General features: G+C 43.5%; 2 protein-coding genes across 4 annotated transcripts; one reads left to right on the forward strand and one right to left on the reverse strand.

Moving 5' to 3' along the window:
- Nucleotides 1-2,273: 2,273 nt before the first annotated feature.
- On the reverse strand, nucleotides 2,274-56,805 carry LOC103460077 (fibroblast growth factor 12). Of its 3 annotated transcripts, none has more exons than XM_081614177.1 (5): nucleotides 56,522-56,805; nucleotides 20,282-20,392; nucleotides 12,342-12,445; nucleotides 10,009-10,207; nucleotides 2,274-7,779 (listed from the first exon to the last, which is right to left on the reverse strand). In XM_081614177.1, the coding sequence occupies exons 1-5, from the start codon at nucleotides 56,547-56,549 to the stop codon at nucleotides 7,628-7,630; spliced, it is 594 nt and encodes a 197-aa protein (XP_081470303.1). In that variant the 5' UTR covers nucleotides 56,550-56,805; the 3' UTR covers nucleotides 2,274-7,627. The 3 variants fall into 3 exon arrangements, with proteins under 3 accessions (XP_081470303.1, XP_081470302.1, XP_081470301.1); XM_081614176.1 differs by lacking the exon at nucleotides 56,522-56,805 and adding an exon at nucleotides 36,241-36,464; XM_081614175.1 differs by lacking the exon at nucleotides 56,522-56,805 and adding an exon at nucleotides 26,579-27,284.
- LOC145554610 (uncharacterized) lies at nucleotides 17,572-19,880 on the forward strand (the record flags this gene model as incomplete). The annotated part of the gene is made up of 4 exons (XM_081614777.1): nucleotides 17,572-18,381; nucleotides 18,804-19,452; nucleotides 19,566-19,649; nucleotides 19,738-19,880. Coding segments are annotated over 4 exons (1,686 nt in total), but the record flags the coding sequence as incomplete, so codon positions are not given.
- Nucleotides 56,806-64,213: the final 7,408 nt, after the last annotated feature.

Here is a 64,213-nt window from a genome sequence, read left to right on the forward strand (position 1 = left end):
TTTCTGTTATTCAATATTTTTTAAATATATAATCTAAAATAAAATAAATGATTTAAAACTTTTTCTAGTGCTTATTTTCTGATTGAACCCAGAGGTTCCCAAAAGTTTCTAGGCCTCCTGCAGACTGCGCTACAAAATATGTAAAGAACGAACAGTCATGAATATTACATTTATTTTATTTTATGAATTTGATCGACAGCCTGCTGTTATTTTTTAACAGCAGAGAGTCAGAAGCCTTCAGACTCGTTCAGCTGCAGCAGACTCGTGTTTTTCTGTCTTTCCTCATCAAACATGGATGAAGCTTTTAGGACACCAGAACATTAAACAAAGCGTTCTGCAAAGTGGAAACGGGCTGAGTGGTTTTCCAGCCGAACCTCAACGAGCTTTTAACTCACAACTCACTCCATCAAATATAAAAGCAACAACAAAAAATAAAAAAAACTTCTTCCAGCTTAATCACATCCAAACATAACAAAAAATAAAAATATATTTGTTCATTTTGTTGAAAGAAAGAACAGCTTTGTGTTGATGTGAATCTTGTTTTAACACGCTCACAACAGAGGTAGTAAAACATAAGAGGAACAGGACGTACATGTAAAGGAAAACCTCACATAAAATAAAGAATAAAGAATAGAAAAGGACCTTGTAATGCTGCAAATGCTAATTTTGTTTCACAGGAGAGTAACTGGCTACTCTGCTTTCACCGTGTTAAAGAAACAGCCTGGGTCTCTGTCTAATCAGTTCATGTCCAGCATGTGTGTGATCTGCAGAGATGTTGACTGCCTTTTTCCTGACCTTTGACCTGGTTGGAGGGAAGGTTAGATCTTATGGTCCTCTCTGCACACCTGATTATTTGTTGTGAATGGAAGGGAAATTAAAGAAACAGAGTCATTTAATAACCAAAACATGATTTTCTTTTCTGAGGGAATCATGTTGAAAAATGTAAAACATCACATAAGCGGCGCCGTGAGGGATGGAGGGAACACTTACGTTCCTCTGGGTAAGATGACAGATGTGTCCTAAAAGTAACATTTTGATGGCTAAATTCTTGTAGTGCTTCACAAGTGAGACTTTTAACTGCTTCCATTCACCACTGCTGTGTTTTACACATTAGAAAATTATCAGCAGCAGTTATTAAAATCAGTTACCATCCATCCATCCATCCATTTTCTTCCGCTTATCCGGGGTCGGGTCGCGGGGGCAGCAGCTTCAGAAGGGAGGCCCAGACTTCCCTCTCCCCAGCCACTTCTTCCAGCTCCTCCGGGGGAATCCCAAGGCGTTCCCAGGCCAGCCGAGAGACGTAATCCCTCCAGCGTGTCCTGGGTCTCCCCTCCTCCCGGTGGGACCTGAACTCCTCACCAGGGAGGCGTCCAGGAGGCATCCTGACCAGATGCCCGAGCCTCAACTGGCTCCTCTCGACATGGAGGAGCAGCGGCTCTACTCTGAGTCCCTCCCGGATGACTGAGCTTCTCTCTCTAAGGGAGAGCCCAGCCACCCTGCGGAGGAGGAAACCCATTTCGGCCGCTTGTATCCGTGATCTCGTTCTTTCGGTCATGACCCAAAGCTCATGACCATAGATGAGGGTGGGAACGTAGATCGACCGGTAAATCGAGAGCTTCGCTTTTTGGCTCAGCTCTCTCTTCACCACGACGGACCGGTACAGCGCCCGCTTCACAGTAGACGCTGCCCCAATCCGCCTGTCGATCTCCCGTTCCCTTCTTCCCTCATTCGTGAACAAGATCCCCAGATACTTAAACTCCTCCACTTGAGGCAGGACGACCCCCCTGACCCGGAGAAGGCACTCTACCCTTTTCCGGCTCAAGACCATGGCCTCGGATTTGGAGGCACTGAGCCTCATCCCGGCAGCTCCTCCGGGGGAGGAATGGTAACAATCAGTTACCATTATTGATTATTTTTATTATTAGTTATTGCTATTACTAGTAATTAATACATTAAAAAATGAATGTAATGTATGCAAAGTGATAATATCAGGATTATGAATCAGATAATTGTGTTTGGAGCTAAAATAATGTAAAAATGTTAATGCACCCTGTGAAAGTTTTTGTGTTTGTCTAATTTTAAATACACTTTTTATATTTAAGATGTTACTTCAAAGCACTTCCATACCTAAAAACTTTTTTCTGTTCAAATTGAAGTTCCATGTTTCTGCCACCAGGAGGCGAAACTAACCAGCTGCAGAGAGGATCAACGTTTCAAACCCACTGGATTGTAAATTTAAAAAGAAAAAGAAAGACACTGACATTCTTCTGTCGTTCCTTTTTTTATTTTTCCTTTATTGTCATTTTTTATTTTTCATCCTGCTGCGTATTTGCGATGATATTTTCTAATACATGATGCGCTTATATGACGGTGCAAACATCAGCAAACACAAAAAACGTTCTCAAACAGATTCCCACATTTCATCACTGATTGCTGGCGCTCATTCCAGCGCCCCCTACAGTTTCAGAACCGCTTCACGGATTACAGACTTCACTGCACAGAGTCTCTGCTCTGCCGCAGCGATGCCTTCAGGTGACAGGATAACCATCAGAATAATAAGCGTTCACGTTGAGGCGTTATGTTTTCTGACAATACAACAAATTAATGTGAAATTTTCTAATAAGGACTAAAATTAAAAACCGAAAATATCAGCGGGATTAAACAAAAAAAATGTGCAAAAGATTTTACACTTAAAAGAAAAGTTAATCATGAATAAGAAAAGCTAAACATTTATAACAAAGATTTATACTTTCATGAATGTAATTTAGATTTTTTTTTTTTACAATTGATTTTAAGAAATAAAATTGAAAAAAGCGCAATTTTCCTCTCTGATTTTTCCCCCCGATTATAGACATGAGCTCAGAACAACAAATAAAAAAAAAGTTCTTCATTAATAATGTTTTTTGGCTTTGTTGGTTTTCCATACATTAAAGTCTGAGCCGTGATGTTTTGCGGTCACCTGAAGGCACGGATGCTTCAGAGCAGAAAGCGTCTTAAGACATGTTTCTGTTTGGTCTGAAGCAGCTGATGTGGCAGAAAAAGACGCTAAAATTTCCCCGGCGCTCTGGGAAATGTCAGCAGTCTCTACAATCCTCGCGGTCCGATTAAAATCCTAAAGTGGAAGACTTTGTCAGAGGCAGAATGGTGGGTTGTGATTGGTTCATTCATTTCCCTCCATCAGGTTTAAATTTGATTCAGGCAGCCAATCAGAGTCATAGGATTCTTGACCACTGTGATCGTAAGGGTCAGAGGTCAAACAGAACATCCAAACAGATTTATTGTTCCGGATTCGGCTGATGGGAGGAAGCAAGCTTCCTAAAAACGCTGAAAAACACAAACATCTTAAGTTTGTTGAGTTTCCAGCTGCAGGTCAGCAGATCGTAAAAACATAAACAGGAAAAAAAACTCTGAAAATTCAAAGATTACTCCCAGTTTTTTTTCTGTCTATGCCTGTTTTTCTATCTGGACCTGTTTTCAGGAAACCAGGTCGGTGTCAGGAGTTAAAGGGAGAAAACAAACAGCAGGGGGCAGTGCTACGACTTGAACATCACAACAGTTAAACAAATATGGAGGTTATTGGATGCTAAAATGTAAACGTTTCTCCGATCTGTCAGCAATTTTCCTGATTCAGTTTTATGAAATTCAGATGGCGTTGCAGTAAAGTAGCTTCAGTTTCAGGGCAGTGCTGTTCGCAGAAGAAGGGCAGTGTTGAATCTGCTGCCACCGCCTCCCATCAGCCGACGCCCGGACGACGCCTGAACGCAGCACGGTGGGGAAAGAAACCCGGGAAAAAAACAACTTTTAGGTTTTTTTCAATACATTTTCTATTTAAACTACATTAATAAATCTCTCCAAAAAAACAGCCATATAAAAACATCTATGAATGCATTCATCCATTTTCTGAACCTATTTACACCACAGAGGTCAATCATGAACACATCTACGGCAGGCCGTTTTAACATAAAATCAGCTTCACCACACTTATTCTAGATATCTGAAATCGGTTTATTTATATAGATTATCTATATATTAGTAAGTTAAGATCTCTCTAACTTACTAATGACTAAATTATGTCAGACTTAGTATAAAGTTGATTACAGGTTTCAATTCAAAATTGATTACTGACAGACGTATTAAATTATAACTAATCACAAATTTGAAAATTTCGCCTTTTGTTCTGACTATAACTCTAAATAAAGTTATTTTAAAATTACTTTTGGATAGGTGGCATGTAATCTTCAACTAATGCCAATTACATTGCAGATATCTTGAAAGCAAATAATGACTCGGCAAATCTAACTTACCTATATCTAGAACTGTAATTTAATACTTAATACTTATCCAAATAAATTAGAAATATCTGGGACATTTTTTTAATCTAGATGACTTTTTCATTTCATATCTTGAATTAACCTTCAGACTATATCCTGAAGAATTATTTTGTCTAGTCAAAAAGTCCCAGATCTACGTAGAATTTCAAAATTTCAAAGAAAAAAAAAACTATTAAATATTTTTGAAAATACTCCATTTTCACCTTGAGAATGGGTTACAGTAGTACTTTTACTGTTTAAAGCTGTTTTTAAGTGCATTTTTGGCAGAGAATAATAGGGAACCCCTTGTAGATTTCACAAAGTTCATGTTCTTATTAGTCACAATGTAAATGCATAAATCTTAAATTATCATTCAGAATAGTCAAAATGTATTATTTCAAATTAAAACACATTTTTTAGACGTCTTGAAAGTAAGGTTAGTCAGACAAAACAAATTTTATGCTAAAACTGCCTGCCATACACACGCATACTTAAGAGCAATTTAGAGAAACCAATTAACCTAACAGTCATGTTTTTGGACTGATGCTTAGAAATCCCAGGTTTCTTTAACACACCATAACATTAACAGTTTGTTAGACACTCAACCATCTGCTGCTGTGAAAGCGACAAGAAAAACCAACACAACCTCAAGATGCTTCTGGTTTTCTTCTAAAGACATTAAATTAAAATGATCTTTTGCTGCGAGCCAAAAACAGATAGTTCAGATCCTAAGAAACTTAAAAACAATTAATATTTGAGAAAAATAAAAATGAATACATTTTAATTTGAAATATATTAGGGTAAACTAGTATAAAAATATAAAATGAAAAGATTAACATTAAAATAAATTGAAGAGATTTAATCCTTACAAAATGTTTTGAATAAAATTATATCAATTAATAAAACAAAATTTCTTTTTCTGCCAGCTTTTAATATTGGATATTTCTAATATTTTTTATTTAAAATAAAACAACAGTAAATGACACATTCCACCAGGAGTTATGGATTATCAGCTTAACCTGAAATCACCTGGTTGCCTTTGGTTCGATCAGAAAATACTGCCCTCTTCCCTCCTTTACAGATTTAATTGGTCAATAATTTCCTTCCATATCCTATGGATTATATTTTACTTTAAAATTGGACCAATAAGAGCCCAGCGTGCCATAGCACTCTGATTGTATTTCATATATGTGAGGTCACAGAGTGGGTGGAGCCTGTTTTCCATTACACAACTCTGCTGTTAGTGACTTAAAACATTTAAATTCCCCCGAGCAGCTGTGGGGGCACCACTGTGCTCTTAGGAAATAAATCATGCAATAATTTCTTCCTACACTATGTCAGTACTCGGGACGTGTGTGAACACTCAAGGTCAGGAGTGGGCTCTTCCCACTCCTGACCTTTCACCCACAGCATTAGCACTTTCTTCACAAAGCGTAATTCCTATGAAAACCATAATTTCAAAGCATGCCAACATCTTTGCATTTTATTTCTGATTTGGGGGATGTCTGCTTTCCGGTCAAAGAAGCAGCAAATAGTCGACTGGTGTTCTTAAAGTAATCTAAACAAAGCTCAATAAAACGCATTTCATTTATTGACCTTAGCTAGCTTTACATATACTTCCTGTTTTATTTTGAAAAATGTAATTACTTCTCCACAGACAGAGAAATGAAAATGTTTGTCTTGTACAGTTATTTTTGCGTTACTTCATGTAGTTTTTAGAAAGACCTGTGTGTGCTTATTTTTTGTTGCCTCATTGAGAGCTTTTCTGGCTTAAACATCAGCATTCTCAATAACCTCAATGGTATTAAAGTCCAAATTTTTGGGTTATATTTAGACAAACATTTAACTGGAAATGAATTTCATGTAACAAGGATGACAGAAAAACTAAAGGTGTGTGTGTGTTCTTGTTTTTATGTTGCCATGAGGACCCAGTCTGGTCACCAGCCTTATCAGGACCTGAAGTCCTCACAAACTGAACCTTCTTCCCAGTGAGTTGGGCATTAAATTCAGGGTCCAGGTTTGTGGTAAAACTTTGTTTCCATACTAACTTTTTTGTCTTTAACTTCAACTGACATGCAGAAAGCGCCCCCTACCAACAAAATGCATTTCCATTCAGGTAAAAACTTAGACATAGAAATGTTAAATGATTTTACCATTTTTCTTGTATGGTGATTTTAGTAATGTTTGACAGAATATTTAATCACATTATTAAATGTGATTAATAATCACATTTATTTAATGTGATTAATAAATGTGATTGATAAATGTGATTAATAAATCACATTTATCAAACACATTAATAAATGTGGGAAAGTTCTTCATTTTAGTTCCAGCTAATATCTGTTAGCATTTTTTTTTCTTCAAATGAATTTCATCAAGAGCACCTGGCTTTGTTGTCTTTCATTTTTGCTTCCGAGAAGCAAACTAAAGTTGTTGTTTCAAAGGTTAAAGCTCCACACTTCGAAGTGTTTGAAGATGGTTTTCCTAGAAAGAGTTTCAAAGCGGTAAAGGTGTGGGAGCAGAGAAATTACTCTAACAGTGCTGAACAATCTGAAACATGCAGAAAAGTGGACTTTGTGTAGTTTGCAGTGAACAAACAAATGAGCAGATCTTGACAGCGAAATATGGCCCTCTCCTGACTCTGCTTAGAGAAAGTTGTCCAGTCCGGACAACCCAAGAAGTTCCTGTGTACCATTACCTCACCGGACTTTTGAATCGGCAGTGTCTGTGACTAAACCCAGAACAAGTCCCTGACCTTTCAAACAAAGAAACTAAACAAGTTGTGGCACCTGAAACAGAACATCCTCCGTCTGATTCGACAGAAAACACGGAGAAAAAGAAGAAGCGTGTGGGAAGTGCGAAGGTTTTAGCATTCATTAGAAAACAAAGAGAAGTGAAGTTTCTACATGGCTTAAAGCTTCAGAGTTCGGAGCGCTTGCCCGACTCCACAGATATTTTGTCATCATTGTGACAGAAATGATGATGCTTACAATGTGTTGATGAGGAGTAGGTGTGCTAGCCTCCTGGCACTATTTCAGCAGGACTCTTTGCATAAAATGTAAATCTCAATCATCAACGTCCTGATTTTTTTTTTTTTTTTCATTTCCAAGCAAGCCCCTCCCCCATGCCCTTGCTCGTTAAAATATTTCATCACAAGCAAGAAGAATTTCCCCGGATTTTTAAAATCTTTTTACATTGTTTTCTTTATCATCGTTGTCTTGGCGGTTGGTCGGTGTGGTTGTAGTTGCTGAACACAGGGATTGTTAAAATGGGAGTTCTCATCCTCTTCCTCCTCCTCCTGTGGGGGGCGCTGCAGGCTATGACGCCTCCCGCTCTGTGGAGGAGTTGGCGGACCGCCGCTCTGGTCGGTCCAGGCTCCTGGCGCGGCCGCTGTTCAGTGTCGGGCTCCGCGACGACTTCAGCAGCTTCTCCTCCAGCTCATGCAGAGATGGCTCCTTGTACATGCAAACTGCAGAGGAGACAAGAAAACAACACATCAATCCCAGCAGTCACTTCCTGGTGCTTTTCTATTCAAATTTCACTCAGATCTCTAGATTTTCTTAACACTTCTAGTGCAAAACATTTACCTTAACAGGTTAGGAGATATCTATACAGGCGTATACAAATAACTCTTATTACATTTTTTTTGCATAAAATCAGTCTTAGATGAGATTTTAGTGTGTTTCTTTCAGAATGAGCTGTTTTAGGGTTCTGTCACTTTAAATACAAATAAGCTTCTGCCAGCCATGCCCCCTAACTCAACATTTATACTTGCACATAAAAATGGCTGCAACAACAAAACTCTTGTCTTTTCCAGCAGCGCATACATAGGGACCAAATGTGCTGCAGCTCAGTTTGGGTTGCTAGGTAACAGGAGGGGCTTCAATGGGGTTGCTAGGTAACATTAAATTTTGTTTATTTTTGAAACGGCTCATTTTCCAGACACCTAAATATCATTAACTTATTTGAGTTTTTTTAAGTGCTTCATTTTCAAGAGACCTAAATTAAATGAATTTTGTGGAACAATAGAAATTTACATTTGTCTGTTCTCCAGGGCAAAATGTTTGGACACCACTGGTCTAGACTGTGGCAATAATATTAAAAAATGCAACTAAAATAAAAATTGTGAAAAGAGATTTTTTTTGTGTGCCTTGAGACGACATCTGTTGTGAATTTGCGTTGCACGAATAAACTGAATTGAACTATATTGTATAAATAATGTATAGAAACAGGTTTCTTTTTTTCATACCAATGAGCTTGGTAAAATTGTAAAATTAACATTCCTTCAAACTTCATAAAGGAATTGCATATTTCCCATCTGAAAAGTAAATTGTCAAAAAGCTATGAAAACCAAACTTCTCTCAGGTGCAGAAACCAGCCAATGAAATGATCGAACCAGCGTGGAACCAACTGTTCCTGATGCTGATCCAGTTAAATCCCAGAACTCAGTTCAGTTGCTCCTGACCTGCTGGAATGAAATAGAGCTGCTTAATCTGAAGGAAAACAATAAAACCATTAGCAGAAGGCTCTTCAACCTGAACTGAGGTTGCAGGTGAGGGAAACAGTGATGGCAGCAGAGCCGCAGGGTGAGGACAGGGATGAAGAAGGTGATAGCAGCAAACGGCTGAAAGCAGAGACGGAGCCTCAGGTTTCCTATTGAAGCTCCAGCTGCGTCATTAGAGATTCACCTTGACCTCAAAGAAGCTCCTGTAGAGCATCGGACTGAAGAGCTTCATGAAACATTCTCAAATAGGATTTGCTCACAGTAACGATGAAGATATGTTGACATTTTTCTTCAATGTCTTTATAGGAAAGGTTAATGTCTCCACCCTCTGAAAAATGAAGAACTCTGAATTTTAAACTGAAAGTGGATTTTCTCCTACTTAGAAAACAGATAGTATCCAATAAATGTGTGAGTGAAGGGTTTAACTTAACCCCAAATCTTTTTTTATTATTTGTTTGGGATTTGTTTTGCTGGTAAACTGTTTAAATGGTTTATTTGGGGTTCTATCTTTGCTTCTGTTTTGACATTTTACGTAAATTTGTCTACTACTGCATTATTTTGCTAATAATAACCTCAGTGCTTCCTCTTTTGGTTGACCAGTGGCTACTGCAATTGAATTTGTGTACTGGTTACACCAGTACACAAATCGAATGCAGCAGGTTTTACACCTGCTGCATTCAGGTGTAAAACCATCTCACTCAGACAAGCACCCCCTGGTGGTGAGTGTCAATCAAAACGTCGCTAAATTTGTCAATTTTTTGATGAAGAAGTTGCTAGATGGGTTTGAAAAGTTGCTTAAAATAGCAACAAAGTTGCCAAGTTGGCAACAGTGCCTCCCTTGTCCTGACCACACCCCCTCCGCGCTGATCTGGGCACTGATCAGTGCCCATCAGTATATCTTGGCTCCGCCCACTTTGCTGGAATTAAAAAACAAATGTCAGGAGGTGGATTTAGCTTTTACAGGGGGGTTAGTTACACTTTAATCTTTCAGTGGCCTGGAGTTACTCCTGGAGTGTTGGTTCTCCATCTTTTTGGATTAGATTTTTATCCAAATAACATCTAATTTGGCTCTGACAGGGCAGAACTTAACACCAAATGAAGCTGTTGCTAAATCTTACCGGTAACCTGGGAATCCTAAGAGACTGAAAGGAAGGTGACTAAACTTCTTCAGGAAGGAAAACAACGTCTGCTCACCTTCAATGGGTCTGGGGACAAAATGTGAGCAGGGTTTAGTCTTCTTCACTCGGTTCCCCTTCATAATGATGCCGTCCTTGTTCAGACCCAGGAACCAGGCCCGGCCCGACTCGTGCTGCCGGTATATGGTGGACGAGTAGATGACGTAGTAGTTCTCAAACACAGACTCCTTAAATTTACATTCTGGTGTGAAAATATCCTGACAGAGACACACAAAAACCTTTTGTTTTTACTTCAACTACTAAACAAAAAGCCATCCAAACATTGCTGGTTTTGGGTCTGACAAATACAAATGTATCAAGTTACAAAAAATAACATTTATGTAAATAATCCATTTAATTAGCAAGTCAAACCTCCATTTCAGTTTTAACACTCATGTGTAACAGAGTGGTTAAATTACACGAAATCCAACTAATTATTATAAACTTAAAATATTCACTCTAAGTACATTGAACTAAATAGGATCCATAAAGTTTTTGTTCCCAAAAAATAATGTTTGAAACTGAAAGTATTTTTCAGATTAAAGATTGTTTCTTTCAATTGCAGATTTTTTCAGTTTCAAAAGTTTCTTCAATTTTTTTGTTTAGAAAACAAATTTTTGAGCTAACTTTATGGTCCCAATTTAGCTCCATATTGCGTGTCATGATTCTACAGCCAAGCCAAACAGGGCCAGAATTCTGAAACTGAAAAAAAAGAAAATCTGAAACCAAAAATACCAAGCGAATTTCAAAAGTAGCTTTGAATTTTTGTTTCAAAATTGATTTTCAGTTTCAAATGTTTGTTCTTTAAGTTTACAAATAGTTATTTTCTCTTTATTTGACACAAATTACCCACTGTTAGGTAACGTCACTGTGAACAGTCACTACGTGTAACGTTAGCCAAAATAAACCTCCGTAACATGATAGATTATCACAAATGTTTTCACACCTTTGACTGTTTCTGTTATTTTCTGGGTGCTGTAAAGTTGGTACTCGACCCTATCCCTAATCCCTAACCCTATGTTTCCCTTCATCGCTAACAATAGCAAGTAACTTGAATGCGTCAAAGGCGGAAATGTTAGCAAGAGCATTGTGCAAGACAAATACCTATTCATTACAGTGCACTGAATAGTTTAACAGGATTCTTACCGTGAATTTAACAAAGCTTTGAAGCAGATAATTTGTTTTGAAGATTTTTAGTAACAGAGCTACTGGTTAACATTTGGCCTAATGTCATGTTCCGGTACTGCAGCACTCGGTATGTCAGGGTTTGATCAACATACATCTAAAGCTGAACTGCAACCACAAACACAAACTATTTTAAAATGCTGTGATTAGTCCCTGAAGTAAAACCTTAACTTTAAACATTTTGATTGTCTAGCGCAGAGTTTATCTGTGTCTGTCTCCCATGGAGCGGGCAGAACAGCAACACTGACCTCATTCTGCAAATATCTGATGGTGACCTGAAGCCAAAGTGAGCCTGCTGAACAAGTTTAACCTCCACACAAAAAACAGGTGTGTGTGTGTGTGTGTGTGTGTACTTGTTTATGTTGCCATGAAGGCCACTGGGCCTTAAGAGGACCAAATCGAAATACAGACTGATTTACAGGATTAGGTTAATTGTTGTTTGGGTTTAGTCATAAATGCAGTTATTAAAATGATTGGAAATTAATACAAAGTCCTAATCTAATATGGGTAGAAACACAAATTTCTGTGTTTGTGTTTGTGTGTGAGGCCTCAGGATATAACAGGTGGTGAGCAGTTGAGCCAATCAGAGCAGAACATTTCCCTTCCACATTTTGTCTCATTCCACCAACAGACTTCAATGTATATTGTTAGGACTTGTATATGTATATATATATATATATATATATATATATATATATATATATATATATATATATAAATATATAATTAGATGTTTAACGTTTAGCTAAAGATTTAGATATTGGGTAAGTATCTAGTTAGCCAACTAAGTATTTAGCTTAAAATTTTGCTAAATAATTCAATACTTAATTTGAATCTAAATATGTATCTAGCTAGCTAAAATTTCAATTTCAGGCTCTATATTAATATCGCTAACTCGATGTTTAGCTAGATATTTATCTTAGATGTTAAATATTTAGCAAATTAGTTAATAAAATATTTAGCTTCATACATATCTAGTTTCAAACTGCAACATTTATGAATGAATATGAATGAATGCCATTTCCCCTCTGACTTTGGGCTAAATAACCCAAATTATTGTTAAATTTTGACTGTAATTTAGAAATGGCTTCCCGTACTCCTTAATCCTTTACCTAGTCTAATTTTTTCCAGCGTAATGAAAACATGTCAAGTGTTGAAAAGTCTTACAGATGTGTAGAGGAAGCCCTCAGCGTTCATGCCCACATAGAGGGCGGCCTTCACACCCTGGATGGCCACCACCCTCAGCCCCACGGGAATCAGGTTGAACAGAGCTGCAGGACGAGACAGAAACACGTTCAGAGACAGAAACACGTCCAGAGACAGAAACACGTTTAGAGACAGAAACACGTCCAGAGACAGAAACACGTTTAGAGACAGAAACACGTTTAGAGACAGAAACACGTTTAGAGACAGAAACACGTCCAGAGACAGAAACACGTTTAGAGACATCAGAGACACGTCCAGAGACAGAAACACGTTCAGAGACAGAAACATGTCCAGAGACATCAGAGACACGTCCAGAGACAGAAACACGTTCAGAGACATCAGAGACACGTCCAGAGACAGAAACACGTTCAGAGACAGAAACACGTTTAGAGACAGAAACACGTTTAGAGACATAGAGACAGAAACACGTTTAGAGACAGAAACACGTTTAGAGACAGAAACACGTTTAGAGACAGAAACACGTTTAGAGACAGAAACACGTTTAGAGACAGAAACACGTCCAGAGACAGAAACACGTTTAGAGACAGAAACACGTCCAGAGACAGAAACACGTTTAGAGACAGAAACACGTTTAGAGACATAGAGACAGAAACACGTTTAGAGACAGAAACACGTCCAGAGACAGAAACACGTTTAGAGACAGAAACACGTTTAGAGACATAGAGACAGAAACACGTTTAGAGACAGAAACACGTTTAGAGACATAGAGACAGAAACACGTTTAGAGACAGAAACACGTCCAGAGACAGAAACACGTTTAGAGACAGAAACACGTTTAGAGACATAGAGACAGAAACACGTTTAGAGACAGAAACACGTTTAGAGACAGAAACACGTTCAGAGACAGAAACACGTTAGAGACAGAAACACGTCCAGAGACAGAAACACGTCAGAGACAGAAACACGTTAGAGACAGAAACACGTCCAGAGACAGAAACACGTCCAGAGACAGAAACACGTCCAGAGACAGAAACACGTCAGAGACAGAAACACGTTTAGAGACAGAAACACGTTAGAGACAGAAACACGTTCAGAGACAGAAACACGTTTAGAGACAGAAACACGTTCAGAGACAGAAACACGTCCAGAGACAGAAACACGTCAGAGACAGAAACACGTTTAGAGACAGAAACACGTTCAGAGACAGAAACACGTAGAGACAGAAACACGTTTAGAGACAGAAACACGTCCAGAGACAGAAACACGTTTAGAGACAGAAACACGTCCAGAGACAGAAACACGTTTAGAGACAGAAACACGTCCAGAGACAGAAACACGTTAGAGACAGAAACACGTTCAGAGACAGAAACACGTTTAGAGACAGAAACATGTTTAGAGACAGAAACACGTCCAGAGACAGAAACATGTCCACAGACAGAAACACGTTTAGAGACAGAAACACGTTCAGAGACAGAAACACGTTTAGAGACAGAAACACGTTTAGAGACAGAAACACGTTTAGAGACAGAAATACGTTTAGAGACAGAGACACGTTTAGAGACAGAAACACGTTTAGAGACAGAAACACGTTTAGAGACAGAAACACGTCCAGAGACAGAAACACGTTTAGAGACAGAAACACGTCCAGAGACAGAAACACGTTTAGAGACAGAAACACGTTTAGAGACAGAAACACGTTCAGAGACAGAAACACGTTTAGAGACAGAAACACGTTCAGAGACAGAAACACGTTTAGAGACAGAAACACGTTTAGAGACAGAAACACGTTTAGAGACAGAAACACGTCCAGAGACAGAAACACGTTTAGAGACAGAAACACGTTCAGAGACAGAAACACGTTTAGAGACAGAAACACGTTCAGAGACAGAAACACGTTTAGAGACAGAAACACGTCCAGAGACAGAAACACGTTTAGAGACAGAAACACGTTTAGAGACAGAAACACGTCCAGAGACAGAAACACGTTTAGAGACAGAAACACGTTCAGAGACAGAAACACGTTTAGAGACAGAAACACGTCCAGAGACAGAAACACGTCCACAGACAGAAACACGTCCAGAGACAGAAACACGTTTAGAGACAGAAACACGTTTAGAGACAGAAACACGTTTAGAGACAGAAACACGTTTAGAGACAGAAACACGTTTAGAGACAGAAACACGTTTAGAGACAGAAACACGTTTAGAGACAGAAACACGTTTAGAGACAGAAACACGTTTAGAGACAGAAACACGTTTAGAGACAGAAACACGTTCAGAGACAGAAACACGTTTAGAGACAGAAACACGTTTAGAGACAGAAACACGTTTAGAGACAGAAACACGTTTAGAGACAGAAACACGTCCAGAGACAGAAACACGTCCAGAGACAGAAACACGTTTAGAGACAGAAACACGTCCAGAGACAGAAACACGTTTAGAGACAGAAACACGTCCAGAGACAGAAACACGTTTAGAGACAGAAACACGTTTAGAGACATAGAGACAGAAACACGTTTAGAGACAGAAACACGTCCAGAGACAGAAACACGTTTAGAGACAGAAACACGTTTAGAGACATAGAGACAGAAACACGTTTAGAGACAGAAACACGTTTAGAGACATAGAGACAGAAACACGTTTAGAGACAGAAACACGTCCAGAGACAGAAACACGTTTAGAGACAGAAACACGTTTAGAGACATAGAGACAGAAACACGTTTAGAGACAGAAACACGTTTAGAGACAGAAACACGTCCAGAGACAGAAACACGTTTAGAGACAGAAACACGTCCAGAGACAGAAACACGTCCAGAGACAGAAACACGTTTAGAGACAGAAACACGTCCAGAGACAGAAACACGTCCAGAGACAGAAACACGTCCAGAGACAGAAACACGTCCAGAGACAGAAACACGTTTAGAGACAGAAACACGTTTAGAGACAGAAACACGTCCAGAGACAGAAACACGTTTAGAGACAGAAACACGTTCAGAGACAGAAACACGTCCAGAGACAGAAACACGTCCAGAGACAGAAACACGTTTAGAGACAGAAACACGTTCAGAGACAGAAACACGTTTAGAGACAGAAACACGTTCAGAGACAGAAACACGTCCAGAGACAGAAACACGTTTAGAGACAGAAACACGTCCAGAGACAGAGACACGTTTAGAGACAGAAACACGTCCAGAGACAGAAACACGTTTAGAGACAGAAACACGTTCAGAGACAGAAACACGTTTAGAGACAGAAACATGTTTAGAGACAGAAACACGTCCAGAGACAGAAACATGTCCACAGACAGAAACACGTTTAGAGACAGAAACACGTTCAGAGACAGAAACACGTTTAGAGACAGAAACATGTTTAGAGACAGAAACACGTTTAGAGACAGAAATACGTTTAGAGACAGAGACACGTTTAGAGACAGAAACACGTTTAGAGACAGAAACACGTTTAGAGACAGAAACACGTCCAGAGACAGAAACACGTTTAGAGACAGAAACACGTTTAGAGACAGAAACACGTCCAGAGACAGAAACACGTTTAGAGACAGAAACACGTTTAGAGACAGAAACACGTTCAGAGACAGAAACACGTTTAGAGACAGAAACACGTTCAGAGACAGAAACACGTTTAGAGACAGAAACACGTTTAGAGACAGAAACACGTTTAGAGACAGAAACACGTCCAGAGACAGAAACACGTTTAGAGACAGAAACACGTTCAGAGACAGAAACACGTTTAGAGACAGAAACACGTTCAGAGACAGAAACACGTTTAGAGACAGAAACACGTCCAGAGACAGAAACACGTTAGAGACAGAAACACGTTTAGAGACAGAAACACGTCCAGAGACAGAAACACGTTTAGAGACAGAAACACGTCCAGAGACAGAAACACGTTTAGAGACAGAAACACGTCCAGAGACAGAAACACGTCCACAGACAGAAACACGTCCAGAGACAGAAACACGTTTAGAGACAGAAACACGTTTAGAGACAGAAACACGTTTAGAGACAGAAACACGTTTAGAGACAGAAACACGTCCAGAGACAGAAACACGTCCAGAGACAGAAACACGTTTAGAGACAGAAACACGTTTAGAGACAGAAACACGTTTAGAGACAGAAACACGTTTAGAGACAGAAACACGTCCAGAGACAGAAACACGTTTAGAGACAGAAACACGTTTAGAGACAGAAACACGTTTAGAGACAGAAACACGTTTAGAGACAGAAACACGTCCAGAGACAGAAACACGTCCAGAGACAGAAACACGTTTAGAGACAGAAACACGTCCACAGACAGAAACACGTTTAGAGACAGAAACACGTTTAGAGACAGAAACACGTTTAGAGACAGAAACACGTCCAGAGACAGAAACACGTTTAGAGACAGAAACACGTTTAGAGACAGAAACACGTCCAGAGACAGAAACACGTCCACAGACAGAAACACGTCCAGAGACAGAAACACGTTTAGAGACAGAAACACGTTTAGAGACAGAAACACGTTTAGAGACAGAAACACGTTTAGAGACAGAAACACGTTTAGAGACAGAAACACGTCCAGAGACAGAAACACGTCCAGAGACAGAAACACGTTTAGAGACAGAAACACGTCCAGAGACAGAAACACGTTTAGAGACAGAAACACGTCCAGAGACAGAGACACGTTTAGAGACAGAAACACGTCCAGAGACAGAGACACGTTTAGAGACAGAAACACGTTTAGAGACAGAGACACGTTTAGAGACAGAGACACGTTTAGAGACAGAAACACGTCCATAGACAGAAACACGTTTAGAGACAGAAACACGTCCAGAGACAGAGACACGTTTAGAGACAGAAACACGTCCACAGACAGAAACACGTTTAGAGACAGAAACACGTTTAGAGACAGAAACACGTCCAGAGACAGAAACACGTCCACAGACAGAAACACGTTTAGAGACAGAAACACGTTTAGAGACAGAAACACGTCCACAGACAGAAACACGTCCAGAGACAGAAACACGTTTAGAGACAGAAACACGTTTAGAGACAGAAACACGTCCACAGACAGAAACACGTTTAGAGACAGAAACACGTCCACAGACAGAAACACGTTTAGAGACAGAAACACGTTTAGAGACAGAAACACGTCCAGAGACAGAAACACGTCCACAGACAGAAACACGTTTAGAGACAGAAACACGTTTAGAGACAGAAACACGTCCACAGACAGAAACACGTTTAGAGACAGAAACACGTTTAGAGACAGAAACACGTCCAGAGACAGAAACACGTTTAGAGACAGAAACACGTCCAGAGACAGAAACACGTTTAGAGACAGAAACACGTCCAGAGACAGAAACACGTCCAGAGACAGAAACACGTTTAGAGACAGAAACACGTTTAGAGACAGAAACACGTTTAGAGACAGAAACACGTTTAGAGACAGAAACACGTTTAGAGACAGAAACACGTTTAGAGACAGAAACACGTTTAGAGACAGAAACACGTCCACAGACAGAAACACGTTTAGAGACAGAAACACGTTTAGAGACAGAAACACGTTTAGAGACAGAAACACGTCCACAGACAGAAACACGTTTAGAGACAGAAACACGTCCAGAGACAGAAACACGTTTAGAGACAGAAACACGTTTAGAGACAGAAACACGTTTAGAGACAGAAACACGTTTAGAGACAGAAACACGTCCAGAGACAGAAACACGTCCACAGACAGAAACACGTCCAGAGACAGAAACACGTTTAGAGACAGAAACACGTCCAGAGACAGAAACACGTTTAGAGACAGAAACACGTTTAGAGACAGAAACACGTTTAGAGACAGAAACACGTCCAGAGACAGAAACACGTTTAGAGACAGAAACACGTCCAGAGACAGAAACACGTTTAGAGACAGAAACACGTTTAGAGACAGAAACACGTTTAGAGACAGAAACACGTCCAGAGACAGAAACACGTTTAGAGACAGAAACACGTTTAGAGACAGAAACACGTTTAGAGACAGAAACACGTTTAGAGACAGAAACACGTCCACAGACAGAAACACGTTTAGAGACAGAAACACGTTTAGAGACAGAAACACGTTTAGAGACAGAAACACGTTTAGAGACAGAAACACGTCCACAGACAGAAACACGTTTAGAGACAGAAACACGTTTAGAGACAGAAACACGTTTAGAGACAGAAACACGTTTAGAGACAGAAACACGTTTAGAGAAACACGTTTAGAGACAGAAACACGTTTAGAGACAGAAACACGTTTAGAGACAGAAACACGTTTAGAGACAGAAACACGTCCACAGACAGAAACACGTCCAGAGACAGAAACACGTTTAGAGACAGAAACACGTTTAGAGACAGAAACACGTTTAGAGACAGAAACACGTTTAGAGACAGAAACACGTCCACAGACAGAAACACGTTTAGAGACAGAAACACGTTTAGAGACAGAAACACGTCCAGAGACAGAAACACGTCCACAGACAGAAACACGTTTAGAGACAGAAACACGTTTAGAGACAGAAACACGTCCAGAGACAGAAACACGTTTAGAGACAGAAACACGTTTAGAGACAGAAACACGTTTAGAGACAGAAACACGTTTAGAGACAGAAACACGTTTAGAGACAGAAACACGTCCAGAGACAGAAACACGTTTAGAGACAGAAACACGTCCAGAGACAGAAACACGTTTAGAGACAGAAACACGTTTAGAGACAGAAACACGTCCAGAGACAGAAACACGTTTAGAGACAGAAACACGTTTAGAGACAGAAACACGTCCAGAGACAGAAACACGTCCAGAGACAGAAACACGTTTAGAGACAGAAACACGTTTAGAGACAGAAACACGTCCAGAGACAGAAACACGTCCAGAGACAGAAACACGTCCAGAGACAGAAACACGTCCAGAGACAGAAACACGTTTAGAGACAGAAACACGTTTAGAGACAGAAACACGTCCAGAGACAGAAACACGTTTAGAGACAGAAACACGTTTAGAGACAGAAACACGTCCACAGACAGAAACACGTTTAGAGACAGAAACACGTCCAGAGACAGAAACACGTTTAGAGACAGAGACAGAAACACGTCCAGAGACAGAAACACGTCCAGAGACAGAAACACGTCCAGAGACAGAGACACAAATCCGTCCTGCACATGAGTTAAATCAGACATGCGCTGCCTCTGCTGCTCGCCTGCAGCTGAAAATGCAGAGAAACAGAAGAAAAGAACGAGGGACGGAGTGATGGGAGGTGATTTAATCCTGGGAGACGGAGAGCTGGCGTGTGGGAGAGGAGGAAGAGGAGGAGGAAGAGGAGGAGGAGGAAGAGGCCTGTGGCAATGCTGCTGCTAATCCTCCTTTATTTAACTCAGATGATCTGAGAGAAACCAAAACATCTCCTCCTCCTCCTCCTCCTCCTCTTCGTCTCCGTGTCCTTTTCATCCGGCTCCCAGCAGCAGCTCTGATCTGCAGCAGGAACGAGACTGGAAACATTCTGGAGATCAGCTTCCTGTGACCTGAAACACCTGTGATCTGAAACACCTGCGATCTGAAACACCTGTGATCTGAAACACCTGCGATCTGAAACACCTGTTACCTGAAACACCTGCGATCTGAAACACCTGTGACCTGCGGCTCGGAGCCGCTTCAGATCACAGGTGTTTCAGGTCACAGGTGTTTCAGGTCACAGGTGTTTCAGGTAACAGGTGTTTCAGGTCACAGGTGTTTCAGGTAACAGGTGTTTCAGGTCACAGGTGTTTCAGGTAACAGGTGTTTCAGGTCGCAGGTGTTTCAGGTAACAGGTGTTTCAGGTCACAGGTGTTTCAGGTCACAGGTGTTTCAGGTAACAGGTGTTTCAGGTCACAGGTGTTTCAGGTAACAGGTGTTTCAGGTCACAGGTCGCAGCCTGACGCTCACTGTAGTCGCTGTTCTCGTCTTTGCAGCCGCTGATGGTCCCGTCCGGCAGCATCTGCAGGAAGAATCCCTGCTCACTGTGGAGACGCGTCACGATGCCTTTCAGCTGCGGCTCTGCAACACAAACACACACACCTGGTCAGAGCGGCTTCCTCTCCTGCTTCCTCTCCTGCTTCCTCTCCTGCTTCCTCTCCTGCTTCCTCTCCTGCTTCCTCTCCTGCTTCCTCTCCTGCTTCCTCTCCTGCTTCCTCTCCTGCTTCCTCTCCTGCTTCCTCTCCTGCTTCCTCTCCTGCTTCCTCTCCTGCTTCCTCTCCTGCTTCCTCTCCTGCTTCCTCTCCTGCTTCCTCTCCTGCTTCCTCTCCTGCTTCCTCTCCTGCTTCCTCTCCTGCTTCCTCTCCTGCTTCCTCTCCTGCTTCCTCACCTGCTTCCTCTCCTGCTTCCTCTCCTGCTTCCTCTCCTGCTTCCTCTCCTGCTTCCTCACCTGCTTCCTCTCCTGCTTCCTCTCCTGCTTCCTCTCCTGCTTCCTCACCTGCTTCCTCTCCTGCTTCCTCCCCTGCTTCCTCTCCTGCTTCCTCTCCTGCTTCCTCTCCTGCTTCCTCCCCTGCTTCCTCTCCTGCTTCCTCTCCTGCTTCCTCTCCTGCTTCCTCTCCTGCTTCCTCTCCTGCTTCCTCTCCTGCTTCCTCTCCTGCTTCCTCTCCTGCTTCCTCTCCTGCTTCCTCTCCTGCTTCCTCTCCTGCTTCCTCACCTGCTTCCTCTCCTGCTTCCTCTCCTGCTTCCTCACCTGCTTCCTCTCCTGCTTCCTCTCCTGCTTCCTCTCCTGCTTCCTCTCCTGCTTCCTCTCCTGCTTCCTCTCCTGCTTCCTCTCCTGCTTCCTCACCTGCTTCCTCTCCTGCTTCCTCACCTGCTTCCTCTCCTGCTTCCTCTCTTGCTTCCTCTCCTGCTTCCTCTCCTGCTTCCTCTCCTGCTTCCTCTCCTGCTTCCTCCCCTGCTTCCTCCCCTGCTTCCTCTCCTGCTTCCTCACCTGCTTCCTCTCCTGCTTCCTCTCCTGCTTCCTCTCCTGCTTCCTCCCCTGCTTCCACTCCTGCTTCCTCTTCTGCTTCCTCACCTGCTTCCTCTTCTGCTTCCTCTCCTGCTTCCTCCCCTGCTTCCTCTCCTGCTTCCTCTCCTGCTTCCTCACCTGGTCTGCTACACATCTAAACCCTCAGGTCTTGTTGCCTCTTTCCTTTCCTACCATCTGATCCAACCGTCATCAAGCAGCCAGACGTTCCTGTGATTTCCTGAAGTCTGAATCCTGCAGCTCTTTCTGTGTTTTCCAGGCACACGGTGCCTTTCTGCCGCCCAATCAGATCAAATGACATGTTACGTTCATTTCCTATAATTGTGTGTGTATATATATATATATATATAAGACTGGAGTTCAGACTTCTGGAGTTCACAGCTGCCATCAGTCATCATGAGCCTGAACTGAACCTCTGAGGTCCTTTAGCTAAAGCTAGCATTAGCAAGGAGGTAAAAATGGCTCCAAGTGAGTCAGCAGAACGTTGCAGGATTCTGCAGCAACGTTTTATCCCACAACTTGTTGATTGATCAAAGAAAACGAAGTATGAGGGGTTAAAACAATTCAACGTTTCTGGGAATCTGAGATTCGAGGCAGCTTCCCTGTCCCACAGCATGATGCTTCCCCCACCGTGTGTCACTGTGGAGACGGGACTTTAACAGCAGCTTAACGACCCGCTTCAGTTAAAGGTTTGTATATTAGAAGAATCAGAAAACACAGTGGCTGGCAGCACTAGCTAAAAGTTAGCCGTGCTAACCTTAAAGCACTAATCATAAACATTAGTTCCGCTAACACACTGTATCATCATGGTACTTAGTGGAAGCTAACGCTAAATGTGACCATGCGAGGAAAACATGATTACGCTCTCATCGATTCATAAATGCCGATTTTTCCATATTTGTTTGTTTGACATCCCTGACGTCAAACATGTTAGTGTTGTATTCTTCTGTATATTTCATTGTTTGATTGTTGAATAACTTCTTCCAGCTTAACAGAATCTCTGAGCGGAAACCAAACTGCTGCCTAAGCAAACTTCAAAATAAGAGCATGGATATAAACGTCCAACTGCTTGAAGAATTCGCCAATAACCAAAACTGCAGCACAGATCTCGAACTTCATTCTCCTCAAAGTTAATTTGACCTTCAGAATTAGTGGAAGCTGTGTGAGCTAAACTTTTTTCAAAGTTAGCAAAATTAGTGAAAATGGAAGAAAAAATGAAAATAAAGTCCTCCCAGTCAAATCTCAACCAGTGTAAGCAGGTTCCAGCCTGCTCACACTGCTCCGTCTCTGATCTGTGAGCGGACCGAGGCTCCCCTGACGGTCCAGTTGGACCGCGTCCCTGCTGGACCGTCTGAGGACGAGCAGGAGACAATGTGGGCCAGGAGGCCTCAAATAGAGACACAGAGCTGAATGTGGAGCAGCCGCTAACCTCCAGACAAGGCTGCTTCGTTAGCTGATTGGTTGCTGTGTTAGCTGCTCTGTTAGCTGCTTCGTTAGCTGATTGGTTGCTGTGTTAGCTGCTCTGTTAGCTGCTTCGTTAGCTGATTGGTTGCTGTGTTAGCTGCTCTGTTAGCTGTTTCATTAGCTTCTCTGTTAGCTGTTTCATTAGCTGCTCTATTAGCTGCTTCGTTAGCTGATTGGTTGCTGTGTTAGCTGCTTTGTTAGCTGCTTCGTTAGCTGATTGGTTGCTGTGTTAGCTGCTCTGTTAGCTGCTTCATTAGCTGCTCTGTTAGCTGTTTCATTAGCTGCTTTGTTAGCTGCTTCGTTAGCTGATTGGTTGCTGTGTTAGCTTCTCTGTTAGTTGCTTCATTAGCTGCTCTATTAGCTGCTTCGTTAGCTGATTGGTTAGCTGCTTCGTTAGCTGATTGGTTGCTGTGTTAGCTGCTCTGTTAGCTGCTCTATTAGCTGCTTCGTTAGCTAATTGGTTAGCGGCTTTGTTAGCCTCTCCATGAAACAACAGAAGCCTGAAAGCTGAGGAAGTCGGAGCAACTTTTGTCTTTCATCCGGAGAGCAAAGAGTGAAACAGGAATTTTGTTTGACTCCATCTGATGTTTGATTTAGGATGAAAACAGGAAAAAAAATGTTCCTCCTGCTAGACTACGGATGAGTTCAGGGCTAAATGACCTTTGACCTTTTCATGTGTTCCTCTGCAGCTTGTTTGTGGCGTTGGCAGATCTGCCCTGATGTTAGCAGATCATGTTTCTGTTTCCTGACATGAATCATCTGCTAGCTGCTCACGCTGATTAGCATCAGCTCATCCAGAGGCGTTTTCTCCCCGCGCCGCTAAATTTAGACGGATTTCACACTTCCCAACTTCTGCAGCTGCAGAGAGGAGAAGAAGAAGAATAAACACCTCATCACAAGGCGAGGCGACATGGAGCTGACTGAGGCCGACGCTCAGAACCGGACCAGAACCTCTGCGGGCCGACCAATCAGAGCACGCTTTACTGGAGGAGCGGTTTCCCCTAGACGTACAACGACTAGATGCTGCAGCAAACTGAGAGAAAACTCTTATTAACCCAAATGCATCCAACCGTTCATCCAACTGTTCATCCATTCATCCATCACAGCTTGGTGATTATCTGTCGTTTCCATTTTTAAGTTTCTGGCCGTCAGAAACAAAATGGCGGCTGGTTGGGTTTATAGCCGAGTGTGCGATTGGTGATCTCGCCGTCCATTAGCCTAGCTAGCGCACCGTTAGCCACCCTTCACTCAAAACTGAAGGTCTGGTTGTTGATCTGTAGCAGGTGTGCCCGGTTCGGGTTAATGTGATCGCTCTCTGAACGCTGCCTTTTCACAGAGAGCTGAACCAGCTAACCCGTCTAAAAGCCACATGCTAGCTCGGCTGCACATGCTCAGTGCGAACTTATAAAAGCACGACTCAGCAGAGACCAGGGAGTCTGACGAAGCTTCTTCTGGTCTGATTAACTGAACTGTTTTAAGTCTTAACCCTCGTTCGTGCGAGGACTGAGGCAAACGTAGAGGTTTTACGTGTGTGGCGTCGGTTGGACCCCATTTCGACATACCAGGGTTAAAACAATAAAATAATATTGTTGCTAATTTATAATCAGGTGACTGAATGGAAAATGCTGGAAGCAGCCATTTGTGCAAATGAACAATTAGTTGTTATCAGGCTCTGAAAAGTATTTTGTTTTAATCCAAACCTCTTTTGTTCTGACCTCAGAAACCCTCGGCTCGGCTGCTGGGCGCCGGGTCGGCCTGCTGACCGGGTCTCCGGACTGCAGAGACCCGGTCAGCAGAAAGCGGCGCCGTCGCAGTGAACCGCTCAGAACCCAGAGGGGTGGAACCGCAAAGGCCGAACCGAACCGGGTTCTGCGGCAGAACGCAGCTAATCATGCTAAAAGGATTTTCTGAGCCTCCAGTGGGAAACCGAAGCTGGAATCAGCCTCATCAAATATTTACCACAGAAGAAGAAAGTTATGCAATACTACCGGCTGTTTTTAAGTGTTGCTGCACTCATGAAAGCTGCTTACGTTCCGACGAGCCGCCTGCCAGCTGCTTGATTTATTTAATACGCCAACATCAGTAGTTTTCCCTTCAGAGGAGAGAAAACGAACATTTCCCCTCTGGGTTGGGTCGCAGCATCCATCTTTAGACGGCCGGTTACCAGAACTGCATGGCGGGTGAAACACTCCCGCTAATAACAGAGCTAATTTATCATTTAGTGATTTAGCCAACGTTCTAAATGTTTAGCGCACTTAGCTCCCTCTATACATTTTACAAATTAGCTTCCACTAAAATATGTTCATATAGTGCTTTAGCATTAGCGTCTGCTAAATAACGTGTTGATGTAGCATTTAGCATTAGCTTCTGCTGAATACTGTGATAGAGCGCTTTAGCATTAGCGTCTGCTTAATAACGTGTTGATGTAGCATTTAGCATTAGCTTCTGCTGAATACTGTGATAGAGCGCTTTAGCATTAGCGTCTGCTTAATAACGTGTTGATATAACATTTAGCATTAGCTTCTGCTGAATACAGTGATAGAGCGCTTTAGCATTAGCGTCTGCTAAATAACGTGTTGATGTAGCATTTAGCATTAGCTTCTGCTGAATACTGGGATAGAGCGCTTTAGCATTAGCGTCTGCTAAATAACGTGTTGATGTAGCATTTAGCATTAGCTTCTGCTGAATACTGGGATAGAGCGCTTTAGCATTAGCGTCTGCTAAATAACGTGTTGATGTAGCATTTAGCATTAGCTTCTGCTGAATACTGGGATAGAGCGCTTTAGCATTAGCGTCTGCTAAATAACGTGTTGATGTAGCATTTAGCATTAGCTTCTGCTGAATACTGTGATAGAGCGCTTTAGCATTAGCGTCTGCTAAATAACGTGTTGATGTAGCATTTAGCATTAGCTTCTGCTGAATACTGTGATAGAGTGCTTTAGCATTAGCGTCTGCTAAATAACGTGTTGATGTAGCATTTAGCATTAGCTTCTGCTGAATACTGTGATGGAGCTCTTTAGCATTAGCTTCTGCTAAACACCATGTCGTCATTGTGCTTTTGCGTAACAGAACTAATGATTAGGGTTAGCGCAGCTAGCTTTTTAGTCGTAGTAAATCCAGTTGATCGGAGGAGACAAAAGGAACATGGACTCCATGATCCTTTAGCTCCAGGAGTTATGGAGGAACGAGGCGGAAACCTTCAAGTCGTTGAGTGATTTGGTGGTTTTGGTGATAAATCTGAGCTGTTTTCTGCAGCGGGATGGATCCTCTTCCTGGTTTTACAGGACCTGAAGGTCTAGTCAGGGATCTGTTGGCATCTTTAGCTCTTTATTTTGCACCAAACCTGTAAGCGGACGGATGAGTTGAGATTGGACTCATGGCTGAGAACATCATGCTCTCTGGTTTAAACTCCTGAAGGTGGTTGAAGGAGAGTAATCTGAGTATTTGGATCAGTTTAGCTTCCATCTTTGTTCTGGGTGCTAGCTAAAAAAGGGATAGCGGTCTGGCTTTTAGCGCTCTGCTTCATTAGGAACACAAGATAACGATGAGAAACGATCCAAACCGTATAAATTTAACGCATCTAAACCACCTGAACCACCAGCCCTTGGTTCAGGGCTGGTGGTTCTGAACCAGAACCACCAGCTGGAGGATTCACGATGGCATGAATCCTCCAGCCATCGTTGCCAAGAAAACACCAGCAGGCCACCAAACGTCAGACCAGGTTCCTCTACAGACGGTAAAAACTGTTCATGAATGCTGGTCAGAACGGGAGCGCCCACCTGGTTTCCGGCGAACCGGCCGCTTCTTCCCGCTGCAGAAGCGGACCTTGCTGAAGACGCTGAAGATGTGCCGCTCGCAGAGAGAGCGCGGGTCTTTGCTGGGGCTGGAGCGCTTCTTGTTGGCGGTGACCTTCTCGCTGTTGGACTCTCGCGCTTGGCGCTTCTGTCGGATCAGGGAGCTGGCGATGGCAGCCGCCATCTCCCCGAGGAGCCGGATCCCTCTGGGTCTGGATCTGTCTTCAGTCCGGGTCGGACCGCATGACCCCCCAGGAGAACCGGGCTTAACGGCGACGGGGCTGACCCATGATCAGACCCAACAGTGATGCTTCAGGTCCAGCTGCAGCCGCATTCCCGTCCTCACCGCGCGAAAGGGTTCTGGCTGATCCGGCAGAGTTTGCAGGAGTCCAGCTTCACATGGTACAGGTCCGGTTCTGACCCACTTAGCCAACACTGTTTGATCAGTTCCAGCTGGTTTTCCTCCCGTCACAGCAGGACAGAAACATCTGCAGAACATTGACTCTGAAATGACCAGGAGAAAAATCCGCCTGACGTCCAGAACCGCCTGAACGGGTCGCTGCAGCTCTTCAGCACTTTGCCTAAATTCTCTGGAGGAATCCGATCCTGAAACCCGGAATCAGGAGAATCTGATCCAGAAGCTGAGAGAGCGAACAGAGAGGCGTCTTCCTCCTGCCTCCTCTTCCTCTGCTGCATGTGAAGAGCAGCAGAGAGGGAGAGGAAGCAGCGAGCCGCCGTCAGCGCGAGAGACGGAGTGATGGAGGAGGAGGAGGAGGAGGAGGAGGAGGAGGTGTGGAAGAAGCTCCTAAAAATATTCCGCCTGATGTTTCATGTTGCTCCCACATCGGACCACTCCACCTTCATCCTGATGCTGCGTTCACGCTCCTCTTCCTCAGCCCCACAGCGGGAGACCTGGGGTCGCCCGTCCGAACGGCAGGAATAATTTAAACGACAGGAAGTTGACGCCATTAAAGTGGAGACGGAAGATAAGAGCTTTGATATGAAGCTTGGAAACAAGCAGCTTCGTTTCGCCTCACTGAAGATGAACAGAAACTTTTAAAATTTGATGCTGAATGAGAAAACTCGTTTCAAGCTGCTAATATTACAAAAACTTTAATATTTGATACATTTCCACCAGCTTTCCTCTGATTTTAAGTTTGAATCTTCCTCTAAAAGGCAGCGACTTTTCATCCTGATGAGGAGAAATTGCAAAATAAAACAAAAATACAATAAAAACTGGTGTTGTTTTATCTATAATTTAAAAATCCATTATTGTTTTACTACTTTTAGCTAAATATAAGAAGCCAGTGGTTAAAACACAGCGGGCTAAAACGTTAGCTGCGCTACCCTGAAACACAAATCATAAATATCAGTTACGCTAATGCTAAAGCACTACATGAAACGCCAACACGGTATTTAGCAGAAGCTAATGCTAACACCCTTTAAAGAGCACCAATTTAATTATGACATTTTAATCTACATGTTATATAACAGCTGTAAATATTATATCCATGTTTATATCTAATTCTCTACTGTCCATGTTGATTTTGTTCCTGTAGGTTTCCTGTGTTAAATAAAGTTATTGGAGAAAAAAAGAGAAGGAAAGTGAGGAGAGGAAATGGAAGTCGTCACCACTTCAAAATAAAAGTATGAATACAAACGCCTAACTTCAACACAGATGTTGAACTTTAATCAACTGAAAGTTTACAAAAAAAGCAAAGTAAATTATAATTTATGCCAATAAATTCCCTCAGTGGAAGCTAAGTAAGCTAACCGCTATCAACAACCAGCGGGGAAAGCAGAATGAACACCTGCAGGTAAAACCTGATCTGCTGCTTCACCTGCATCCTGATGATCATCTGAGCTCAGAGTCGGCGGCGGCCTCAGGGCGCAACAACCAAATCCAGAGAAATCCACGGGATCCGTTCCTGCTACTTTACATCAGGCTAACGCTAACCACGAAGAGCTAAGCCTCCCATCCACCTGATGGCTGCTGAAGATGAGGAAGACGAGGTGAGGAGTCTGTATGAGTGGACGCCCAATTATCAGCGAAGAGCTCGTCACACAACCCAATTATCAGATGAGTCACCGACACGCCGTCCGCCTGACCCCAGCGAGTTTCAGGGTCAGAACATTTAGCCTGGAAAAGACGCAGTGACTTTGTCAGGCGGTCCAGATTTCTGGAGGGAACGCAGTTCCCTTCAACCTTCATCTCCCGGAGGTTTAAATCGATTTCATTCGGGATTTAGACGATTTTCGCTCAGATTCCGGACTGCGACAGCAAAGCTTTAAAAAATAAAGTTAGCGAGAACACAGTCGAGTTACGAAAACTATGTTGAAAAAGCTAAGCTAATGTAAAGCTAAGCTAGTTTAGCTATGATACTCTAAGATAAACTATGTTTAGCAAAGATAAAATAAAATATGCTACGAGTTAGCCTTAGACAAATAAAATAAGATAAAATGAACAAAGCTACAATTTCTTAAGCTAATTGAAACCAGGACAAGCTAACTAAATTAAGCTCAAGATAAACTAAGATGAACTAAATTAAGCTAAACTAAAATAAGCTAAACTCAGCTGTGGTAAGCTAAGCTAAATTAAACTAAAATAAATTCATCTCAGACTAATCAAACAGGCTAATCTAATTAAAAATAAGCTCTGCTAACATAAGCCTAGCTAGCGAAAGCCAAGCTGACCTAAGATGAGCTAAACTGAGCTAAGATAAACTAAGCTGTGTTAACGCAAGCTAATCAAAGCGAGTTAAGCAAAGACACGATACGCTAAGCTAAGCTAAGCTAAGCTAAACTAGGAGAATTTAAGCTTTGAATAAAAAAATTAGCATAAAGTTAGCTAAAATGAGCTAATCAGTCCCAAAAGGAGCTAAAATAGCTCAACTAAGATAAGCATCCATCTTGGATTTTAAGAGCATAGAAAAAAAAAGTTTCCTTCCTGGTGTGAAACTTTTCTGTGGATGTTTTTTACTGAGGGGGAAATGATCTGGACCAATGGGAGCCCCCGGCCGGGTCATGTGACCGGCTCCAGTGAACGCACCGTCACGCTGAATGTAGGCCTGCCGAGCGGAACCAGGTCAGGTTCTGTAATTACTGACGAGTATTTGTGTCCTGGTACCTGCGCTCAAGGACCCAGAGGAGGAAGAGGAGCCATCTTCATCATCCGTGATGAGCAGCAGGTGATGATGATGATGGTGGTCAGCTAGGCTACCTGCCCAGTTTAACCAGTACGGAGGTCCGACTGGAGGAGTCTGCAACTGGTTCTGGTTCTGCTGATTAACGGTCCGATAACTTCACATATCTGAGACTGAAGAGACTGTGTGTGTGTGTGTGTGTGTGTGTGTGTGTGTGTGTGTGTGTGTGTGTGTGTGTGTCTCTGTGTGTGTCTGTGTGTGTGTGTGTGTGTGTGTGTGTGTGTGTGTGTGTGTGTGTCTCTGTGTGTGTGTGTGTGTGTGTGTCTCTGTGTGTGTGTGTCTCTATGTGTGTGTGTGTGTGTGTGTGTGTGTCTCTGTGTGTGTGTGTCTCTATGTGTGTGTGTGTGTGTCTCTCTGTGTGTGTATGTGTGTAACTGTGTGTGTGTGTCTCTGTGTCTGTGTGTGTCTCTGTGTGTATCTGTGTGTGTGTGTCTCTGTGTGTATCTGTGTGTGTGTGTCTCTCTGTGTGTGTGTGTGTATCTGTGTGTGTGTGTGTGTGTGTCTGTGTGTGTGTATCTGTGTGTGTGTGTGTGTCTCTGTGTGTGTGTGTGTTTGTGTGTGTGTGTCTCTGTGTGTGTGTGTGTGTCTGTGTGTGTGTGTGTGTGTGTGTGTGTGTGTCTCTGTGTGTGTGTGTGTGTGTGTGTCTCTGTGTGTGTGTGTGTGTGAGTTCTGTTTTCAGGTATGTTTCCGGATCAATAAACAAAATGCCACATCAGAGGACAGCAGAATGTCATCAGGACACTGGAATGATGACGGAACCAGGAGAGAGCCGGACTCTGAGTGGTACCAGTACCCTGAACACACACACACACACACACACACACGCACACACACACACACTCTGGTTCTGAAGGAGTTCTGATCTCCACTTTTGATTTTCCTCGGTCTGAATCCTCTCTGGACTTCAGTTGAATTCACGTCCCAGTTGTGTCTGAGCTTCACCTGCGGCTCGGTTCCGGCTCGGTTCTGCTGAGTTCTGGGTTAATTCAACTGAATTTCAGCTCAAATCTGACCAAACTTCTGAATTAAAGCTGAATTGTGGATCAAATTCAGACTCGGGCTGCGTTTCCGACTCCAGTCCGTTTGCCTATAAAGTCCGATTTGGTTGGTGAGGTGTGAACGCTAACTGACCTCTGACCTCTGACCTCTGGTCCTCCAAACCTCGGTCTGGGTTCGGTTGAAGTGAACTCTAGTTCGGTTTGAATGTGAAAGAAAGGCGGACTGGAGAGACCGCTCCAAAAGCAGGAAGTGGACGACAGCGCATGGCATTCTGGGTAAATCCAACCAAAGCTAACATGTTAGCCTAGTGCTAGCAGCAGAAATGGCTCCTGGTCTTTAGCCTAGAGAGAAATCCTCCAACCGCTAAAATCCTCCATCTTGTTTCCATCTGGTGAAGAAGGAAGTTGCTCTCAGCGTCTTCAGAGGTTTTTGTGTCGTTTCCTTCAGTGGTTCTTGGTGCAGCGCCCCCACAGGCCAGGAGGGGAACAGGTTGGTTTGACTGGAGGTGGAGCAGATGTTCTGGTTCCAGTAGAACCGGGTCGACCGGACCATCAGGAGGGAAACAGAATGAACTCTGGTGAAACTCTGATAAAACATTCAGCTGCAGCTGAAATGTTTCATTACAGATTTATTTAACCAGAACCAACAAATCTGGTTCTGGTTCAGACAGATTTTTTATATTTGCTGTTTGGTAAAAACTTCAGTTTGGTCCCAGAAATCAGAACTTTTAACAAACAATTACATTTCTAAACAAAAATGCAAGTTGAACGTTTAAAAACTGGCCATATTTTCAGAGAACACGAACCCGTGATTGACGGAGAGAAGCTCTGGTTCTGGTTCTGAGTCATGATGATCCAAACCAAACACCCGCTGCTCAGTAGCTGTAGCTCCACTCCATCTATTGTCCCGCCGCTCTTTGTTTCACAACAGGAATATATTTTTGGATCAAACTCCCCCAGTTTCTGCTGCGGCACGAATAAAAAAACCCGACCCAGCTGGGTTGGGTTGGGCCGGGCCTGAGCAGCGCAGCGTTTATCCTCAGGTTCGCTCACATTAGGAAGGCTTTTACTTTGAAATATAAGAGAGAAGACTTAGTTACATAACTCTGAAGCAGCGTTTTTTCCTGATCTGGGTTCTTCTCACAGTAATCTGAATGTAAACATAAATATTTTAACAGAAAAGTGAAGAACGAAGCGGAAGAGCTCCGGCGTCATGTCACTGGAAGCATGCTGCCATCTGCTGGTGGTTCCCCGGGACTGCAGGTCAGTTTCTGAGTTTATATCTCAACCCTGCAGTTTGCAGCATTATGAAATTTTAATAATTAAAAATGTTTTTAAAAACATTTTTATCGCATTTTTCCAGTCCGTTAATGCAGACTGGAAATGCAGTCTGCATTAACGGACTGCATTTCCAGTCTGTTAATGTGCTACAGCAGCACATTCTTTGCATATTTCTGTGTTAACTTTACAAACTTCATGTCTTCATTTCCTACTGAGCGATTTTCACATTCTGGCATTTTCTGACAATTTTGTTCAGGAAATCTAAAACCCTGCAGGCGACTGTATGAACAGCTCAGTGGCAATTACACATAATAATTTCTAATTCTACTAGTCAGAATATTAAATTATCATTCAGGATACTCAACATGTAACTGAGACTAACTAAAACTTATTTTTAGGTATCTAAAATGTAATTACAGGCAGTCAGACAAAAGCAATTTCATGTTAAAACAGCCTGCCATACACAGTTGCAGCTGTTCCCAAACCACAGTAAAGACATCAGTATCTTTATATGGCCAGATATAATATTAACACCCAGAGCTTCAAAAATCTGATGCAAAAACACAACATCTTACCAAATATTTTTTTCTAGATTTTAGTTATAATATCTTAGTCCATTTGAAATAAGACAAACCTAACTTGAAAGTAAGATATATGAGCTTGTTTTAAGTAACTAATTCCTTGATATTCATGAAAAGTTCTAGTTCCACTTGCAGATTATTTTACTTGTAGTAAGACATTTTTCTCACATTAAAAGTGAAATAATCTGCAAATAGAAAACCAATATTTATGAGTCACTGGGTTGCTAAAAGCTACCCAATGACTGTAATTTTGCTTTATTTCAAATACCTGGTAGCATTTAGTGTTTTTCAGTGCTGATTTTCCCTCCAGCAGCACCACAAAGAGGTGATTCTGGTGCTTCTGGTTGCGTCTGAATGATTTAGTGCAATCATGTGAAAACGTGCAGCGAACAGCTGCACAGCTGCTGCTGAATATTTGATGCTGAATCTTTAATTCAACAGATTCAGTCTCTGTAAAATTCATGATCCTGAGAACCAGAGAGCTTCTGAACCTCCACGCTCACAGGAAGCCATCAGCAACCCGATCGCTTTCCAGAACCACTACCTTTGGTTTAACCTGGCATATCCTGATCGTCTTTAAACGCAACGTGACTCAGTTTGAAGCCGGCCTTGTTTTCTGAACTTCTTCACTATGAAGTTACCCAATATAAACCATGAACCGTAAACATGAGATCCTGATAGATCAGGTGAAACGCACAGCTGCTCTGACAGGAATACATAAAGCTGGAAAGGCAACCGAGACGCTCTGGTCATGTGTTTTAAAACTTTAAACTTTAAAAAAGATGAGCCAGGCCTAAGAAACATCTCCAACAGACATGAGCAAACATGCCTAAGTTAAAGTTTTATGACTTTAATCTTGACACAAATATCACATACATGGCAAATAAAACAAAATTCACCTCCATTAAAATGTCTCTAAACTTAGAAATAAATATGCATAGAGATAAAAAAAAATATCAGAATTTCAGTCAAACATATTCACTCTATGACAGGTTTATGCTGAGCTATGTTAAGCTATGGTGAGATGAATAAAGTTAATGTGAAATAGATTAGCTAAGCTGAGTTAAACTACAGTCAGACAGTAAAGTTTAAATCAAAATCAAATAAGCTAAGTTATATTAACTTTTATTAAGCTAGGCTACAATAAACAAAAATCAAGCAGGGGAATTAACCACCGGCTAAACTAAATTCTGATTAGATAAACTAGCTCACTTAATATAAACCAAGAAAAGAAAAGCTAAACATGAGCTTAGCTTTTAGCATTGTTTTTGCTAAAGTAAGCTAGTGTAAAGTAATCTAATTTAAAATTAGCAATGCTAAGCAAAGCTAATTTGGTGTAAACTAAGCTAACAGAGTCCACTTTTAAAAATGTAAAATCAGGAACTTATGAAACAGTTCAACACATTTGGCAGGCTGTTTAAGCTGTGCTAAGGTAAGAAGCAAAGATAAGTGAAAATGAGCTAACATGAGATGCTAATTATGATTAGCTAAACTTACTAAAATTCTAAGCTGAAATAAACTAAGGTTACCATATATAGTTTTCTGAGGATTTGATCTGACAGATATTTTCTCTCTTGAATAAATGACTAAATAAAGAATGAGATTGAATTTACTCCATGAGTTAAAATGGATCAAACTCAGAGTTAGCTCATCCTTTTGTAGCTAACAGCTATCTGGGAATCATTTTGTTGGAGCTAGCATCATTCCAGCTACTTTTTTATGAGTTTTAATAAAGAAAACACAACTAGTTGTGTTTGGCCAGCAGCAACAGAGGCTAATAATCCAATTTAAAATGTTTTTTTTTTTTTTTTTTTGCTGATGTGTCACTGTTCTGAGGTTAAAAATGGTTTTGTTTAGGTAGAATTAAGTGGATAAAATAAAATAAAACCATTCCTGAGAATGATGAGATAGAAGGACTGAAACTGAGAGAAAAGCAGCAAAAGTCCAAGAAAAATCCTGAAGAATTGTTGATGAAAGTCACCTTGAAACGTCAGAGTTCAGCTGCGTGATGCATGTTTGATCGTCCGCTCTGTTTATTTGTGGTGCAAGCAATGCGTGATTAATCAGGGGAGTTAAAGGAGCTAAAGCTGGAAGTGAAAATCACAGGCTGCAGATTAACATCTCTGCTTTTAGTTTCCAGTGGAAGCCTGGACTCTGACAATTCCAGTTTAATAATAACGCAGGAAAGTTTCCTGAGTCGCGAGTTTCCACTCAGTCTCACTGGAAGTCTGTTTATATGTAAAGAGATATGTGTGACATGAGAGGAGTGGGACCCTGAGAGCAGATCGGACACAGATATTTATAATCCAGAAGCCTCTGACGAGAGGCAAGGAGGAAGAGGAGGAGGAAGAGGAGCTGCTGCACTATAGTATCTACTTCACTGCACATTTTTAGAGACAAATTCAAACTCTTATGAAACGTTTTGCAGAAAAATGCTATTTCTGTTAATGCTAAATAGTTTTTAACAACAAACGTAATCCAGATCAGGCTTCATAAATCAGATAATCCAGCAAAACAGAAATAAAAATACCTTAAAAAATATCAAACTAAATATTATTAGTTATATTATTAAATTTATATTATTTCAAATACATACACATTCAAACGCCGTCATACATATTTAGATAACTATATGTTTGATAAAGAAACAGGCAGAAGTATAAACTTATGTGACCCTCTTGCTTCTATTTGTCTTATTTTACAGATAATTATTTAAGAAAGGGGGAAAAAACTATAAAAAACAAAATAACAATAGCATTGTTTGTTTTACAATTTAGGTTTTAAATTAATATTTTTTACTATTTTAATTTAGCAATAAACAAATATAAAGAAGAAAATAATAAATACACCAAGAAATAATGTTACTATGTGTTGTCATCTTAAAAGTGAAATTAAAATTTGATTTTTGTTTTTGTTGCATTCATGCTTGTTATTAAAAATGTTAATTATTGTTTATCGTCTATTTCTGTATTTGTTTTGTTTTTTGTTGTTTTCTTCAACATTTTGTGTTTTTGATTGAAAATGACAGAATAATAATAATAATAATAATAATAATAATAATAATAATAATAATAATAATAATAATAATAATGAAAACACCTGTTAGACCTTTAACCATTCACTCTGAGCCCTTACCCTAACCCCCAACCAAAAACAGCATTTCCCCTCATGGGGACCAAGAAAATGTCCCCACAAGCAACAGTGGTCCCCACAGCCCTCATTGTAAACAGACAGAGGTCCCCACAAGGATATAAAAACCCGGTTCACACACACACACACACACACACACACACACACACACACACACACACACACACACACACACAGCTGTTGATTTGAATGCTTTTCTTCTTTTGCATCAGGTTGTTTTGCATCAGACAACAATGCAGCCAGGTGCACAAAGCCTCAAACGGCTCCCAACATCTGGATCAGCTTCGGCTGTTCTGACTTTGTTAACACCGATAGCGTTGACCCAGATGGTTCTGGAAGCTCTCTGTCTGAACCGGACCTGGTTCTGGTTCATCCCAGCTGCGGAGCGTTTATTTCGGGTCCGAGGCAAACCGACCCATCTCTGACGGACTCACCCTGCTGACTGCTCTCCTTGTGGACATGGCCCTTCTCCTCATCCTCCTCCTCCTCTTTACTCTTCCTCAGCAACAGGCGTCGGAACAGGCTGCAGTAGCGGGTCATGGTGCGCCGACCCAACCCGTCTGGTCCGTTCAGGTTGGACGCCTCTCAGTAAACAGAGTGAAACTTACACATGGGACTGCGAAGCACACAGACTGGGCCGGACTGGGCTGTACTGGGCTGAACTGGGCCGGACTGAATCCCAGGAAGAGGCTCAGGTTACGGCGTGTAAAAGCACCAAACACCTCTCTGGTTCTGATCAGGTTGCTAAATCTGACCTTCTAAAATTAATGCTGGACACATAAAAGGACAACAGGAGACAGGACACCAGGAGGGGGCGGCAGAGAGCAACGGGACACCAGCAGGGGGCGTCAGAGAGCAACGGGAAACCAGCAGGGGGCGGCAGAGAGCAACGGGACACCAGCAGGGTGCGGCAGAGAGCAACGGGACAACGGGGGGCAGAGGGGGGGGGGGGGGGGGGGGGACCAGCAGGGGGCGGCAGAGCAACGGGACACCAGCAGGGGCGGCAGAGAGCCACGCGACACCAGCAGGGGGCGGCAGAGAGCAACGGGACACCAGCAGGGGGCGGCAGAGAGCAACGGGACACCAGCAGGGGGCGGCAGAGAGCAACGGGACACCAGCAGGGGGCGGCAGAGAGCAACGGGACACCAGCAGGGGGCGGCAAGAGCAACGGGACACCAGCAGGGGGCGGCAGAGAGCAACGGGACACCAGCAGGGTGCGGCAGAGAGCAACGGGACACCAGCAGGGGGCGGCAGAGAGCAACGGGACACCAGCAGGGTGCGGCAGAGAGCAACGGGACACCAGCAGGGGCGGCAGAGAGCAACGGGACACCAGCAGGGTGCGGCAGAGAGCAACGGGACACCAGCAGGGGGCGGCATAGAGCAACGGGACACCAGCAGGGTGCGGCAGAGAGCAACGGGACACCAGCAGGGTGCGGCAGAGAGCAACGGGACACCAGCAGCAGGGGGCGGCAGAGAGCAACGGGACACCAGCAGGGGGCGGCAGAGAGCAACGGGACACCAGCAGGGGGCGGCAGAGAGCAACGGGACACCAGCAGGGTGCGGCAGAGAGCAACGGGACACCAGCAGCAGGGGGCGGCAGAGAGCAACGGGACACCAGCAGGGGGCGGCAGAGAGCAACGGGACACCAGCAGGGTGCGGCAGAGAGCAACGGGACACCAGCAGGGTGCGGCAGAGAGCAACGGGACACCAGCAGGGGGCGGCAGAGAGCAACGGGACACCAGCAGGGTGCGGCAGAGAGCAACGGGACACCAGCAGCAGGGGGCGGCAGAGAGCAACGGGACACCAGCAGGGTGCGGCAGAGAGCAACGGGACACCAGCAGCGGGGCGGCAGAGAGCAACGGGACACCAGCAGGGGGCGGCAGAGAGCAACGGGACACCAGCAGGGGGCGGCACAGAGCAACGGGACACCAGCAGGGGGCGGCAGAGAGCAACGGGACACCAGCAGGGTGCGGCAGAGAGCAACGGGACACCAGCAGGGGGCGGCACAGAGCAACGGGACACCAGCAGGGGGCGGCAGAGAGCAACGGGACACCAGCAGCAGGGGGCGGCAGAGAGCAACGGGACACCAGCAGCAGGGGGCGGCAGAGAGCAACGGGACACCAGCAGGGGGCGGCAGAGAGCAACGGGACACCAGCAGGGGGCGGCAGAGAGCAACGGGACACCAGCAGGGGGCGGCAGAGAGCAACGGGACACCAGCAGGGGGCGGCACAGAGCAACGGGACACCAGCAGGGGGCGGCAGAGAGCAACGGGACACCAGCAGGGTGCGGCAGAGAGCAACGGGACACCAGCAGGGGGCGGCACAGAGCAACGGGACACCAGCAGGGGGCGGCACAGAGCAACGGGACACCAGCAGCAGGGGGCGGCAGAGAGCAACGGGACACCAGCAGCAGGGGGCGGCACAGAGCAACGGGACACCAGCAGCAGGGGGCGGCAGAGAGCAACGGGACTTTGCTGCACGACGGGGAAAGCTTCTGTTTCTGCTGGTTCCGATAAACAGAACTGCAGTGGTGTCCAGTGTCTTAGTTTTTGGTTGCCTAGCAACAACTTGCTCAGTAACAGTTTCAGGTTTTTCCTCAAAATTGCTTAAAAACATGGAGAGAAAACTGGATGAAAAGGAAAAGATCATGCCACCAGTTTGGCAGGATTTCAGATATTTAAAACAACAAACTGATCAATAATTACTGATATTGACTGACATGAAACGCTTGTATCAAGCTAAGTTATTCAGCCATCTTGTCCAACGCTAACAGCCCATGACCAACCCATTCCTGAAACACAAACAGCTAAAAATAGAAATAAATCGGTCGTACATCTCGACCCAGTTTTATTATCGATATGTTTCAAACGTCGTCCGATACCGATGTTAGTCCCGATATATCGCGCATCTCCAGAGGAAACAAGCAAAACGCTGCTCAGAGGCTTAAGGCGTGTTTGATTCTGAAAACTGTTTAAATAATTTCAGTTTTTTTTTTAGAGCTGCTCGACGTTCAGGAAACTGAAATGTAATTATTTATTTGTATCTTTTTTAATATTGTAAAATAAATGAAAGCTGTGCAGAATGTGGCACTTTTATGTGATTAATCATCAGAATACTCAATTACTAAAACAGTTTGTTGCTGCCATAAACTAATATATACTACCTTTATGATGGTGTTGTAGTTTTATTGTTTGTATTTATTGTTTTATTTGTATTTATTTGCAGAATTTGTGAACTTAACCCTCCTGTTATGTTCGTTTCTGAGGTATAGCGATAATGTTCGTGGGTCAATTTGACCCGGGGAGAGTTTTATCATGCAATCAGGAACCAAAAAATTCCTCCAAAACATTTTTTTATCTGATTATTAACTCTAATACTAACCATCTCAATCAAAATTTGTGCAATTATGTTTTTTATTTCTCAGAAATTAAGGATTAATGACGACAATTTACTCAATTATTCATTTGGACATAAAAAATGGGATTTACATTTTTTATGTCCACTGAAAAAAACCTAGACACAAAAAAACAATAATTTCCTTGAAAGTGATCTTTGGTAATTTTTATATTACATTTAATTTTTTTTTTCAAAGGGTGAAACTCTTTATAATTGAATTTGAGACACACAAACTTTTCCGGGTCAAATTGACCCGCCAAATTAAAATCAAGATAAATGAGTCATGCAGAGAGTATTTATGTTTTCCTCCACTTCTACTGAGTGTCACTCAGTGTGGGTGGAGTTTGTCCACTCAGTGTGGGTGGAGTTTGTCCACTCAGTGTGGGTGGAGTTTGTCCACTCAGTGTGGGTGGAGTTTACCCACGTGAACAGAAAAGGTTCCCGTCAAAAGTTGTATGAACACCTGCTTTCTCGCAGTTCATTGTGAAGTAAAGAGAGCAGGGAGAAAGTGGGTTTGTGTGTGTCTGCGTGTGTGTGTGTGTTGTGTTGTGTGTGTGTTGTGTGTGTGTGTCTGCGTGTGTGTGGTGTGTGTGTGTGTGTATGTGGTGTGTGTGTGTGTGTGTGTGTGTGTGTGTGTGTGTGTGTGTGTGTGTGTGTGTGTGTGTGTGTGTTGTGTGTGTGTGTTGTGTGTGTGTGTGTGTGTGTGTGTGTTGTGTTGTGTGTGTGTTGTGTGTGTGTGTGTGTGTGTGTGTGTGTGTGTGTGTGTGTGTGTGTGTGTGTGTGTGTGTGTGTGTGGTGAAATAAGGTTCATAGCTGTAAGGAAACAAACAGAATTGGACATTTTTAATCTTTTTTTGCACTTTAACTTGACTGCCGGGTCAAATTGACCCGAACAGAATCGATGTGACAAGTAGACGCAGGGGGGGCTGCAAATGTGTAAAATGAATAAATTTTCAATTTATATGTAGAGTTCACCTATTAAGACAAATAGAAAAAGTTTCATGCAATAAAAATACTTGCAACTATTTTTAAAATATTTTTAAACTTTGAAACGGGTCAATTTGACCCGCAGCATAACAGGAGGGTTAAATCATTTAAATAATTTTGTGTCACTTTTGTTTTTAGGGACAACAGATGAAAAATATAATTTTGACTAATTAATAAACACATTAATAAACAATCAGAAATGTTTATTAATGTGCATTTAAATTAAATCAATTGTTTTATTCTGAATACCTATGGATAATTTGAGAAAAAGGGCATAACAAAGGAGGAAAAAACACAAAAAACAGGTGTAATAAAGCAAAAACTGGACAATAAATACAAACATTTTGTATTTAAGATAAAAACCTTTTGTCTGGAAATATTTTCTAATTGTGACGACTAGTTTTAGCTTCACTGAAGGAAAGCTGCGCTGCTGCTGCATTTTAAAACAAATGCTGATTTTCATGAAAAACTAACTGAATTATTTGTTTGTTTGCATCATTAATGTGTTTAAAATATTGCATAAAAAGATTAAAGTGGTTAAATAAAAAATGTACAGAAAGTGTCAGAATAATCGATGATTAAAATAATTGTTTGATAAACGGAGCGCGACGCAGGAGCACCGAGTTCATGTATCAACTTTACGGTGCAGATTTTTACATTTTATGTCGATGTGAGGCTCATCCAGATGTGGAGCGTCTCTGGATCGTTTACTGAACTCTGACCCGATAACGAGGTTCTGGATGAAACCAGGCCCACGTGAAAAACGCTTTCCGTCCGGCTCTTCGTCCTCCTCCTCCTCCTCCTCAGCTGCAGGTGAGCAGCAGCTGCTCAAACACTCTGCTGTCTTTGTTCTGCAGTTTGTGTCTCTGCAGCCTCACGTTGCTGCTGCAGTGAGTTCCCGGTGCGGCCAGCAGGGGGCGCACGGCGGCAGCGGCGTCAGGGCGTGACAGGGAGGAAGAGGAGCAGCGGTGAAGGACACTCTGCTGCATCCAGAGGAGGCGGGACGGGGAAAGCTTCTGCTTCTGCTGGTTCTGGTCAACAGCTCTACAGATTTTCTCTGAACTTCTTCACTGCAGAACCAGAACATTGTTTACAAAAAACCGAGCAGAATTATAAATATTTATGAATTCATCAAATTAAACACAGAAAAACTCAATCAGACATAATTTCCTGTGAAAGAAGTGAAGCTGAATTCATTTCTATCTTTTGTCTCGTCCTCCTATCAGAGGAGGCCCCGGTCCAGGAGGGAAACTGTCGCCATAGCAACGCCCTCCGGCTCCTCCTCTAGCCCCGGTCCAGGAGGGAAACTGTCGCCATAGCAACGCCCTCCGGCTCCTCCTCTAGCCCCGGTCCAGGAGGGAAACTGTCGCCATAGCAACGCCCTCCGGCTCCTCCTCTAGCCCCGGTCCAGGAGGGAAACTGTCGCCATAGCAACGCCCTCCGGCTCCTCCTCTAGCCCCGGTCCAGGAGGGAAACTGTCGCCATAGCAACGCCCTCCGGCTCCTCCTTTAGCCCCGGTCCAGGAGGGAAACTGTCGCCATAGCAACGCCCTCCGGCTCCTCCTTTAGCCTCGGTCCAGGAGGGAAACTGTCGCCATAGCAACGCCCTCCGGCTCCTCCTCTAGCCCCGGTCCAGGAGGGAAACTGTCGCCATAGCAACGCCCTCCGGCTCCTCCTTTAGCCTCGGTCCAGGAGGGAAACTGTCGCCATAGCAACGCCCTCCGGCTCCTCCTCTAGCCTCCCCACCGTTAAATGTTCCCAAACAGTTAGATGTGCCTCTCCTGCAAGCAAAAAGAACAGGTCAGCAGCCTTCTTTCAGCCAGCTGACTGGCAGCGTGCAGCACTAGGTGTGGGAGGGGCAGCTTTCAATCAGCTGGAGAAAATCCTGGTAACTAAAACACTGAGCCATGAGAACGCTGTGATGGGTCGTTGGCGCATTCTGCTAATCGTGCAGCTAGCTTTTCTTTAGCGTTAGCTGGTTAGCTAGCTAAAATTTCCAGTTAAATTCCTGTTTGCAAACATTCGGTTGAATAACGTTCAACGTCTGGGTCGAAGTTTTGGTTACAGACTTCAGAATTCTTCATAGTTACATGTTTACATACATGCTATTATTTTGAAAAAACACCAGTTCTATTTCCTCTCCTCACAGGAAGTGCAGAGAGGTTAAACAAAACACATAAAGTTTGGGGGTTTTTTCTGTACCCAGAATGCATTGCTGCTGTCCAACATGCTTTCTGACTGGTCAGTTAGCTAAAATGAGCAACAACAAAACTGAAACCATGAGTGAAAGATCCTGAAACGCAGACGGACCAGAACCCTCATGATCCTGCTGAGGGTCACGACCTCTGTTGTAACAAATGTGTTATTGAAACATGGTGGAATTTAGCTCTTTAAAATTTGGTTCTGATAACTACCTTGATGGTAGTGCTTTAGCATTAGCTTCTGCTAATATCATGTTGCTATAGCTTTTTAGCATTAGCTTCTGCTAATATCATGTTGCTATAGCTTTTTAGCATTAGCTTCTGCTAATATCATGTTGCTATAGCTTTTTAGCATTAGCTTCTGCTAATATTATGTTGCTATAGCTTTTTAGCATTAGCTTCTGCTAATATCATGTTGCTATAGCTTTTTAGCATTAGCTTCTGCTAATATCATGTTGCTATAGCTTTTTAGCATTAGCTTCTGCTAATATTATGTTGCTATAGCTTTTTAGCATTAGCTTCTGCTAATATCATGTTGCTATAGCTTTTTAACATTAGCTTCTGCTAAGTAGCACGTTGGTATAGCGCATTAACTGCTGGTAAATACCTTGTTGGTAGCTATTTCACTTTAGCTTCCCCTAAATGCCATGTTGGTTTAGCATTAGCATAGCCAATGTTTATGATTAGTGCTTTAGGGTTGGCGCAGCTAGCAGTGTGAAACTGCCAGTCGCTCCATGCTAGCTCACATCAGAGAAGAATAAACTGGACCCGGATTAGTCCAACCGAACCAGGAAGTTCAGGCAACAGCATGAAAGGCAGATGGAGGACAAAGGCTGTGCTTCCAGTTGCTACAGCAACGGTGAGGATGGAGGTCAGCAGAAGGTCAGAGGGTTTAAATTAAGTTCATTTTTCAGCAGGAAGTCGGTACCTGCAGACAGGAAGTGGAACAATCTGGATCAGGATCAGCCTGACGAGCCGTCAGCTGGACTCTTAGGGTGGAGACGGATGGAGAGTCAGTGAATCAGTCAGTGAATCAGTCAGTCAGTCAGTTAGTGAATGATTCAGTCAGTCAGTGAATCAGTCAGTGAATCAGTTAGTGATTCAGTCAGTCAGTGATTCAGTCAGTGATTCAGTCAGTCAGTGATTCAGTCAGTGATTCAGTCAGTCAGTGATTCAGTCAGTGATTCAGTCAGTCAGTGATTCAGTCAGTGATTCAGTCAGTCAGTGATTCAGTCAGTGATTCAGTCAGTGATTCAGTCAGTCAGTCAGTGATTCAGTCAGTCAGTGATTCAGTCAGTGATTCAGTCAGTCAGTCAGTGATTCAGTCAGTCAGTGATTCAGTCAGTCAGTGATTCAGTCAGTGATTCAGTCAGTCAGTGATTCAGTCAGTGATTCAGTCAGTCAGTGATTCAGTCAGTGATTCAGTCAGTCAGTGATAGTCAGTCAGTGATTCAGTCAGTCAGTGATTCAGTCAGTGATTCAGTCAGTCAGTGAATCAGTCAGTCAGTCAGTGATTCAGTCAGTCAGTGAATCAGTCAGTCAGTCAGTGAATCAGTTAGTGAATCAGTGAATCAGTCAGTCAGTGATTCAGTCAGTGAGTCAGTCAGTCAGTGAATCAGTCAGTCAGTGATTCAGTCAGTCAGTGAATCAGTCAGTCAGTGAATCAGTCAGTCAGTGAATCAGTCAGTCAGTGAATCAGTCAGTCAGTGATTCAGTCAGTCAGTGATTCAGTCAGTCAGTGAATCAGTCAGTCGGTCGGGTTGGTTCTGCTGCAGCGGTCCAGTAACCGGCGGCTCGCCCTCCAGGCTCTGATCATTCCCAGAACCGGATCATGAATTATGGAGGAGCTCTTGTGACTCCGTCTCTTTAAGGTTGGCGTCGCTCGCTCTCTGCCTCTGACACACACTGTCTCCATGGCGACGCTCTTAAAGGGCCGCGCCACCCGGTGCCGTCCAGCCGGCGACTGATCAACCTGCAGCTGATCCAGATCCACAGGCATCGAAATGCTGCGACATGATTGGCTGATTCGCCGGTTACATAACAGCTTTTATGGGTTTGTAGGAACTGGAGGAAACTTCTCAGTTAGACGACCGAGAGCTTCAGGTCCTGCTTTTATTGGGCTTTGATGACATCATCGCCTCCATGTCACAGCTGGACTCGACGCAACACAACGAATCACACCGTTTTATCAACGCTCATGAATAATAATATAATAATAATAATAATAATAATAATAATAATAATAATAATAATAATAATATAATAATAATAATCCAAGAAAAATGAATATTTAAAACGAGACATGACTAATTATTCAAACTTTCTGAATCCTTTGATCATTTTATGAAAATACAATAAAATATAGAAAAGTATAAAATAAAGACATTCACCATGACTTTATGATATGAGCAGGAAGGAAGGAAGGAAGGAAGGAAGGAAGGAAGGAAGGAAGGAAGGAAGGAAGGAAGGAAGGAAGGAAGGAAGGAAGGAAGGAAGGAAGGAAGGAAGGAAGGAAGGAAGGAAGGAAGGAAGGAAGGAAGGAAGGAAGGAAGGAAGGAAGGAAGGAAGGAAGGGAGGAAGTAAAATAGGAAGGAAGGAAGGAAGGAAGGAAGGAAGGAAGGAAGGAAGGAAGGAAGGAAGGAAGGAAGGAAGGAAGGAAGGAAGGAAGGAAGGAAGGAAGGAAGGAAGGAAGGAAGGAAGGAAGGAAGGTGTATTAAATCCCGTCAGGTCCGCGTTAATAACAATATAGTCCAAGTATTTCCTCCGGATGTTTGCCAGAGGGATAAATGGAAGCGCAGCGGCTAATGTAGCGTTTCCAGAGACAGTCAGCACTTTGTGCTGCTGAGTTTCTCCGTCCTGTTCGCCTCCTGGCCTCATAAAGTCTCTGGGACGAAGCGTCGGCTCGGCCTGGTTCTGGGGAAACGAGTCCGTTCTGTTCCCGGTTGTTTCTGGGCCGTTTCTGCGCTAACGGTCCAGCCTGACTGCTGCTGAAACCGTGGAGAGGTTTACGTTCTTTAGAGTCACTTTGAGCTTCGCAGAGACGAATGTTTACGTTAATATGACAAACTAAGCTAACCGAGCTAAACTGCTGAGTCAGGCCCAAAGCTAACCGAGCTAAACTGCTGAGTCAGGCCCAAAGCTAACAGAGCTAAACTGCTGAGTCAGGCCCAAAGCTAACCGAGCTAAACTGCTGAGTCAGGCCCAAAGCTAACTGAGCTAAACTGCTGAGTCAGGCCCAAAGCTAACTGAGCTAAACTGCTGAGTCGAGCTAAACTGCTTAGTCAGGCCCAAAGCTAACCGAGCTAAACTGCTGAGTCAGGCCCAAAGCTAACCGAGCTAAACTGCTGAGTCAGGCCCAAAGCTAACTGAGCTAAACTGCTGAGTCAGGCCCAAAGCTAACTGAGCTAAACTGCTGAGTCGAGCTAAACTGCTTAGTCAGGCCCAAAGCTAACCGAGTTAAACTGCTGAGTCGAGCTAAACTGCTGAGTCAGGCCCAAAGCTAACCGAGCTAAACTGCTGAGTCAGGCCCAAAGCTAACCGAGTTAAACTGCTGAGTCGAGCTAAACTGCTTAGTCAGGCCCAAAGCTAACCGAGCTAAACTGCTGAGTCAGGCCCAAAGCTAACCGAGCTAAACTGCTGAGTCGAGCTAAACTGCTGAGTCAGGCCCAAAGCTAACCGAGCTAAACTGCTGAGTCAGGCCCAAAGCTAACCGAGCTAAACTGCTGAGTCGAGCTAAACTGCTGAGTCAGGCCCAAAGCTAACCGAGCTAAACTGCTGAGTCAGGCCCAAAGCTAACCGAGCTAAACTGCTGAGTCAGGCCCAAAGCTAACCGAGCTAAACTGCTGAGTCAGGCCCATTGTCTCCACCCAGAAGAAAAGCAGCATTATGGGTGGATGTTCCTCTCACTAATGGACTCTGACTCTATTAGGACTGGCGGTAATATTCCCCATCTGAAGCATTAGCGAACATTAGCCTCTCTGTATTTACTCTGCTGCGGTTCGTCTGTCTGAAGGAGGATCTGTTGGTGTACAGGAATGTTCTGGAAGGATGTGGAAAACTGTTCCCGACTAAACATCTGAACATTGTTTTCGCAGTTAACTTCATGGTTAACGTTTTTAATTATTTATGGGTAAATTTAATATTCACACCTCCAGACAATTTCAATTGTAGGACTAGCTGTTAAAATTAAGTTTAAATGCTAAACAACTTTATTCAACTGAAAGGTTTACAAAACAGCAAAGCTACAAAACAGTTTAGTGCTTAAAATTTATCTGGAAAATGTATTCAGGGGAAGCTAAGTGTGCTAAATGTTTTCAAAGCTAGCTAAAGCACAGAATAAAAATTTAGCTCCACTATTAGCGACTGGATCAAGCAATGTGAAGATGGTACATAACTATAAGTCGATTAAATAACCTAAGTTGTGAATTTTAATTGTTTATGTTGAGAATTATAGAACATTGAATCCTTACAATCTGCCTTGTCGTGTATTAGCTTGCTAGCCTGTTAGCTTCAAAAGCTAGCATTGATGTTCTCAGAGGATTTTCCTTTCAGCAAAATTATCAGAACAAATTTCAAACAATTGAACATTTCAGGACAAACCTAATATTTCAGGTTAAAAAATGTTCAAAGTGTTGGGCCTCTGGTACGGCACAGACCCACCAGGGGAAGGGAAAATGTTCAATGTCAGAAGTTATTGTTAAATTGATTTAGAAAAATACGACTTTGCCCTTTAACATTCAGAGATAAACTTCTGCTTTTCCCCTTTAACAAAACTACTCTGATGATGTAAATCTATAAATAGTTTTCCTCTGCTGCCGTGAAGCACCTGCTCCTCTGAACAAACATCCGTGGGATAAAAGGCGCCGTCAGCTCTTCACTGTCGCTGAAGCCCTGAGGTTTGAATCGATGGTAAACCGATGAACTCCTCCATCATTCAGCTGTGAGTTGGTTTCCTCTAACAGCTTAACTCCATAATGAGGAGAGCTGCCAGCAGCTGGCAGTGATGGCGGCGGCAGGGAGGGAGCCTGGAGCTGCTGAGCTCAGCGCCTCCTGCCTTTAGCTCCCACATGCTGGAGGAGGGGAGGAGACGCAGCACAGACTCAGCAGAACTTCAGGCCACGACGAAGGGAAACGTTCATCTGCGATTCTGGACCCCCGATCCGTCCTGACAAGAACAGAATATTTATAGAACACGAGCATCTGGAGACCGTTCTGACGGAGTCCAGGAGGATTTTATAACAGGAGACATTTTTCTTTCTTTCTCCTCAGAACCCAAAACCTCAGTGATGCCTGCAGTACCAACAACTGAAAGAACCAAACAACCAACTGAAAGAACCAAACAACCAACTGAAAGAACCAAAACAACCAACTGAAGGAACCAAACAACCAACTGAAAGAATCAAACAACCAACAACTGAAAAAACCAAACAACCAACTGAAAGAACCAAACAACCAACTGAAAGAACCAAAACAACCAACTGAAGGAACCAAACAACCAACTGAAAGAATCAAACAACCAACAACTGAAAAAACCAAACAACCAAAACAACCAACAACTGAAAGAACCAAACAACCAACTGAAAGAACCAAACAACCAAAACAACCAACAACTGAAAGAACCAAACAACCAACTGAAAGAACCAAACAACCAAAACAACCAACTGAAAGAACCAAACAACCAAAACAACCAACTGAAAGAACCAAACAACCAAAACAACCAACAACTGAAAGAACCAAACAACCAACTGAAAGAACCAAACAACCAACTGAAAGAACCAAACAACCAAAACAACCAACAACTGATAGAACCAAACAACCAAAACAACCAACTGAAAGAACCAAACAACCAAAACAACCAACAACTGAAAGAACCAAACAACCAAAACAACCAACAACTGAAAGAACCAAACAACCAAAACAACCAACTGAAAGAACCAAACAACCAAAACAACCAACAACTGAAAGAACCAAACAACCAAAACAACCAACAACTGAAAGAACCAAACAACCAAAACAACCAACAACTGAAAGAACCAAACAACCAAAACAACCAACTGAAAGAACCAAACAACCAAAACAACCAACAACTGAAAGAACCAAACAACCAAAACAACCAACAACTGAAAGAACCAAACAACCAAAACAACCAACTGAAAGAACCAAACAACCAAAACAACCAACTGAAAGAACCAAACAACCAACAACTGAAAGAACCAAACAACCAAAACAACCAACTGAAAGAACCAAACAACCAAAACAACCAACAACTGAAAGAACCAAACAACCAAAACAACCAACAACTGAAAGAACCAAACAACCAAAACAACCAACTGAAAGAACCAAACAACCAACTGAAAGAACCAAACAACCAAAACAACCAACAACTGAAAGAACCAAACAACCAACTGAAAGAACCAAACAACCAAAACAACCAACTGAAAGAACCAAACAACCAAAACAACCAACAACTGAAAGAACCAAACAACCAAAACAACCAACAACTGAAAGAACCAAACAGCCAAAACAACCAACTGAAAGAACCAAACAACCAAAACAACCAACAACTGAAAGAACCAAACAACCAAAACAACCAACAACTGAAAGAACCAAACAGCCAAAACAACCAACTGAAAGAACCAAACAACCAAAACAACCAACAACTGAAAGAACCAAACAACCAACTGAAAGAACCAAACAACCAACTGAAAGAACCAAAACAACCAACTGAAGGAACCAAACAACCAACTGAAAGAATCAAACAACCAACAACTGAAAAAACCAAACAACCAAAACAACCAACTGAAAGAATCAAACAACCAACAACTGAAAGAACCAAACAACCAAAACAACCAACAACTGAAAGAACCAAACAACCAAAACAACCAACTGAAAGAACCAAACAACCAACTGAAAGAACCAAACAACCAAAACAACCAACAACTGAAAGAACCAAACAACCAACTGAAAGAACCAAACAACCAAAACAACCAACTGAAAGAACCAAACAACCAAAACAACCAACAACTGAAAGAACCAAACAACCAAAACAACCAACAACTGAAAGAACCAAACAGCCAAAACAACCAACTGAAAGAACCAAACAACCAAAACAACCAACAACTGAAAGAACCAAACAACCAAAACAACCAACAACTGAAAGAACCAAACAGCCAAAACAACCAACTGAAAGAACCAAACAACCAAAACAACCAACAACTGAAAGAACCAAACAACCAACTGAAAGAACCAAACAACCAAAACAACCAACAACTGAAAGAACCAAACAACCAACTGAAAGAACCAAACAACCAAAACAACCAACTGAAAGAACCAAACAACCAAAACAACCAACTGAAAGAACCAAACAACCAAAACAACCAACAACTGAAAGAACCAAACAACCAACTGAAAGAACCAAACAACCAACTGAAAGAACCAAACAACCAAAACAACCAACAACTGATAGAACCAAACAACCAAAACAACCAACTGAAAGAACCAAACAACCAAAACAACCAACAACTGAAAGAACCAAACAACCAAAACAACCAACAACTGAAAGAACCAAACAACCAAAACAACCAACTGAAAGAACCAAACAACCAAAACAACCAACAACTGAAAGAACCAAACAACCAAAACAACCAACAACTGAAAGAACCAAACAACCAAAACAACCAACTGAAAGAACCAAACAACCAAAACAACCAACTGAAAGAACCAAACAACCAACAACTGAAAGAACCAAACAACCAAAACAACCAACTGAAAGAACCAAACAACCAAAACAACCAACAACTGAAAGAACCAAACAACCAAAACAACCAACAACTGAAAGAACCAAACAACCAAAACAACCAACTGAAAGAACCAAACAACCAACTGAAAGAACCAAACAACCAAAACAACCAACAACTGAAAGAACCAAACAACCAACTGAAAGAACCAAACAACCAAAACAACCAACTGAAAGAACCAAACAACCAAAACAACCAACAACTGAAAGAACCAAACAACCAAAACAACCAACAACTGAAAGAACCAAACAGCCAAAACAACCAACTGAAAGAACCAAACAACCAAAACAACCAACAACTGAAAGAACCAAACAGCCAAAACAACCAACTGAAAGAACCAAACAACCAAAACAACCAACAACTGAAAGAACCAAACAACCAACTGAAAGAACCAAACAACCAACTGAAAGAACCAAAACAACCAACTGAAGGAACCAAACAACCAACAACTGAAAAAACCAAACAACCAAAACAACCAACAACTGAAAGAACCAAACAACCAACTGAAAGAACCAAACAACCAAAACAACCAACAACTGAAAGAACCAAACAACCAACTGAAAGAACCAAACAACCAAAACAACCAACTGAAAGAACCAAACAACCAAAACAACCAACTGAAAGAACCAAACAACCAAAACAACCAACAACTGAAAGAACCAAACAACCAACTGAAAGAACCAAACAACCAACTGAAAGAACCAAACAACCAAAACAACCAACAACTGATAGAACCAAACAACCAAAACAACCAACTGAAAGAACCAAACAACCAAAACAACCAACAACTGAAAGAACCAAACAACCAAAACAACCAACAACTGAAAGAACCAAACAACCAAAACAACCAACTGAAAGAACCAAACAACCAAAACAACCAACAACTGAAAGAACCAAACAACCAAAACAACCAACAACTGAAAGAACCAAACAACCAAAACAACCAACTGAAAGAACCAAACAACCAAAACAACCAACTGAAAGAACCAAACAACCAACAACTGAAAGAACCAAACAACCAAAACAACCAACAACTGAAAGAACCAAACAACCAAAACAACCAACAACTGAAAGAACCAAACAACCAAAACAACCAACTGAAAGAACCAAACAACCAACTGAAAGAACCAAACAACCAAAACAACCAACAACTGAAAGTACCAAACAACCAAAACAACCAACAACTGAAAGAACCAAACAGCCAAAACAACCAACAACTGAAAGAACCAAACAGCCAAAACAACCAAACAACCAACTGAAAGAACCAAACAACCAACAACTGAAAGAACCAAACAACCAAAACAACCAACAACCATAACAGAACCAGGAGAAAACCTTCTAATACATCCGACAGCCGATGGGGGTTTATATGATGTTCATCTTTACAAATATCACCGTTTCAAACTAAATGTTTAGCTAGCAAACTAAGCTAAATAGTTTGTAAGCTATTTAGCTACAAGTCAAATATTTGGTTTCCAAACTAAATGTTTAGCTAGTGGGCTAAGTGTTTAGATTCAAACTAAATAGTTAGCAGGTTAAATCTTGTTAAATAAATATTTAATTAGCATCTAAATATTTAGCTGAAAAACTAAATGTTTACCTGAAGCTAAACATTTTTCTTCAAACTAATTATTAGGTGAGCAAGCGAAGTCTTGCTAGCTAAGACTTAGCTTGCTAACTTTATAAACTGCTTTTCAGTTAAAACTTTGAGTCTTTTCAAGGCAACTCAGGCGTTGAGCAACAGACCGACAGCAACGGGGTCTGCACCAACTCACCAGAGTTCAGACTGCACTTCACAAAACCCAGCTTTTATTTTGAAAGTTAAAGCTAGCTAGTAATTTTGTATATTAGCTAAATATTTAGCTTTGAGCTGGTTGGAGCTAAATATTTAGCTAATTTAAGCTGTTAACTAAATGTTTAGTGTGGACCTGAAATGTACAATTGAATGAATAACATGGTGAAAATATGAAGTCAGACGATGTTTCTGTGACGAAGCCCAACACAGGCAGGAGGTCGGCAAAGGTCAAACTGGATCCTGACTCCAAGAACCGAAGTACTGAACCGGAGAACCGGACCAGACAGAGGAGGAACTGGTTCAGGACCAAAACATTCATAGGAATGGAAAGTTCCCAGATCTCAACCTCAGAACATTTTTTTAAAAGATTTTGACTTTTTATCCACTTAAAGTTGTAAATAATGATTTTCGCAAATAAAAAGAAATAAATGTTGATTGTGAAGTTGAACTCAGGATGTGAGAGATTTCTGCTGTATAGTGGGACTGGGTCGGGTCGGGTCGGACTGGGTCGGGACATTAAGAGCATCCATCCATCCATCCATCCATCCATCATGTACGCAGCATGAATTATAATTAATATTTTTGAACATTTTTGTGGAAAATTTGCATCAGAACAAAATAATCTGTTGATTTTGTGTGAATTCTCCCAAAAACAGAACCAAAAACTGGCAGGACTGAAATTTGGCTCGAATTAGTTGATATTTTAGTTTTATTTCCAAAGGCTTGTAGCTTAATTAATAGTAAATGTTTATATGAGGCAGGAGAAACTAGCAAAGCTGCAGCTGAGGGACCAGCATGCACTGGGGCAGCCGGCGGGACCAGCATGCACTGGGGCGGCCGGCGGGACCAGCATGCACTGGGGCGGCCAGCGGGACCAGCATGCACTGGGGCGGCCGGCGGTGGAGCAGGAGCCAATAGGAAACCTGCTCCTGTCATCAGCATATGAATGAGCAACAGAGCAGAACATAAACAAAAACAGGCCACACTTCTCAGTTTCTCCTTCCACTTCACGGTGAAGGTGCACTGTAAAAAATATTTGTGTATTTGACGGTAATAAACCGTAAAAATCCATAAAGCTGCTGATTTGATGTGAGGTGAAAACGGTAATTTATACATTTCTACGCTCATTTCATGGCTTGTTTTCATGTTAATTTTAGCGTTTGTGTTTTTTCCATTAAGTCAAAACATTTAGTTTTACAGTGAAACATGGACTCCAGCATCATTTCAACGTAACGACGACTCAACGTTTCCCAGCTGCCGGTGTTTCACCAGAACATTTACATTTTTATCTTTACAGGGCGAGTTTGACCAGAACACGACGGACCGGTCCGGATCCGTCTGGTTCTGCTGCGTGTTCTCTGTGACACAGAGTCCGGATCTGATCCAGACTCTGGTTCTGATCCAGACTCTGGTTCTGACCCAGTCTGTGGTTCTGATCCAGTCTGTGGTTTCAACCCAGACTCTGGTTCTGATCCAGACTCTGGTTCTGACCCAGTCTGTGGTTCTGATCCAGTCTGTGGTTTCAACCCAGACTCTGGTTCTGATCCAGACTCTGGTTCTGATTCAGACTCTGGTTCTGATTCAGACTCTGGTTCTGACCCAGTCTGTGGTTCTGATCCAGACTCTGGTTCTGATCCAGTCTGTGGTTTCAACCCAGACTCTGGTTCTGACCCAGTCCGTGGTTCTGGCGGAGCGCCGACAGGAAGCCTCAGGTGTTTTTGTCTCAGGTTTCTGCTGGATCAAAGAATTCCCTGGTGTCCAGTGAAACCGACCGGCGGGTCGATACCGCGCTCTGATCCGAGTAAACAAACACACCGGCATCCCCTGAGGGATGGCAGCGCCCCTTTAGGCCCCGCCCCATTAGGCCCCGCCTCTTTGTGCCCAGCCCCTTTAGGCCCCGCCCCTTTATGCACCGCCCCCTGTCAGTCACACGGCTTATTCTGAGGTTTCGGGCCTGAATGTGAGGATTATCCAGCAGGTGGGAATAATCCTCAGACATTCAGCGTTTCTCTGATGAACACAAACAAACCTGCAGCGTTCTGGTTCTGGTTCTGGTCGGCTGAAAGCTGCAGATTCACTCTGAGCAGCAGCGAGCTGACTCATGGCAGCTTTAAATCTCCTCTCCTCTGCAGTCCGGACGGCCCAGCCGGGTCCAATCAGGGCCCGGATCCACCCAGAATAAACTCTGCTTACATCAAACCGTCTAAAATTATCTGGAAACAGGATAAAAATAGCCTCCTGCTGGCTGAAAATACATCTGTGACGATAAAAAAACCCCTGCTGGGCGTCTGGAAACGGAGGACATCCGAGTTCTTCTGCTGCTGATCACTTCTGGATGGAAAAGGATAAAAATCAGTTTCAGGCTGAAGGTCTGCAGACCTCAGGGCTGATTCCAGCTCTTCACGGCTCTGATGTCTGCAGGCGGTTTAATGGAGTCTTCCTCGTCCCAAAGGAGAACTGGATCCATTTACTGATCATCGAAGGAACCCTGTTCATTATGCCACCGCTGAAACGTTTAAATGCTAACAGACAGAAAACAGGGAGGAGCTTCGCTTCATTTCTGCTCTCTGCAGATTTCCTGGTCTTTATATCAGTGTTTTGAAATCCCAACCAGCCAATCAGAATGAGTCCAGTGAGCAGAACAGACAAGAAATGTTCCACAGCTAAAGAGCTAAAGAGCTAGCTGCGCTAACCGTGAGGCGCCAGTCATGACCAGGAGAACATGTGAAGTATAACGTTAACCTGGTGCTGGGAGGCTGCAGCTAAACTGAAGCTAGCGCTTTAGCATTAGCTTCTGATAACTATTGTGTCAGTGAAGCATTTTAATGTTAGCTTCCGCTAAAGGCAGCGTTGGTGTTTAGCGTTAGCAGATCTGCAACACCGTTAGATTTTCTGCTTGTGTTAAAATCTTGTTCTTTCGTTTTATTTTGTTCTTGTTTGAAGTAAAATCATTGGGGAAAAAGAGGAGAAAGATTTAGATCATGAATATAAACTATTACAGCCCATAACCAAAACTTCAACACAGATGTTGAATTTTACTCAACTCAAAGTTTACAAAACAGCCGAGTAAGTAAGAGTTGAAATCTGGAAGCTAAGTGCGCTTTTCAAAGTTAGCAAAACCACCAAAGGAAAAGTTAGCTTCTCTTTTAGCATATTAGCACAATATTAGCATTTTAGTGAAAGCGTGTCTGATCTTTTACAGTAGAATCTAAATTTGATTTAGTAAGAATGAGTTTTCAGATGAAATATTCCATAAATGACTTTAAGTTTGACTTAATTAGCAACTTTTCCCTTTAAAATGACACGTTAGCTTGACTGCACTGATTTGATCCCAGCATTAAACTGTGCAGGCCCTTTGTCTGTCTGAGAATACTCAATGACACTTAATGTCTCAGTCAAGATGGCCGCCAAACGTCCGCCTCTCTCCGGCCGCAGTGGTTTCCCCTGGAGCGCCTCAGGGCTGACTGCTCAGGCCCCGTCACATCTGAACCGGAAACATGGAGCAACACACGAGCCACGCAGACTCTGGACGTCATGACAACCGTTCCTGACTGCGGCCATGTTTCCAGTTTGGCTCGGCCGCTTCCGGTCCCAGGACGACGGTCTCCGACCATCTGTCGGCCCGGCGGTCGGTCAGCGGCTCCGTCCGTCATCTGCTGCTACGCTTTCATCTTCTCCTCACACCCCGTCACCAATCTGTCCCCGGGAGGACGGATTTCTGGGAACCAACACTAAAGAACCGTCTGTTGGAAAATCAGCTCAAACGTCCGACAGTTTTAAACATTTTTAAATAAAATCTGCTCTCGGGCGGAAACGGCAAATAGCTGCGAATCTGTTTCAGAGACGATGGACGGCAGGCAGGAAGCATCACCGACCCAAACAACAGGCTCCACGTCACCCTGAGGAAAGTTACTTTGAAGGAAAAGCTTTTCAAGAAGCAAATCATTTAATCTAGAGAGAATAATGGACATACAGCTGCTGCTTATGATCATTATTATTAATAATGATCATTCTGAGGTTGTTTTCACCACTGCAGTTCAGAACCAACCAGAATCCAGGAGGTTTGGTGGGAAATCTCCGTGTTTGGCTGAATGAAGTTTCTGAGGTTTGAACAGGAGCGAAGCGACGGCGGCCCGATGACTGGCGCAGATCTGAGTTCACCTCAAGATTTCACCAGATGAGGCCAGAGGCTGGACCAGAGCCTGCTGTCCCATCGGCCACCGGTCTGCACACAGACCTCCCAGTTACTCCCAGACCTCCCAGTTACTCCCAGTCCTCCCAGACCTCCCAGTTACTCCCAGTCCTCCCAGACCTCCCAGACCTCCCCGTCTCCGTCTCTGCAGGTTCTGCTGCATCAGTTTCTGGGTTGAAAACAAACAGTCTGCACCCCATCCCATAATAACCACACCTAACACCCCAGCAGCTGCAATCAGGATGGAGCAGCAGGATACTGCAGCACCATCCATCCATCCCTCCATCCCTCCATCCATCCCTCCATCCCTCCATCCCTCCATCCATCCATCCCTCCATCCTCCCTCCTACCTGCCGCCTTCTCCTTCTCTTTCTCCATCTCCGGCGGTTCTTCCTCCGGCCTGCTGCTGCTTCCTTCCCGGTCAGCTGATCCCACCAACAGGCGTCGGTTCTGGGGAACGAGTCCGCTGCGGAGGAGGAAGAGGAGGATGAGGAGGAGGAACAAGGCGCGGTGTTTTTCCTCCTCCTTCTTCTTCTCCTGTCCTTTTTCCGTCTTCCAGTCCTCCCTCCTGCGGACGTCCGGGCTCGTGCGTTCACCTGGTCCAGTCCGCGTGCCGCTCTCTCTCTCTCTCTCTCTCTCTCTCTCTCTCTCTCGCTCTCTCTCTCTATTTGCACGCGCCTTTCTGCTGCAGCCCGAGACAGGAGTGACGTCACCACCGGAAGAGTTTTAGGGTGACTAAATCATGATAGACTCGGGGTTAGAGGTCAGTGATGCCCGTCCGTTCCAAACCCAGACTGCGCATGCGCAGACATTTTCATAAAACCAGTCAAACCGTTTCCACCAGCTTCTTTTCCTCCAGTCCAGTTCAGGACAGGTTGACCAGGGCTGGCCAGAGGCTGCTCGGGGCCCTGGGCAGGGCAGGATTTAGGGCCCCTCTTCCTGTTAAAGCGACAGTACGCTACTTATATTTTAATCAAAAATATTTAAAAAGTGTTCTTTTGTTCCATGTTTGTTAAATCCGTCACCGAGAGGCAGATAATCTGTGAAAGGATCGATTTCTTCCACTGCCGGCCGGAGCTGCTGTGGCTGAAGAAGCCAAGGGGAGGGGCTTCGTGCTGTCAATCAAGCTGACATACTCACTGCTAAACCTGGTAGAGAAACAACTTACCACTGCAGGAAACTGTTTACATCGGTGGCTAACTAGCCTAGCATTCATGACAAGTTAGTGGGGAAGCAACTGTAACATAGCAGAGAGCAGAGGGGTCTGAGCAGCGCGTACATGAGGTGATTGACAGCACTAAGACCCACCGCCTGGCTGTGATTGGCTGTTTCTGATGATGATTGTGTTTCTACAGATAATTTATCTTTTTCACTGCTGTTTTGAAAGCTGACGATCGATTAATATTCTGGTGGGAATGTGATTGAATCACTCGGAGGTCAGAGGTCACAGGCTTAAATACTCAAATAATAATAATTTAAGTGAAAAAGCAGCTAAAGTCCAAAAAATGTCTCGAGTAGCTTCAGAGCTAACGAGGTGAAATCTGGATCACAGGAAGGAAAACAAACTGGAGACGGTTCTGTTTCTGTACAGCGTCAGGCTTTTTCAGCATGTTGGGATGATGGATGGTTTCCCGTCGGCACGGCGACGAGCTCAGCCATAAACGCAGCAGGACGGAGAGAGGCGGAGAGCAGGCGGAGGACAGGTGGAGGACAGGCGGAGGACAGGTGGAGGACAGGCGGAGGACAGGCGGAGGACAGGTGGAGGACAGGCGGAGGACAGGCGGAGGACAGGCGGAGGACAGGCGGAGGACAGGCGGAGGACAGGCGGAGGACAGGCGGAGGACAGGCGGAGGACAGGCGGAAGACAGGCGGAGGACAGGTGGAGGACAGGCGGAGGACAGGTGGAGGACAGGTGGAGGACAGGCGGAGGACAGGCGGAGGACAGGCGGAGGACAGGTGGAGGACAGGTGGAGGACAGGCGGAGGACAGGTGGAAGACAGGCGGAGGACAGGCGGAGGACAGGCGGAGGACAGGCGGAGGACAGGTGGAAGACAGGCGGAGGACAGGCGGAGGACAGGCGGAGGACAGGCGGAGGACAGGCGGAGGACAGGCGGAGGACAGGCGGAGGACAGGTGGAGGACAGGCGGAGGACAGGCGGAGGACAGGCGGAGGACAGGCGGAGGACAGGCGGAGGACAGGTGGAGGACAGGCGGAGGACAGGCGGAGGACAGGCGGAGGACAGGTGGAGGACAGGCGGAGGACAGGTGGAAGACAGGCGGAGGACAGGCGGAGGACAGGTGGAGGACAGGCGGAGGACAGGTGGAGGACAGGCGGAGGACAGGCGGAGGACAGGCGGAGGACAGGCGGAGGACAGGCGGAGGACAGGTGGAGGACAGGCGGAGGACAGGCGGAGGACAGGCGGAGGACAGGTGGAGGACAGGCGGAGGACAGGTGGAAGACAGGCGGAGGACAGGCGGAGGACAGGTGGAGGACAGGTGGAGGACAGGCGGAGGACAGGCGGAGGACAGGCGGAGGACAGGCGGAGGACAGGCGGAGGACAGGTGCTGAGACGACAGGAAGCTGGAGGGGAAAACGACTGAATCAGGACAAAACAGGAAGCAGAATCAGAAACTGAACCAGGAAGTAAGAAACTTTAGGATGGGAGCTGGAAAAATGAATAAAAGATTAAAAATATTAAAATCAGAGGAAAAATGTGGGAAAAAAAATTATTTCTTTACTTATTAGAAATAATAATACTGGTCACACACTGCTGTGGGACACCAGCTCCAGTCTTAAACACAAGGTGGTTGTTTTAACAACGTTCAGGTACAAATAAACAGACTTTCATGGATTATTAGATTTATTAGTGTCATAAAAACAGAAACAAAATCAACCAAACATTAAATTCTGAGTTTCTGTGGCAGCAGAAAATAAAATAAATCTGAAACCTGCAAATGAACCGATGGTGTAAAAAATAAAAGACAACCGCTGAAGAACGGAGGAGAGAAGAAATGGAGGGATGAGATAATAAGGAAAACGAAAGGGAAGAAAAGCACAGAAACAAAAAAGGAAATTATGACAAAATAAATAAAAATAACGAAACAGAAAGTTAAATTATCACAAAACAGGAAAAAAAGAGAGAACATGCCAATGAATCACGCAGGAGAGAAAATGACTGAAAAACAGGAAGAAAATGTAAACAGGAAGTGATGAAGCAGGCAGAGGAAGATGATTTTCTGACTAAAAACAGAAAATAAAGAAACTAAAAGTCATCCTGAAGCTGAACGACATCCGGGTTCTGCTGTTTTTATTCGTCATCACTGATTCCAACACAAAAATATAAATTAAAGAAGAAAAATGTAAAAATAAGAGATAAAATGCACAGAAAATCTCCAGGAGCTCTCACTGCTGCCCCCTGGCGGCAGTCAGAAGAAACTACAGCAAACCAAAACATCCAGCTGAGAGAGAGAGCTGCGTGAAGCTGACACCCCACCCACGTCAAAAAATCCAGCAAATAGTCTGAATGGTTAGTGCTCCGTTTGTGCAGGTTTGTGCCGTTAAAATTTTCCTTTGTGCAGTTTTGGTTTCTGAGATATTAAAAGTTATAATTTTGGCCGATGACGTCACCGTCACCCTATCATGTTCCAAATCAAACCTAAGTGTGGGCTACTTCTTTTAATTCTTCAGATTCTCCGCTGTTGTACAATGTGTACATTTTGTTTTGAACTTCAATAAAGACTTAGAACAAGAAAAAATGTGTCTCATTTCAAGAAATGTTTTAAGATAGCAATGTTTTTTCACTTCTCTCCACAATAATTGAATCCTGCTAATAAAGGACATGCAGCCTGACCCTGACGTAATGTGTATAACCTGTTCAACTGTGCTTTGATTTCGGAGGTGGTCTGAAGAATTATATTCACATTGTTGATGTACTGTCTGCTGATTATGCAGCAAACGTGTAAAAAAATTACATGAGCCTACAGTTTTAAAGGTTTGTTCCTGGCAGAGCAGGAGAGAAACCAGAACCTCACAGCTACCTGTGAGGTTCTGGTTTCTCTTGGTCCAGATGGCTGTAGAGCCGGATAGTGTTAAGAAAATAAATTTTAAATAAGTTAGTTTTAAAGTTTATCATGACTTGATTGAAATAGTCTAATATAGTTTTAAAATGTATAAATTTATGACCTTTATTTTACTGTAGTTAAAGCAGATTGTTTGCTATTATCTCTGATCTGCTCTTTGTCTGTCTGGAAACAATCAGTAGGAAGTTCCAGGTTTTCTCACTGATCTGTGAAAGACATAAACCACCATTAATTCAGAGAGTCTGCTTCCACCTTATTTAACAAAAGGTGTTTGATCTTGTGAACAAATTGCAGGAACTTTCTAAATTTAAAAGGGCCAGAGATGCCTTCCAGTTGGTCAACTAGAGATACGCCTTATTTGAATACATGAAGAGGAAAACACGCCTACAGGTATAAAAGTTTGTGCACAAGGGAAACAATTCAGAAAAAGCTGATTTATTTGACTTCTGCACCAGCTCTTTCTCCAAAGACGTCCTTGATATTTCTCTGTCTTCTTGTCTCGGGTAACAATGTTTGTATCTGTGTTTCTCCAGTTTCCTGTTCTATCTAATACTTTCTTCTGATTGGATTAAATTCTGTAATTCTGTGACGTCAACATGCATTGTTGTGTTTCTGTCCCCACATGTGGCCACGCGAGAGAACGCGGGATCAACAGGAAGAATCACAGCCAGAGTTTTTTGCTAAATTTAATTGTATAAAAAATTATTTTTTATACAATTGGAAACAATCAGTAGGAAGTTCCAGTTTTCCACACTGGAACTTCCTACTGTTCCAGTGTAGGAACTATCTACACTGGAACTTGTAGTGTAGATAGTTCCTACACTATCTACACTATCTAGATAGATAGAATCTATAGATATCAATCTTATATAGATATCTATCTATCTATCGTTAGATAGATAGACGTACATATCTATATATAGATTTATATATATTTATAGAGAGAAGCATATATATATACATATATATATATAAAATTACAATTCCGCGGGTGGTCTGTTTCATCCTCTGAGCTCGGGTCCTCTACCAGAGGCCTGGGAGCTTCAGGTTCTCCTCCAGTATCTTGGCTGTGCCTAGAACTGCACATTTCTGGACTGAGATGTCTGATGTTGTTCCTGGGATCTGTTTGAGCCACTGCTCCAGTTTGGGGGTGACTGCCCCGAGGGCCCCGATGACCACAGGCACCACTGTGGTCTTCACCTTCCAGGTCTTTTCCAGTTCCTCCCTGAGGCCCTGGTATTTCTCCAATTTCTCCTTTTTCCTGATGTTGTAGTCACTTGGTATTGCTACATCCACCACAACGGCTTTCCTCTGTTCTTTATCCACCACCACAATGTCCGGTTGGTTCTCCATCACCATCTTGTCTGTCTGGATCTGGAAGTCCCACAGGATCTTAGCTCGGTCATTCTCCACCACTTTTGGGGGTGTTCCCCACTTTGATCTCGGGGCTTCCAGTCCATATTCTGCACAGATGTTCCTGTACACTATGCCCGCCACTTGGTTATGTCGTTCCATGTACGCTTTCCCTGCCAGCATCTTGCACCCTGCTATTATGTGCTGGACTGTCTCAGGGGCCTCCTTGCACAACCTACACCTTGGGTCTTGTCTGGTGTGGTAGATCTGAGCCTCTATTGCTCTGGTGTTTAGGGCCTGTTCCTGGGCGGCCAGGATGAGAGCCTCTGTGCTGTCCTTGAGTCCAGCTTTTTCCAGCCATTGGTAGGATTTCCTGATATCAGCCACTTCAGTTATTTGTCGGTGGTACATCCCATGTAGGGGCTTGTCCTCCCATGATGGTACCTCCAGCACCTTGTCTTCTGTTCCCCATTGCCTGAGACATTCGCTGAGCACATCGTCCATTGAGGCTTTGTCCTTGATGTATTTATGGATCTTGGATGTTTCGTCCTAGACAGTGGCTCTCACACTCACTAGTCCTCTGCCTCCTTCCTTACGGCTCGTGTACAGTCTCAGGATGTTGGATTTGGGGTGGAACCCTCCATGCATGGTTAGTAGCTTCCGAGTCTTAACATCCGTGGCCTTCATCTCTTCCATTGGCCAGCTAATTATTCCGGCAGGGTATCTGATTACTGGTAAGGCATAGCTGTTTATTGCACGGATCTTGTTCTTGCCATTAAGCTGGCTTCTCAGGACTTGCCTTATTCGTTGGAGGTATTTGGCTGTGGCTCCTTTCCTTGTGACCTCATCGAGGTTGCCATTTGCTTGTGGTATTCCCAGGTACTTGTAGCTGTGCTCTATGTCTGCTATTGTTCCTTCTGGGAGTGAGACCCCTTCTGTGTGGACGACCTTCCCTCTCTTTGTAACCATCCGACCACACTTCTCTAGTCCGAATGACATCCCAATGTCAGTGCTGTAGATCCTGGTGGTGTGGATCAGTGAGTCGATGTCTCGCTCGCTCTTGGCGTACAGCTTGATGTTATCCATGTAGAGGAGGTGACTGATCGTGGCCCCATTCTTGAGTCGGTATCCGTAGCCAGTCTTGTTGATGATTTGGCTGAGAGGGTTCAGGCCTTTGCAGAACAGCAGTGGGGACAGAGCATCTCTTTGGTATATGCCACATTTGATGGACACTTGTGCAAGTGGTTTGCAGTTGGCTTCAAGGGTGGTTTTCCACAGCCCCATCGAGTTTGCAATGAAGGCTCTTAGAGTCCTATTGATGTTGTACATCTCTAAGCATTCAATGATCCAAGTGTGTGGCATTGAGTCATAGGCTTTCTTGTAATCAATCCAAGCGGTACACAAGTTGGTGTGTCAGGTTTTGCAGTCTCGGACGACTGTGTGGTCTACAAGGAGTTGGTGTTTGGCTCCTCTGCTATTTATGCCGATGCCCTTCTGCGCCGTGCTCATGTATTTATCCATGTGCCCGCTTATCTTAGCCTGACATGAGCTTCCATGTTGTAGAGAGACAGGTTATTGGCCAATAGTTGGATGGGACTTCTGGATCAGGATTGTGCACCCTTCAGTTAACCATTCAGGGTGAGTCCCATTTTGTAGCAGCTGGTTCAGTTGAGCTGCCAGTCGCTCATGGAGGGCAGTGAGTTTCTTAAGCCAGTAGGCATGGATCATGTCAGGTCCTGGTGCTGTCCAGTTTTTCATACCCGAGACTCTTTCTTGGACATCTGCCACAGTGATGGTTACCGGGGCTTGTTCAGGGAGGTTGCTGTGGTCCTCTCGTAGAGAGGTTAGCCACTGTGCATTGCTGTTGTGGGACGCCTCCCTTTCCCATATGCCTTTCCAGTATTGTTCAGTCTCCAGCCTGGGTGGGTCAGCTCTGTTGTTATTACCCTTACATTGAGAGTACACTCTAGCTGGTTGGGTGGCGAAGAGCCGGTTAATCCTCCTGGCTTCATTCTCTCTCGTGTATCTCTTTAGGCGGCTGGCCAAGGCTTGGAGCCTTTGTTTGGCAATTTCGAGTGCGTCAAGGATCACTGATGCCGAGTTGTATATTAGCTCATTGGTTCCTGTTATGGTGTTGGTAGGGATCGTTCTCAATGCTGCATTCACATCTTCAATTAGACTTTCTGATGGTACTTCAGTCAGCCGTTGTAGTTGGCGTCGGGGTTGTCTGGTGTTCATTACAGCCACGAGGACACTTGCTGCTTCATTCAGCTTTGACGGTACGTTCATTACTGGGGCTACATACCCAGTTTCTGGGAGGGTAGTTGTAGTTAACTCCCCTCTGACCTGGCGTCCTGGCTCCTCCCCCTTGTTGTAACATTTGTGTTGTACCTCCTCAATCTCCAGTTGTGACAGCAGTTGCCGTTTGCGGATGTTAGAAAACTGAGCTACTAGTTGTTTGGCAGATAGTGTTGACTGGGGATGTCGAGCTAACCATTCCTCCCACAGTCTTTGCATGTAGCCCCTCTGACTAGGATTACTTGAGTAGTAGCATTCCAACAGATCCATGTTTTCACCTCTCGCCCATTTCCGTCTTGTTCCAGTAGCCCA

The sequence above is a fragment of the Poecilia reticulata genome, chromosome 13 (genome assembly GCF_904066995.2).
Source record: "Poecilia reticulata chromosome 13, P_reticulata-male-v2, whole genome shotgun sequence".
Classification (NCBI taxonomy): Eukaryota; Metazoa; Chordata; class Actinopteri; order Cyprinodontiformes; family Poeciliidae; genus Poecilia; species Poecilia reticulata.

What these genes read in the sequence shown, in the direction of transcription:
- LOC103460077 (XM_081614175.1), bottom strand. Translation starts at nt 26,777, where the DNA reads ATGGCGGCTGCCATCGCCAGCTCCCTGATCCGACAGAAGCGCCAAGCG. An exon ending in AGACGAGAACAGCGACTACA is followed by an intron (nt 12,446 to 20,281) that starts GTGAGCGTCAGG and finishes CTCGTCCTGCAG; the next exon opens with CTCTGTTCAACCTGATTCCC. An exon ending in TGTCCCCAGACCCATTGAAG is followed by an intron (nt 7,780 to 10,008) that starts GTGAGCAGACGT and finishes TCTCCTCTGCAG; the next exon opens with TTTGCATGTACAAGGAGCCA.